The sequence below is a fragment of the Sorex fumeus genome, unplaced genomic scaffold (genome assembly GCF_029834395.1).
Source record: "Sorex fumeus unplaced genomic scaffold, SorFum_2.1 ptg000075l, whole genome shotgun sequence".
Taxonomy (NCBI): domain Eukaryota; kingdom Metazoa; phylum Chordata; class Mammalia; order Eulipotyphla; family Soricidae; genus Sorex; species Sorex fumeus.
The window spans coordinates 6,033,716-6,105,804 of record NW_026606132.1 but is presented as its reverse complement, the minus strand read 5'-3'; the positions used below and the strand labels follow the sequence as shown (position 1 = coordinate 6,105,804).

Here is a 72,089-nt window from a genome sequence, read left to right as displayed (position 1 = left end):
AGGTAGGAGGAGGGTGTGGGATGGGGGTTTTGGTGGTGGAAAATGGGCAATGGTGAAGGGATACTTGTTTCATCATTGTATGACCAAGCTTTGTAACTGTTCTCACAGTGATTCAATAAATAAATTTATAAAAAGGGAAAAAAGGTTCATGCCCAATTCAATCAGCCTAATCAATGGCTGAATAAATAGCAATACTCCTACATTTTTTAAAAAGGTGCTGATTGGCTTTTATGTGTGAGAATGTAAAACATTGGTTGAGATGGGAACTCCACCTGGCCAGATTTATAATAATATGCTGTCACTTTCAGAGAATACTTTCTCCTCAAACAAGCAAGAAAATTAAATACGGAAGTGGCAGAAACTATGCCCATGTGTGTGTCCACTACATTGTTAGGCTTACCTATGATTCTAAGACTCAGAATGTGTGGTGGATAGAAATAGAAGGCAAACTCCTGGAAGGCAATGTATTTGTCCCCCTAGTCAAGTCTAGAACTTCAGTGCCTAGAATAATGCCTGGCACATAAGAGGGAGTTTGTAAGAATGTAGAGTGAGAGAAAGCTTAAATTCGACATGGTATTCCCGAATCAAGAGGGAAGCTGATCACTGGATGGTTTAGAGACCTTGCTGAACACATAAGACAAATTGACCAGACTGTCTCGGAGTTGGGAATGGGCGACCTTCCCCCATCTCCTTGTGCTTCCGGTAGCCTGGCAGTGATGCCCAGAAACCGCCTCTAATAAATTCATTAATGCCATGATCCAGAGACTCACAAGTAAATCTCTTGGAAGAGAGAAACACAAAATGATATGCGGCAGAGATGCCTTCGAACCCCAAAGTCACCATCCAGTTAAAAAAAATTGATTAGGGGCTGGAGTGATAGAACAGCGGGTATGGCGTTTGCCTTGCATGCAGCCGACCTGGATTTGATTCCCAGCATCCTATATAGTTCCCCCAAGCACCGCCAGGAGTAATTCCTGAGTGCAGAGCCAGGAGTAACCCCTGAGCATTGCCTGTTATGACCCAGAAAGCAAAATAATAATAATAATTAATTAACCATATTTAAAATTTTGGAATTCCTGGAGTGCTCAGCCACATTCACAGGCACATGATATCTCATAATCTACATCACTGATGTACTAAGAGTATGACAGCACATCATCGAGTGTAAAGTAGAAGGCAACCAATCTTGGGGAGTGAATATATACATATATACATATATAACCACATGGGGCTGAACTTTTACTAGCTTATTAGTAATCTCCTATACAATGGCTTACTGGCTCCAGAGTGAACTACAACAATCTTCACACACTTTCATCTAAGAAAACTTTTTTGAATCATTTTAAACAGATTATTCATAACAATAAATACAAATTAAATTATTTAGGTCCTTCTTTGGGGGCAGGGTTTGGGGATCAGGGTGGAAACATACTAAATATGGTGGTGGGTAGGTATAATGGTGTTGGGATTGGTATTGGAATATTAAATGGAACAAATTATTGTGAGCATCTTTATAAAAAGAAAAAGTAATTTTAAAAGTTAAATAATACTTTTTAAAAGATCCTGGGTTTTTCAAGGTCTGAATCTCCTTCTTTGCTGTTTTCTCTGAGGGTAGTGCCATTTTAAGTATGTCTTTCCAAACTCCTTTAGCCTACACTGCTCTAAATAGATATTATGGTTAATCAAATTACTTTTATTTCTTTTGATTTATATTTTACTTTATTTCATATTGTATTTTATGTCATTGTGATTAAACTTAATCTTGATTTTATTTGATATTTCTTTTAAAACTATATTTCATTGTTATTGTTATTGTTATTATAAAGGTCACACTCAAAGACCTCAAAGGGCATTCCTGTTGAAGTTCGGGAGAAGGGATTCCAGGGCAACTCCCAGCAATGCATGGCATGCAATGTGGTGTCAGGAAAAAAACCCAGGGTCTTGCTCTTACAGGGTATGTGCCCTACCACTTGAGTTCTATTCCCAGAATATACATGCTTGAAGTTATTTTGTTTTTCTCTTTACTTTTATGCCTTTCATTTCATACTTAGCATTATGTTAGTTGTATGACCAGCCAGCACACCGGGACTAGGGTAACTTCAGGAGATTGTTTGCCACCTTCAAGAATAACCCAGTTATCAACATGGAAAGTATCATGTTAAGTGAAATGAATCAGAGAGGGACAGACATAGAAAGATTGCACTCATTTGTGGAATATAAAGTAACAGAAAGGGAGACTAACACCCAAGAATAGTAGAGATAAGCACCAGGAAGATTGCTCCACAGCTTGGAATCCGGCCTCACATGCTGAGGAAAAAGGCAGTTCAGATAGATAAGGGACCACCAAGTAAAGGGTGCTTGGAGGGCCCACTCGGGATGGGAGATGTGTTCTGAAAATAGACTATGGACCAAACACGATGGCCACTCAATACCTCTACTGCAAACCACAACACACAAAATGAGAGCGAGAGAGAGAGAGAGAGAGAGAGAGAGAGAGAGAGAGAGAGAGAGAGAGCAAAAGGATATGTCCTGTCCAGAAGCAGGGTGGCGTGGGGGGATGAGGTGGGAGTGGGTGAAATATGTCAATGAAAATATGTCATTGACACTGTCCTCCCATTGTTCATCGATTTGCTCGAGCGGGCCCAGTAACGTCTCGATTGTGAGACTTGGTTGTTACTGTGTTTGGCATATCGAATACGTCACCGGTAGCTTGCCAGGCTTTGCCATGCGGGTGAAATACTCTTGATAGCTTGTTGGGCTCTCTGGGAGGGGCAGAGGAATCGAACTCGGGTCGGCCATGTTGGCTGCATGCAAGGCAAATGCCCTACCTGCTGTGCTATTGCTCCAGCCCGGAGGGATGGGTACTGAGCATTTTATGATTGAAACATAACCACAAAAGTTTGTAAGTTTGTAACTGCACCTCACAGAGATCCATTACAATAAAATAAAATAAAATAAAATAGGAATAATCCAGGCAGAATGCCCTGTCACAGTAGTGGGGTGGGGTGGAAGAGATGGGGTGGGGGTGTAGGAGGGGTGCTGGGACCATTGCTGATGGAAAATGGGCACTGTTGGAGGGATCATTGTATGACAATGATCCAATCATTGTATGAAAGTTTGTAAGTCTGTAACTGTACCTCACGGTGATTCACTAATAAAAAATTTAAAAAGTAAAGAATAACTCAGGAAACCCTCAGGGACCAGAGCTACTTCCAGAGGTATTAGGGGTTCATGTGGTAACAGAAAAAATGGTGCCTCAAAAATGTAAGCCATGTTTGGAAGCCGGCGCCATGTGCGGGGGGAAAAGGCACACAATCATGTGAGTTTGTAATTGTATCTCACGGTGATCTAATAAAACTTCTTTAAAAAAGAATGTACACTATGTGCTCAATTTCTTAAAAATCCTTGATCTGACTTTATTTTAATCTTATTTTATCTTATGCAGTTTTATCTAAAAATTTATATAAAAATCTTAGGTTTTTTGAGTAAACCCCTGTGGGGTTACTCCTGACTCTGCATTCAGGAATCACTTCTGGTGAGCTCAGGAGACTGTATGGGATGCCGGATGAACCCGGGTCAGCGCCCTACCCTCTGTACTCTTTTTCAAGTCCCTAATATTTTAGACTTTTATCCTTTAAATTCATAATACTTAATTTTTTTATGCTTTTTGGGTCACACCTGGCGATGTGCACAGGAGTTACTCCTGGTTCATGCACTCAGGAATTACTCCTGGCGGTTCTCGGGAACCATATAGGATGCTGGGAATTGAACCTAGGTCAGCTGTATGCAAGGCAAAAGCCCTACCCGCTGTGCTATTGCTCCAGCCCCAATACTTAATATTTTTTACTTTACATATTTCCTTGGGTTCGATTCCCTGCCCCTCTCAGAGAGCCTGGCAAGCTACCAAGAGTATCCCGCCCACACAGTAAAGCCTGGCAAGCTACCCGTGACGTATTAGATATGCCAAAAACAGTAACAAGTCTCATAATGGAGACGTTACTAGTGCCCGCTTGAGCAAATCGATGAACAATGGGAGGACAGTGTCAATGACATATTTTCTTACATATTATATTTTATTTCCTCATATACTATATTTTGTACCACTTTATTTATTTTTATTATATTTTGCTAGGGGCTGGAGCGATAGCACAGTGGTAGGGCGTTTGCCTTGCACGCAGCCAATATGGCCGACCCGAGTTCGATTCCTCCGCCCCTCTCAGAGAGCCCAGCAAGCTACTGAGAGTATCTCGCCTGCACGGCAGAGCCTAGCAAGCTACCCGTGATGTATTCAATATGCCAAACACAGTAACAACTAGTCTCATCATGGAGACGTTACTGGGCCCGCTTGAGCAAATCGATGAACAACGGGAGGACTGTGATATTTTGCTAGATTTTACTGCAACCTGTTTGATTTGGTTTTGCTTTTTTAAATTTTTGTTTTAATTCTGCTTTGCAAGCTCATACCACAAGCTAATGTCCAAGCTCGAAAAGCAGTGCAGAGAAGTGATAAAGAAGTCCTCAAAGAGAGAAGAGCAGCAGTGCTGGCCGATGCGGCAGAAGCTGGAAAAAGCATTCGCAATGCCCACCTGTCCTTTGCCAACTACAAGACCAACATGACTGCCCTCCGACCTCCTGATGGATCTATCACATCTTCCAGAAGGGCAATGGAGAAGATTATACATGACTTCTACTTGGATCTCTTAGACAGCCACGTCCACCTGCCCACATACCAAATTCTGCAGGATGGATATGTCGTTCCCAATGTTCTCCCTTTTGAAATCCGACACTCCATTTCATTGGTAAAGAAACAAACAACACCCAGCACAGACAAGGTCAGACTTGAACACCTGAAGAATCTGCCATTAGTACTCATCAATACACTGGCTCCACTCTTCACATGCTACCTGTCTGAATTCAAGTTTCTGTCCCAGTGGAAAACCAGCAGGAGTGTTCTACTGTACAAGAAGGGAGACATACACAGCATTGGCAGCTATTGCCTGATCTGCCTGTTGTCTGTCGTCCACAAGCTGTTCACTCGAGTTGTCCTGAATAGGATTGGCAGAACACTAGATGAAGGACAACCATGCTAGAAAGCCGGGCTCCAAAAAGGATTCAGCACAATTGACAATATCCACATGATAACCAAGATCATTGAGGTTTCTCGGGAGTGCAAGATGCTGCTCTTTCTAACATTCATCGATTTAAAGAAGGCCTTTGATTCTGTTGAGACTGAAACGGCCATCAAAGCCCTAGCCAAACAGGGCGTTCAAACTGAATACATCAGGATCCTTTGTGAGCTGTATTACAGATTCACTACCAGGATATCACCATTCTACAAGGAAGTTATCATCGACGTAAAGAGAGGGGTTCGACAGGGTGATATCATTTCACTGAAACTCTTCAGTGCCACCCTCGAGAATGTCATGCGATGACTGGAATGTGAAGGAATGGGAGTGAATATAGACGGTTTGCAACTACACCACCTCTGCTTCGCTGATGACATCATTCTAATAGCACCAAACATTAGCCAAGCGGTACAAATGCTGGCTGACTTGGACCGTGAGTGTGGAAAGGTCGGACTGCAGCTGAATCTCACCAAGACAATGTTTATGAGAAACGGACTCGTTCCTGATGTTCCATTCGCTCTCAATGGAATGAACATCTCTGAATGCAACAGTTATTGTGTACCTAGGTCGAGACCTCAACATGACAAACAACCTGTCACCTCAGTTGCGCAGGACGAAGAGAGCAGTGTGGAATGCCTTCAAGAGCATTGAAGAAATAGCTAAGACAGTAAAGAACCTCCAGCTCCAGGCACACCTCTTCTACTCCACCATTCTTCCTGCATTATCATACACCTCAGAGACCTGGGCTCTACAAAAACAGGATGAGAAATCTATTCGGGTCTCCCAAAGAGGAATCAAAAGAGCTATGCTTGGAGTATCACGCTTCACTCAAGTGAGAGAAGGAATCTGGAGTTCTGACCTCCATCGACGCTCAAGAATCAGGGACGCTGTCTCGTTTGCCAAGGCGGCGAAAATCAGATGGGTTAGACATGTAATGCAATTTGGAGATGACCGCTGGACTAGAGCCATTACCGACTGGATTTCATGGGACGTCAAAAGATCGCGTGGCCGCCAACCTACAACATGGTCAGACTTCTTCATCAAGACCCTGAACAAATGGTTTGAGGCTCTTTGTGTTACTGGAGTGAACAGACGCCATTGGGCTACACTAGCAAGTGACAGGGATGAATAGAGACATTGCTGAAGCCTGCTTGAGCACATAGATGAGTAACGGGATTTCAAGTGATCAAGTCATCAAGTGAAATTTGGTTTTACTGCATTTTCTTTTATTTCAATTTATAATGTACGGCATTATATTTTGTGTCTTATTTGTATTTTCATTCATTTAATTTATTAGTTGTGGTAGCCCCACCCCTAGATGCTCATGGTACAGGGTCACACCAGGAGATGCTCCTGAATCACAAGGCCGCATTCATCCGACTGTACTGGGGTACATTGGAGTGTCCAGTACTGGAAGAATATGAGGTCCCGGTTTGTACTTTTTATCTTGGTTGACTTCTAGGAGACTTTGGGGGAACAGCACACCCAGCATTGCTCAGGGGTTACTCCTGGCTCTGCACTCAAGAATTACTCCTGGCGATGCTAGGGGGACCATATAGAATGCCAGGGTTCAAACCAGATTCAACTGCGTACAAGTCAAACGCCCTACCCTCTGTACTATCACTTCAGCCCCTGATTTTTTTTTATCTTGAATGCGCATCATTTAAACTATCCCAGCTCTCACCCTGCTCTTGCCTCTCAGCTTTCCATTCTCCCTTCAGCTTGACTCTGACTTCTGAATTATTAAATACTACCTAAGCTGAAGAGATAGTACAACAGGCAGGTATTAGCTTTACACTCAGTCAACCCAGGTTTGATCTCTGGCATCCCAGAGTCATCCACTGAGCACTGCTTGGAGTAATTCCTGAGCACAGAACTAGGAGTAACCCGTAAGCATCACCAAGTACGGCCCCAAAACAAATACAAAAAATCCCAGCTACCTAAGCTCTGGGCCTGTTTGTTTCTTTTCAGCAGTGTAGGCAACAAGATTTTAGAGTGGCCCCAGAGGATGACCCTCCAAAAATGTGTAGGAAGAGAAATCTTGAGTGCTACAGTGATCTAGTACTAAAAATTCTTCATTTTATTTCCAACGAAGGTGCAGGAAAACAGATGTGCAGTGTGATCTCACCATCTCCTGAGCCGAAATTAATAACATAAAATTTTGGAATGAACATTTCACTGGGAGTATTCTGGAGTGGAGAGAACATTTCTCCACTCCAGAGTAACCTAAGAAAGCCCTATTAACATAACAACCAGGAAGGAATGAAATTGTTCAGAACAAATAGCAGACTTGATCTGAGCCAGGAAAGAAAATTAAGTCCCACTCTGGAGAAAGCCTTGTTCTCTCTTGAACACCATCTCTCTTTCTTTTCTCACATTTCTCTCATTTATTATTTTCAATTAAAACTATTTTGGGGGAAAGGAAAGTTTGTAGCAGAGATGATGAGGACAGGGGTGGAAGCATTTTGGTGACAGTTGTGTAACTTTGTGCATCAAAATCATAAACTTTTACCCTATTACTAAACTACAAAGTATAATTTTTAAAAATAAAATAGAGGTGGTGAGAATATTTACCTCATAAGGTTGCTGTATGGATAAAATGAGATAAAAAACACTTCCTCCTGGCTCTGACTCATGGTAAGCCATCAATAAAATAGATGCTATTGTTTTCAACAGCTCAAGGTTAAAGGAAAACGCTTACTCAACTGTAGAGAGAACTTCTGCCCTCACTGGAATGGTTGAACATTTCCTCCAAAATGCAGAATATATTCACTTTTTATAAATGAAGCACTTGTGTTGATCACATTAACTTTATCAGGCTATGTGTGTCTGTTTTTTGTTTTTTAAGACAAGGTATTTATTTTCCTATCAACCAACACTGATTAGCATATTTTATCACTTTCTTTCTCTGCGTTTTCTTTGTTTCTTTGTTTCTTCTTTCTCTTTCTTTCTTTCCTTCCTTCTTTCTTTCTCTTTCTTTTTTAAATTAATTAATTAATTTATTTATTAGTGAAACACCATGAGGTACAGTTATAGACTTAGGAATTTTTGTGCTTGGGTTTCAGTTATACAATGATCAAGTACCCAACCCTCCACCAGTGCCCATCCTCCACCACCACGGGTCCCAGCATCCCTCCCACCCCCATCCCCCCATCCCACCCTGCCTCTGTGTCAGGGCATTCCGCCTTGTTCTCTCTTCTTTTGGGTCCTGTGTTTTGCAAGAGAGGCATTGAGTGGCAATCATGTTTGGTCTATAGTCTACTTTCAGCATGCTTCTCCCACCCTGAGAGGATACTCACAACACCCTTTATTTGGTGCTCTCTTCTCTATCTGAGCTGCCTTTCCCCCTAGCACATGTGGCTGGCCTTCAAGTCATGGAGCAAAATTCCTGGTACTAATCTCAGCCACTCCTGAGTGTTAGTCTCCCATTTTGTTGCTTTATGTTCCCCAGATGAATGCAATCTTTCTGTGTCTATCCTGCTCTTTCTGGCTCACTTCGCTTAACATGATACTTTCCATGTAGCACCACTTGTGTGTAAATTTCATGACTTCATCTTTTCTAACAGCTACATAGTACTCCATTGTGTAAATGTACCAAGGTTTCTTTAACCAGTCATCTGTTCTCGGGCACTCAGGTTTTTTCCAGATTCTTTATCTCGTCCCTGATCTTAGGGGAAAGGCTCTCAGTTTTTCTCCATTGAGGATGATGTTTCCTGTAGGTTTGTGGTAGATGGCTTTAACTATATTGAGAAAAGTCCCCTCTATCTATGGGTGTCTGTTTTAAATTAAAAAATTGACGCGGGGAAATGCATTTAAGATAGAGAAGGGATGACCATGACAAAGATAGCTGGAAATGATCACACTGTATGCTGAAAGTAGGTAAAGGAACAAACATGATAACTTTCAGTATCTGTATTGCAAACCATAATGCTGAAAAGGAGAGACAGGCAGACAGACAGAAACACATACAGAGAGAAAGAAGGAAATTGTCTCACATAGAGACAGGTTGGTTGGTGGTGGGGTGGTGAGAGAGAAACTGGGGACATTGGTGGTGGGAAATGTACACTGGTGGAGGGTGGAGGGATGAGTGTTGGAACATTGTATGACCTAAATATGAACAGCTTTGTAACTGTGCATCTCACAGTGATTCAGTTAAAAAACAAAAATTTTGATGACTAAGATATTGTGAGTTATCATGCCATTAATGATGGTTTTATGTGTACATAAATAATCCCACATTAAAATAAATAAAGTAAAATAAAGTAAAATCCCAACATCATCAGTGTGCCTCCTTCCCTCTCTCAAGTCTCCTCCTATTCAATCATGTCCTCCCCACACACCAAATAAGTTCTGTGGATCAGTTATCCCATTGAATTACCTTTGGCCCTTTGTTGTGTTGGTGTCTTTTTTAAAGTGTTGACTGTGTGCTGTGTTATCCTTCATGAAATGCTGTCAGAGTGAAATGACAATTGACCTGAAGTTGCTGATCAAATCTTATTACTAAATTTTAAAAAAACCAAAAGGAATGAAGAAACAGCTTTTATTTTAGCAGCTGAAAGAATGAAACAGTTTTCTATTTTAAAATGTTTCTTTAGCATTTTTCAAATTTACCAGGAGACATGAGCAGGTAGGTTAATGGCATATTGGCCATGACCAATATCACACGGTGACTGTTTTCTGTTTTTAACCAATTAGCACCTGGGTTTCAGGGAAATGTCAGGAGGGTGGGCAAGAGAGAATTTTTCCTCTTTCTCTTTGCCCTCCGTTTCAGATCAACTGTTTTTCCTGAAATTGTGATTGTCCAGTGGTCTCAAAGATTAAAAAAAATTATGTCGCAACTCATCGAGAAAATGTGGCACCTTTATCTGTCATCAATAAAAAAATCAATTAAACTGATGAACCCAACGTTGTTCTTTAATGGAAAACTAAGCAATTTTATTTGCTCATATTTTTAAAATATGTTTCATAAAAAAGAGATTAGGAACACAATCTTGAGAATCAGATGGTATGATTTCTGATCTAGTTTTCTATGGCATTGGGCAAGTTGTATAAAGTCTCAGTCCTTGGGCATCCTTCTGTAAAGTAAGGGGTAACAGTGGGAACTCTTTAAGTATTGGTGAGAAATAAATTACTACATCATTGGTAACAAAGTGTAGCTAGTAGGTAGTGCTCAAATTACCTTGGCATACATCACTGTAATAATCTCAGCCCTCTCTGATTTAAGCAATCTCAATTGAATATATATTCAATCCCTTCAAAGCTCATCACCACAGTGCCACAGTTTACCTCCTCTGCATCCCATTTCTAAAGATGAGCTTTTAGTGTTAGGTAAATCCCTTGATGCTTACAAATTTAGACACAGCTCACTCCTGAATGTTAAGCTGATCTACGCACCATGACAAAGGGTCAGATCATTGACTGTGTAATAACATATTTTCATTTAGGAGAGGATAATCCACTCACACTCCCATATTAGTGCTGCACAGGGAAAGTCCCAGGCAAAGAACCAATCTCTAATCCTACCCAACATGTCACTTGTCCTTTATAAAGAATTAGTGAACTCCCATTGGTTTAAGAGGAATGTTGTGTAGAAACCAAAGTGCAGGATCTGACCTCCTCAGGCCCCCTGCTTTCTGGGCAGGAAGCCAATACAAATTCTGTTGGGACTATATCCTGCTGTTTTTACAAACTTTCATGCAAAGGACAGCATTTTTCCCTTCTGCCCTTTCTCAAGGCTGTGTTGTACATAAGCTGTTTTTTTGTTTGGCCTCTGATATGGTTGCATATAAAATATCCCTTTCTGGAAGGGATCACAACTTTTATCACAGATGTAGCTGCCAGATGAAGATGTCAGGGCAAGAAACTAGCCAAGACTTTCAGACTCTAACCATTACACTCTGCCTTCCTCAGCTGGATGTGATTCAAACCCTAACCTTTAAAGGAAAGCACAAAGACCAGAGCCTCTGTGACAGCTTGGACCCACACCCAGAACTAGAAATCTATAAAGACCAGCTCTTGGACTACAATTGTAAGGAATCAGCAGATGTTTTTACAGTTTGGTTTCCCCATTCGAATGTTCCTTCTTGGAATGGATAAATAACTGCACCCTCATGTGCTCCAAACCGTTCTGTAGCTCTTCACACACCAGGTTACAAAAACCCACTAGTCATGGGGATTTTCCACCAATGCTCGAAAGATTGCCCCAGCATTTGCCTCTGAGAAGCTCAGCAGAAATAATTCAGCATGTTGTACCATATTCCCAGAGAACTAGGACAACTACCATACATGACCTCAATTCCAGTTCTCATTCGGACTGGGAATCCAGTGTCTACCTCTGGTCTCGATGGGTGCCATTATGGGCATGTAGATCTAAAGCACTGCTACTAGTGATTCATATTGAGTCATTATACCAGATCAGTTACAAAACCGTAAGATTCACTAGATTAGGTTATAAACATACAGCCTGTCCATACAACCTATAGCGTGGCTGATAACAAATATGTGTATTATCAGGAAAAGAGTACATATTGAGTATTGGTACTGGTATATGAGGTTTTGGTATACAGGATAGCTTCACATTCAATTGGAGTGAAGTTAAATTATTATCAGCAACATCCTGACATATAAAGGTAATTGTGTACTGCACACAATTTTGTGGCATTATTATTATCAATTTTCAGGACTTTGGGCACAATAAGAACACTCTTCTACCTACTTGCTTTGGAGATCAACTTACTTCTAGTGCAAATGTCTTACATTTTGCTTCATATCAAATAAGGACCCAAGTATAGACATAAGGTAATGGTGTGTCAAAATCCCATCACTGGCAGGAGTTGTGAGAATTTGGGTATTTTGTGTTGATTTTTTAAAAAATATTTTTGAATCACCATGAGATACAGAGTTACGAAGCTAATCATGGTTGGGTTTCAGCAATAGAGTGTTCCAACACCCATCTCTCCACCAGTATACATTTCCCACCACCAACATCCCCAGTTCCCCTCCTGCCACCCTCCCCTAGTCTGTCTCTATAGAAGGCACATTCCTTCTTTCTCTCTGTCTCTGTCCCTATATCCATTCCTTTTCTCTCTCTCTCTCTCTCTCTCTCTCTCTCTCTCTCTTACTGTTTCTGTCTCTCTCTCTCTCAACCTTTTGTAGCATTATGGTTTGCAAGACAGTAACTGAGAGGTTATCACGTGTGTTCCTTTACCTGCTCATGGATTGGGAGGATTGACATTGTCAAAATGGCAGTACTCCCCAAAGCATTATACAGATTCAGTGCAGACTCTATAAGAATACCCATGACATTTTTAAAAGAACTAGAACAAACACTACTGAAATTCATATGTATCAACAAAACCCACGAATCGCTAAAGAAATCCTTGGGAAAAAGAATATGGGAGGCATCACCCTACCCATTTTTAAACTGTACTACAAAGCGATAGTAATTAAAACAGAATGGTCTGGAATAAAGACAGACCCACAGATCAATGTAACAGATTCAAATATCCTGACACTGATCCTCAAATTTATGATCATCTAATATTTGATAAAGGAGAAGGAAATATGAAATGCAGCAAGGAAAACCTCTTCAACAAGTGGTTCTATGATAAGTAATTGATGGCTGGAGGAATCGCTCGGGATAGTAGATGTGTGCTGAAAGTACACTATGGACCAAACATGATCGCTGCTTAGTACCTGTATTGGAAACCATAACACCCAAAAGGACAGAGAGAGTAAGAGGGAATGTGCCTGCCACAGAGACAGGAGGTGGAAGGGGTGGGGCTGGGGGTAGGGATACTGGGGTCATTGCTGGTGGAGAATGGGCACTAGTGGAGGGATGGGTACTTGAACATTGTTTGACTGAAATGCAACCATGAAAGTTTGAAGTCTGTCACTATCTCATGGTGATTCATTAAAATTAAAAAAAAACCAAGTGGTGCTGGGAAAACTGGGCAGCTATATGCAAAAAAATGAATTCAGTTATCTAAGGCCAGGCATAAAAGCCAGATCAAAATGGTTTAAAGACCTCAATATTAGACCTGAATCCATGATATATGGAGGAAAATGTGTCAGAACCCTCCACAACATTAAAGATGAAGGCATCTTCAAAGATGAAATACAACTGACCAAGAAAGTGGAAGCAAAAAGATAAACAAATAGGACTACATTAAATGAAAAAGCTTCTGCACCTCAAAAGAAACAGTGACAAAGATACAAAGATAGCCCTCAAAATGAGAAAAAAATATTTACCCAATACCCATCTGATAGGGGTTTAATATCCAAGATATACGAGGCACTGGTAGAAATTAACAAGAAAAAAAAATCCAACCCCATCAAAAAATGGGGAGAAGAAATGAATGGAAACTTTCTCAAATAAGAAATACAAATGGCCAAAAGACATGTGAAAAAATGCTGTACATTGCTAATCATCAGGGACATGGAAATCAAAACACCAATGAGATATCATCTCACACCACAGAGACTGGCACACATCAAAAAGAACAAGAGCAACCAATGCTGGTGTGAATGCGGGGAGAAAGGGACTCTTCTTCATTATTGGTGGGAATGCCGACTGGTCCAGATGATTTGGAATATAATATGGGCATTCCTCAAAAAGATAGAAATTGAGCTTCCATTCTACCCATCAATACCACTTTTGGGAGTACATCCCGAGGGCCCAAAAACACACAGCAGAAGTGCCATCTGCACTTCTATGTTCACAATGTTCACTTATATATTCACAACAGCTGGAACCTGGAAACAACCTGAGTGCCCGAGAATAGATAACTGGCTAAAGAAACTATGAAACGCTTACACAGTGGAATACTATGCAGATGTTAGGAAAAATAAAGTCATGAAATTTACTTATAAATGGACGAACATGGCAAATATCAGGCTGAGTGAAATGAGTCAGAAGGAGAGGGATAGACATAGGATGATTACACTCATCTGTGGGATATAAAAACATGATATGAGACCAATACCTAAGGACCATAGAAACAAGGGCCAGGAGGATTTGTCCACAGTTCGAGCCTACCTCAAATTTTAGAGAAGGCAGTTGAGATAGAGAAGGGACCACCATGGCAAAGATAGTTAGAAGTGATCACTCTGGATAAGAACTGCGTGTTACAAACTTGTGTTGATTTCTTTAAGACAAAATTATTTATCAGCAAAATCATAATTCCTCCTACCCCAGAGTTTGTCAGGAAAGTATGTAATAACATGACTCTGGTTTTAATGTTTGCTGATCGTTTTGAAACCCATCTACCCTTCTTTCTTGAGCAAGAAATCTGATCAGAAAGTCCAGGTATTCTCTTCTTTGAATTAAATCACAAATTAAAACTATGCCAGCCAGCCCTTTGTAAAGCAAAACCCCTTGCCCCAGCTCCACTTCCTTAGCAAAATAAAGCCTCAAAGGCAGTTTCCTGTCCCTTTTTTTCTTTGACACCATTTCAACTCAGCTGGAGAAGACTGCTCTGCTCTCTCCAGGAAGCCTCAGATTGCCGGTATTCAAGCATTTAAATATTTTTCTAGTGCTTGTGTGGATTTATACTCCAGAATTATAGATTCTTATTACCCATCAAATGAACAAATCCTGGAAGGTGTAAGAAGGGAGGAAACAAAACCTAAAAGATAAGATTAAGTTTTGTGCAACTAGAAATCCAAAATTTACTAAAATCGTTTATCACAATATTTAAGTGCCCTATTCTGCTTCACTGCAAACTCACAGACTTAAGTGTTCATTGTATCCAAACATATCTTGCAAATTGACACAGACCTGCTGGGCCTGGTATCAAACACCTAGAAGTAATGATTTTATATATTTAATTGATTTTTTGGTTTTGTGAAAGAACTGACTCCAGTCCTCATTACATCGACTGAATCAGAAGCAGGAGATCAGAGTATAAAATCCATCACCCATCTAATTAATTAAATATTTGGTAAATACCTTTTTCTTCATATTGACTGCTTGCTTCAAGAGACCAGGACCCATTATTTTCTGGCTTTATTTGGCCATGAAGCAACTATGACAGTGCCAGTGGGGACTGAATCTCTTTAAGGATCAAGCAAATTAATGTAGAGATATGTAAATAGGCTTCTGTGTCCTTTGTGATATGATGGGCATTGTACCTTTTCCGGAAAAAGTTATTATAAATTTGCTTAATTAAAAAAATTATTAAAGCACTGTGATTTATAAAGTTATTCATAGTTGCATTTTAGACTTACAATATTGGAGCACTGCTCACACCATTAGTGTCAATTTTTCTCACCAGTATTACTAAGTTCTCTCCCATATCCTCTGCCTCCAGCCTGTCTCTTGACTGGCACCTTTCCAAGTTCAATTGTTAAAGTTTGGGTCCCTTGACTTCAGTGTTGTTGTTTGACTATTTGATTTGGTCCAATCACTGTGGAAAACAGTATGGAGAGAACTCAGGAAGCTCAGAATTGAACTCCAATTTGACTCACTTTTGGGTATCTATCCCCAGGACAGAAAAACAATCACTTAACAGAATGAATGTACGCACACCATTATACGTTGCAGCACTCAGTACAAGTTTGGAATCAACCTAGATTATCCAACTACAATTAGTAGGTTTGCTTATTTTTAATTTAATTTTATTATTTTTAAATTTTATTTTATAAAATAGTTCACAATATTTGATTACATTTAGTTTTCCAACACCAATCCCTCCACCATTACATCTTCCCACCACCATATTTAGGATGTTTCCATCCCAAGCTCCAATCCTTGTCCCAAAACACAACCAAAATTATCTATTTTGTGTTGTTTGTTATTGAAAAACTGCTGAAAATGCTACAAAAAAGTATTCGTAGAGGAAATAGTGTGAAGGTTGTTCTATTTTGGCAGGGGCCATTAAGACTTTCTTTAGGAAATCACAAACATGTTGTTAAAGGTTGAGTGATGTAAACTTTTGTATATATATATATATATATATCTGAATATATATATGCATATGGACTGGAGTGATAGCACAGCGGTAGGGCGTTTGCCTTGCACGCAGCCAACATGGCCGACCCGAGTTCGATTCCTCCGCCCCTCTCAGAGAGCCCGGCAAGCTACCGAGAGTATTTCGCCCCCACGGCAGGGCCTGGCAAGCTCCCCGTGACATATTCCATATGCCAAACACAGTAACAACAAAGTCTCCAATGGAGACGTTACTGGGCCCGCTCGAGCAAATTGATGATCAACGGGAGGGCCTTTACTTTACTTTTTATATATGCATATACATTTAACTCTATGATTAGTTGCCTACTATTTGAACCCCATCAAATGTGGTTTGGTACTCTTGGTGAATAGGTAGGGAGTGTCTTATGCACGGTCCAGAATACATTCACTTGTGCGCGAGACAGAGCATGTGGGGAGCATGGCAGCATTTGGGTAGTGGAGTTTTTTGGTTGCCTTGGGCTGGGTCCCTTGGGTTGGGGAGGGCTCTCACCTGTGGTGCCCCAAGTGAAACAGCCTCCCACAAAGGTCCAGTGGCATGGCTATGGCTGGTGTCATATTACTCTGCTTCTTTTCTAAAATGTGAGTTTTGGATTTTTTATAATTAATAATTTATTTTTAAAAAAATTTTATTAGTGAAACACCATGAAGTACAGTTGTGGACTTACAAGTTTTTGTGCTTGGGTTTCAGTTATACAATGATCAAGTACTCATCCCTCCACCAGTGCCCATTCTCCACCACCAATGATCCCAGTATCCCTCCCACCCCCCATTCCCCCCATCCCACCCCATCCCTGTGGCAGGGCATTCCCTTTTGTTTTCTCTCTCCTTTTGGGTACTGTGGTTTGCAAAAGAGCCATTGAGTGGCAATCATGTTCAGTCTATAGTCTACTTTCAACATGTATCTCCCATCCTGGGAGTATCATCCCACCACCCTTTACTTGGCGTTCCCTTTGCTATCTGAGCTGCCATTTCCCCTAGCATGTGTGGCTAGACTTCAAGTCATGGAGTGAACCTCCTGGTACTTATCTCGACTATTCTTGGATGTTAGTCTCCTATTTTGTTACTTTATATTTCACAGATGAATGCAATCTTTCTATGTCTGTTCCTCCCCGCGATCGCGCCCCAGGCGTCTCTAGGACCCTGGGACACTCACCTTCCCTGTTCGTCCGAGCCTCTTCCTGTTCGTCCCCTACGCTGTTCCAGGTCTTCTTCCACCCCGAGGAAAGTAAAATGTGAGTTTTTATAAGGGAAGATGACTGGAGGATTTGGACAAGACAGAAAAAATTAAATAATAGGTCACATTTAGAATTTAGGTTTAAAATATGAACTTTCTAATAACACTATATGTAATCTCTTTTTGATTTAGGGGAAGGGGTGTTTGCTTTGGGACCATACTTGACTGTGCTCCTAGCTTACCTATAGTTCTGTCATCAGGTATCACCCCTGGAGGAACTTGGGGGATCATTTAGGGTTCCTGGGATTGAACCTGAGTCGACTGTGTGCAGGGATACAGCCTTAAAGTTGTAGTATCTCTCCAACCCCTCAAAAAAATTAAGAAAAGAACAGGCCATACTTTACTTTAACAAGAATAGGCCCCAAGTTTCCTAATTTCTACTCTTTTCTATATATCTTTGACTTTGGTTTTGTGCACAGCAAATGTTATTAGTGTTGTTAAGATCACTCATCTTTTAGTGATTCATAAAGATATTTTAAGTAATTGTAGCATACTCTACTAGAACATTATCACACAACTACAGGACATTATATCTTAACCAAATTTCAAATGATACCAATGTGCATCCATTTATATCATGTGCTTCATTTTGCCATGTTTTGTGACCTAATAGTTTACCCCTTTCTCCACTCATTTCACAACTTATTTTTAAAATCTTGTCATGATTTATCTTCTAGTAGCACTTTGGTATAACTATATATCATTTAACAAAATATTATCATAACCCATGAAATACAAAATAGTACAAAGTCTCCATAATTTTACATGTCAGCAAGAATAACAAAATTAGATTGTAGCCTAAAACAAACTCCAAAATAGTTCTTCAGTTTGGCTCTAGATTTCTATAATGCTATAATGTATTTATAGGGACATCTCTGAAAGTATACTTATTTTAGATAATAAAGGTAGTTAAGATTTTATTCTTCATGTACTGGCCACACCTTCATCTTTTGAGCACAATAATTTGGGTGTTTTAGGAGTATTGTTATATTTTTTTCTATGCAATTAAAACTTTGAAATGTCTAAAACTTTCTCCTCATATCTTCTTAACACTTACAATGTACCAGAAAGGATGAAAAATTAATTGATAAAATTTTACATTTTCATATTGTAATGTTTCAAATACAATAATTATTCTCATAGCTTTAAATTTCCCCCAGCAAGCCTCTATACCGTAATTCCTTTTCCCCATGAAAATTGGGAAAAAATAGTTGAATGTTAATCAAACCTGTAATTCCTTAAGAAAGTTCTTGAGCATTTAACATTTAGTTTTCTACTTTTTTGCTTTGTTTTTGAGGCCACACCTTGTGATGCTCAGAGGTTACTCTAGCTATGCACTCAGAAATTACTCCTGGCAGCACTCAGAGGACCGTATGGGATGCCAGGGGTTGAACCCAGGTCAGTCTTATGCAAGGTAAGATCCCTACCAGCTGTTCTATCTTCCCAGGCCCAAGTTTTTCACTTTTTACTTGAATTTACTATGTATTTCCTATAATATAAATCACGATCACTACCACCCTGTTGTTCGTCGATTGCCTCGAGCAGGTGCCAGTAACGTCTTCTTCGTCCTAGCCCTGAGATTTTTTTTTAAAAGTGCTATATTCAAGGCTTTTTCAGGTTAGGAGAATGAGACCCATCATTGTTACTGGTATTTGGCATATTGGGTATACCACGGGGAGTTTGCCAGACTCTGCCGTGTGGGCAGGTTACATTTGGTAGCCTGCCAGTTTGTCCAAAGTAGGAATGAGATCATAAGATGTCGCGCGGCCGCGAATGCTGAGTGTGATAATCTCTGGATCCTGGCCGTTGTTGGAGTTACACGGCAGTTGGTGGGTGTAACTGTCTAGTTACTGGCAGGTCTAGTCCCAAACCGTGCAGGCTTGGAGATCTCAGCCCCGGGTCCCACACACCTGGGTTCCTCTGCAAGTTCTTTTATGTGTGAGGCTCATCCAAGTGTGTGGAGAGTGGTCCCAGCATGGCCTTGGCTGGGTCCCGGAGGTCTTCAGCTGTTGGGCCCTGGTGGAGACAGTCGCACAGGGTAGGAGGATGAGCCTCACGCATAAAAGAACTGGCAGAGGAACCCAGGTGTGTGGGACCCGGGGCTGAGATCTCCAAGTCTGCACGGTTTGGGACTGGACCTGCCAGTAACTAGACAGTTACACCCACCGACTGCCGTGTAACTCCAACAATGGCCAGGATCCAGAGATTATCACACTCAGCTCCCGGGAGAGAACAAGGCAGAGTCTCCTACCCTGTGCCTGACTGTCTCCACCAGGGCCCAAGAGCTGAAGACCTCCAGGGCCCAGCCAAGGCCATGCTAGGACCACTCTCCACACACTTGGATGAGCCTCACACATAAAAGAACTGGCAGAGGAACCCAGGTGTGTGGGACCCGGGGCTGAGATCTCCAAGCCTGCACGGTTTGGGACTGGACCTGCCAGTAACTAGACAGTTACTGCCACCAACTGCCGTGTAACTCCAACAATGGCCAGGATCCAGAGATTATCACATAAAGAATATAAATGCCAACAATAAATTATTTTAATAAATTTAATGTATTCTAAGGTAAAACACTATATACTTCCATACTTTTTTGAAAAAGAAATAATAATCCATTTCTAATTGCAATGTTCCTTAAATATTAGCTAACACTTTAGAATTCCTCATTTAGAATTGAAATATAGTCCAAAAATAAAAGCAGTTATCAAATCAGTACTATTTATTCAGTGTCATTACAGCTTAAGTTATTTGGAGATTCATTTTAAGTATGGTAAACATTATATATGATGAATATGCATTTATTATGCAATTACAAGTCTACTATTTGATATCCTTGTCTTGTCTACTTCATTATAATTTGTCTAATACATGATCCAACTACCACCTGATATTTACCTACTTACAAATCTGCATTTGAACATCAGGATAATGCTTTCTTTAATTAGGAAAGCTATTTGCTATGAGGCAGAAAAGCTAAACAAAAGATAAAGTATCAATTGCAAAAATATCTCCATGGAGTAACCCAAATGAATATTTTTGGTTATAATTATTTTTAATCATTTTTATTTTCAATTTACAATACTATTAATAGTGGTTTCTCATGGACATTATTGCAACACCACACTGATCATCAGTGTACACATCTCTCTCCCCCAAGGAATACAGATCCCCTTTCTCACCCCTAATAACTCAATTGTGTGGGTCAGTTCCCCCCATTATGTGCTATGTTGCCTTTGGATCTTTGTTGCAACCTTGTTGTGTATCTTTAAGTCCCACGTATGCTCATTCTTTCCGACTGACTTCAGTCACTTATTATGTACTGAAAAGTTTGTGCTCACTCACTACACCCTAATTAATATGTTGAATCGTAATCCACAATGTGATGATGCTAGAATGCGAGGTCTATAAGAGTTAATGAAGTCATCATCATCATGAAACTTTCAAGAATGGAATAAATGCTTTATAAAAGATGATTCTGGGAATTCCCTTCTTCTTTGCATCCTGTGCTTAAAATGAACCAGGAGTGAAGTCCAGACTAGACACTAAATCTATTGGCACCATAATCTGGAACAACTCAACCTCCTGAGCTATGATAAGTAAGTGTCTATTGTTTTTAAGTTTCCAAGCTATGACACACTTTTATGCCTACCTACTTGTACTCTCTCTAGTCTTCCTATGACACATTTTTTGCTTTTTGGGTCACACCTAACAGTGTTCAGGACTTACTCTCAGCTCTATGCTCAGGGATCACTTCTGGTGGGCTCGGGGGACATTTTGGGGTGTTGGGGTTCTAACATGGGTCACCCAGAGGTATGTAAGGCAAACACACTACCTACATATCTCTGGGTCCACCTATGACGTTTTTAAGTGCACGAAGAATAGGTTAAAGCAAAACCTTTTGGCAAGTATCTCTTAAACTGGGTGGATGACTATTTCTGCATCTTTGCATGTAGTCTTTTTTCTTCTTATGATTACTTTCCTTTACACTCTTTTTGGTCTGCTGTTCTTAAAATATATTTGTAAGAATGATTTGTGACCTAAAATGCAAGTATCCACTCAAAAAGGATTTTCATTTGCTTCTGCCAGATATCTGGACTTATAAATTCATCGAGTCCAAGGAAACTAAGCGCTAATTTTGAAGATTCCCCATTCACTCCAGGGTATTTGAAACTAAGCTATAATTTCATGCAGTATTATGTTGACTTCCTATACTTTTTACAAACACTTAAGTTGCAGAAAATCTAGAATCACCTGATGGCTGGAAGAGTTTGAATGTCCACTTTGTGTATCTGGAATTTTCTACTTATCATCAGATATCAGGAGAGGATATCAGATGCTATCATACTCACAATTTCATTCAGGGAAATAGTACTTTCCATGCCATTAACCTGCTCAGATTCCTAGTTACCTTCTGATTTATAAATTTAAAGTAATATGCAAAGAATAATGGAGTAGTACTATGAATCCCAAATGTACAACTAGATACAAGAAACTTTTATTGCCATGAATATTGTGTTGAGCTTTTCAAAGAGTGTTTATAAACTGTTGACAATTTGTCCCTTACCTGTTCAATATGTCTCTCCTAAAACCCAGAGAATTCTCCTGTATAAAACAAAACAAAGTTTTCTAACTATCAAATAAGGAGCTTGGAAGTAAGTAATGAATTTAATCATCATAAAAATCAAAGGTTAATAGAACGTCTGTAAGTCTTTTTAGGCACATTAGATAATTCTTATCTCAGGACAAAGAAACATGAAGTTACAACTTTCCTGTTTTGACCCTAAAATATGACTTGTTACTTGAAAGGAAAATCACCTATTAGAATACTATCAGTTATTTCCAAAATTATGAATTAAATACATGCAAAATTGCAAGAAACTTAATATGATTTTGCCATGAAATGAGATGACTAGTCAATGGAATAGATAATATACAGAATTGCTATGAGAATAAACTATTACTATAACCAACTAAAATATGTATTATAAATTTAGTAATGGAAATAAGGAAATAAAATGTCAATGAAACAGAAGGATTCTAGACACAGACCCATGTGGATCTAGGTGTGTAAAGTACAGGAAATTCATAACTGAAACCCATCCAGAAGACTAAGAATGCTTAAGAATGGTCCTATAATAGGGACCAACCAAGAGGCTGGAGTGATAGTAGAGCAGGTACGGTGTTTGCTTTGCATGTGACCAATCTGGATTTGATCCTCAGAATCTCAGATGATCCCTGAAGCACCAACTAGGAATGATCCCTGAATACAGAGCCAGTAGTAAGCCCTGAGCACTGCATGGTGTGACCAAAAACAACAAGAAAATAAGGAGTAACCAACCAAAGCAAGTATTTTGCTGTTACCACCCTCTGCTAAAGAGAGGGGGAATAAGGGATGATTCGGTGGGTAGATATTAATTTGTCTAGATTAAGGTGGATGTAACAGTAAACCATTCAGGCTGAGAATTAGGCAGTGGAATTATGGGAAGGCAGATGCTAGGGAGCTGAACTGTTCTGTCCCTCTGTGTATCTCTGACTCAGAGACACTGATGATAAGGAAGACTAAAGAGAGGTCCCATTAATTAAATTTTCTTTAGATCACATTAATTAATGGGACCTCTTGTACATGCTTCTGAAGCATGATAGCCTGTGCTCTGGCATACAGTATGGCAGAACAACTTCCTTGTATAGCCAGATGTGTATCCTGAAGATCTCTTTAGTCTTCCTTTAGTCTTGCTTTGGTTGGTTATCTCTTAGCCAGTATGTAACATTCATCTCCGCAGCACTGTCCTCCCATTGTTCATCTATTTGCTCGATCAGGCACCACTAACATTTCACAACAAATTGTGAGACTTGTTACTGTTTTTGGCATATCGAATACGACATAATTTCAAAGGCTTAAGCAGTGAAACTCTTTATAGGAACATGGAAAATAATTTTTATCTCAATAATTTCTCTGGACCAAACTCTTCCATCAAAAGGCACATAGTGGCTGTATGGGTCAAGAAACAAATCTTAATTTTCTGGTGCTTACAAAAGATACACTTGAACTCTCACAATAAGCACAGGTCCAGAGTGAAGGTTGAATGGTAGTCTAGAAAAAGCAGGGATGACCATCCTGTGTAAGACCAAATAGCGTTTAAGGTAAAGAAAATAATAAAAGATAGAGATGAATGTTGGGCTGGAGCGATAGCTCAGCGGGTAGGGCATTTGCCTTGCATGCTGCCAATCCGAGTTTGATCCTTCCGCCCCTCTCGGGAGAGCCTGGCAAGCTACAGAGAGTATCCTGCCTGCACGGGAAAGCCTGGCAAGCTTTCCCTGTCGTATTCGATATGCCAAAAACAGTAACAAGTCTCACAATTTGTTGTGAAATGTTAGTGGTGCCTGATCGAGCAAATAGATGAACAATGGGAGGACAGTGCTGCAGAGATGAATGTTACATACTGGCTAAGAGATAATTAGATCAAGAGGCCTTACATCTCATCAATATATATGTACTGAATAAAAGGGCAAAAACGTTTGTGAAGCAACTGCTAATACACCTGAGAAGATACACTGATAGAAACCTAATAGTAGTGGGAGTCTTATTTAATAACTGCTCTCAGCATTGAGCAGATGAACTATCAGAAAAAACAATTAACTTATACACCATATCAACAAAAGGAAAGATAAACAGCATATGATGAATTAATAGATGCAGAGAAAAGTTCTGACATGCCATTCATGATTTTAAGAAATACCCTCAACAAAATAGGGTTAGGAAGCTAGAGTGAATAGTACAGCGGGTAGGACATTTGCCTTCTATGTGGCCTACTTGGATTTGATCCTCAGCATCCCATATGGTCCTCAAAACACTGCCAGGGGTGATTCCTGAGTGTAGAGCCAGGCCCAACTCCTGAGCATTGTCTGCTGTGACACAAAAATAAAAAACATAGGAATAGTAAGGAATACACCTCACGATAATATTGACCATTTACAACAACCCCACAACCAATATCATAACAATGGTAAGAAACTGAAAATCTTCCCTCTGAAGTAGGCACAAGTAAAGGCTGGCAACTTTCTCTATTTTAATTCAATATTTTTTGGAAGTCCACACCATAGTAGTCAACTAAATCAAATCAAATGGGTCTAGGGGCTGGAGCAATAGTACAGCAGGTAGGGCATTTGTCTTGCACACGGCTGAGCTGGGTTCAATACCCAGTATCCTATATGGTCCCCCGAGCACCACCAGGACTAATTCCTAAGTGCAGAGCCAGGAGTATCCCCTGAGCATCGCTTGGTATGACTCAAAAAAAAAAAAAGAAAATCAAAAGGATCCAAATTGAAATGGAACTCACGGTATCACTATTTGCAGATGACAAAATAATACACACACAGTCATTGTCACTGTCACTGTCCTCCTGTTGTTCATCGATTTGCTTGAGCGGGCCAAGTAACATTGTAAGACTTGTTACTGTGTTTGGAATATCGAATACGTCACAAGTGCAGGCGAGATCATCTCGGTAGCTAGCCAGGCTCTCCAAGAGGAGCAGAGGAATCGAACTCGGGTCCACCAGGTCGTTTGCATGTAAGGCAAATGCCCTACCCGCAGTGCTATCGCTCCAGCCCACAGAATCCCCAAATACTCCACTAAGAAACTCAAAGAAACAAAAACCCAATACAGCATGGTAGCAGACTATAAAATCAATATGTAAATTTCTGTTGTATTTCTATATACAAATAATGAACTGGAAGAGATAGAAATGAAAAAGACAGCCTCATTTAAAATAGTATCCAAAATATCAAATACCGAGGAATAAATTTATCAATGTTTGTGAAAGAGTATGAGTCACTATTGAAAGACAAAGAAGAAGACACCAGAAAAATGGAAAAATATTCCACATGCAAGCACTGGAAAAACTAACATTATCAAAATGACTACATGACTTAAAGTATTATACAGATTCAATGAAATTCTCATTAAAATTCCAATAACATTCTTCAAGGATTTAGGACAAACTATTAAATTTTGTATGGAAGTATAAAATTCTCTAAATAGCCAAAGCAATTCATAGGGAAAAAATGATAAATGGTACCGGCTTTCCTGACTTTAAATTATATTCATAAAGCTATAATAATCAAAATTGTGTGGTACTGGAATAAAGATAGATTCTTATAACAACGGAAAACAATTCAGAGCCCAGAAATGAAAGTAGATTTATGGACAGTTAATATTACAAAGGAACCGAGTGCATGATGGAGCAAAGAATGTCTCTTTCAATAAATTGGGTAAGAAAACTGGATAGTCACACATAAAAATATGAAACCACATCTCACAACATTCTCAAAAGTTTCCTCAATGTTTATTACAGACCTTGAAATTAGATCAGAATTTATAAAATACATTTAAGAAAACATATGCAGATCACACGGCTACTTCTCCCGGAAGGGAGCATAACATGAGGCCCCCATAGACATGCCACCGGACTCCTTGCCAGGCTGTTTCACTCTGAGCACACAGTGGGGCAGGTGAAAGCCCTCCCCGCCCCAAGGGACCCAGGCAGCCAAAAGCCTCCACAACCCAACTGCTGCCACACTCAAGGCCTCTACCCACATGCTCAGGCCAAGTATGTTCACATATGAGTGAACATACTCTTGGACTGCGCAGCTGCTTTTGAGGCTGTGCGACACATCATAGGACACTTCCTACCCATTCTCCATCATTATTACACCATATTTGATGGAGTTCAGATAGTAGGCAACAAATCATAGAGAGAAATGTATATATATGCATATATACATATTTTCAGATCTATATACCAAAGCTCACATCACCCAAACTTTAACAGCATGTTGGTGATATCCTACAGAATGTCTTAATGGCTCCTGTCAAAATAGAACAATCTTCACACTGTTTCCTATATGAAAACTTTTTGGTAAGCATGTTCAGCAGTTCTTCATAATAGACAATATGAAATATATTATTTTGGTTGTGTTTTGGGACAGGGATTGGGACTTGGGATGGAAAAATCCTGAATTTGGTGGTGGGAAGGTGTAATGGTGGTGGGACTGGTGTTTGAATATTAAATGCAATCAAATATTGTGAACTAACTTACAAAATAAAAAAATTAAAATAAATAAAAATAAAACATGTGGGCTGGAGCGATAGCACAGCGGGTAGGGCGTTTGCCTTGCACTCAGCCAACATGGCCGACCTGAGTTCGATTCCTCCGCCGCTCTCTGAGAGCCCGGCAATCTACCAAGAGTATCTCGCCCCCACGGCAAAGCCTGGCAAGCTCCCCGTGACGTATTCGATATGCCAAACACAGTAACAACAAGTCTCACGATGGAGACGTTACTGGGCCCGCTCGAGCAAATCGATGAACAACGGGAGGACCGTGACCGTGACCGAAAACATATGCAAAACTCTCCAGGATATGGACATTAGAGGGGTCTTTAATTACTTGATTCTAGAGACAAATATAACAAAAACAAAAATAAATAAATGGGACAACATCAAATTAAAATGTTTTGTAATGCAAAAGAAATCCTAGCTAAATAAAAGACTCCTTAATGAGAAAAAATATTTGCACTTAGCACATTATATGAAGAAATAATATCAAGTGGCTGGAGTGATATTACGGGGAAGGCACTTGCCTTCGACGTGGCAACCCAGGTTGGATCCCTGGCATTCCATATGGTCCTCTGAGCACCAGCAGGAGTTATTTCTGAGTGAAGAGCTAAAGAAACCCCTGAGCATCATTTGGTGTGGCTCAAAAATCAAAAGCCAAAAAAAGAACTAATATCAATATATATAAAATACTCACAAACCTTAAAAATTAATAGTCCCATAAAAATGGGAAGAGTATATGAACAGACACTTTCTCAAGTCAGTCGTATGTCTGGTCAACAGTCATTTGATAAAGTACTCATCATCACTTATTATCAGGATACTGCAAATCAAAACAAGAAGATATCATCTTACACCAGTGATAATGGCATATATTAAAAAGACTGGAAATCAGTGGTATTGGAAAGAATGCATTGGGAAAGGAACCCTTATTTACTATTGGTAGGATTTTCATCTGGTTCAGCATCTTTGAAAAGCAATATGGAGATCTCTCCAAAATGAAGAATAGAAATCCCACATAATTCAGCCATTCTACTTCTTGGTACCCAATCCACCAACACACACAAAAATGATTTTTTGGAAAGATATATGCACAGCTATGTTTGTTGAAGCTCTCAATATAATGGCTTGTATGTGAAAACAACTAAAGTGTCTAACAAGTCGAATCAGTCAAAGGAGAGGGACAAACATAGAATGATTGCACTCATTTGCGGGATTTAAAAAAATAATATGTGAATAATATCCAAAGACAGTAGAAACAAGGCCCAGGAGGACTGGTCCTTGGTAGGAAGCTTGCCATAAAGGAAGATGGGCAGTGCAATTAGAACAGAGAAGGGAGCACTGTGACAATGATAGAATCGATCACTCTAAACAAAAACTGAGTGCTAAAAAGAAGGTAAAGTGATTTGCAGTATACCTTTTCAGTAGCAGTATTGCAAACCACAGTGCCTAAAAGGAAAATAAGAGAGACAGAGAGAAGAAAAAGTCTCTGTCATAGAGGTAAGCAGAAGGGTGCATTAGTGACTAGTGGTGGGAAATGTGTACTGGTAAAGGGGTGGGTGTTGGACCATGTATGACAGAAATTCAATCATGAACAACTTTGTAATTGTCTATCTCACAGTGATTCAATACAAAAATAAAATAATGTAAAATAAACTGTCTAACAATCTTACTTAAACTATAATAAAAATATTGTCATTTCTGTTTTATAAGGGGCTGCACATAAACAACCTGTAAAAACATCAGTAAGGGAAGTAACATTAGGACCGGAGTGATAGTACATGCGTAGGGTACTTGTCCTGCACGTAGCTGATATGGGCTCGATTCCTGGCACCCTTTATAATCCCCTGAGTCTGCCAGGAGTGAGCAAAGAGCCAGGAGTAAGCCTTTAGCACTTCTGGTGTGGCCCCCAAACCAAAACACTCTGCACTTTAGGATTAAAATGAAAATGCAATTTCAGCATAATAATATTCCAAATGCTAGGATCCCTAAAGGAATACCAGCTATATTTTGCTGCTAATCTCTAGTGCTCCCAGGCCACTATCACTGAGTTGGCCCTTCCATGATATAGAAAGTGACTCCATTCCTCTATTGATTTGAGGCTACTCCACTTTCCCACTCCCGGGTAAGCGGGGTAATGGCAAAGTCTCTAGAACCTATCAACAATGGCAACTTTCTTCCTCCAGAGGTCAGCAGAACCCTTTCCTCCGAGAGGTGGCACAAAACTTTCATGTCCACAAGCAGCATCAATAGGGAGAGACAGAGAGACTAAAAGTGCATGCCACGGAAGTAGATGATGGGGGTAGAGAGGGGAAACTGCGGCGTTGGTGGTGGGAAATGTCCACTGGTGAAGGGATGGGTGTTGGAACATTATGTGACTAAAACCCAATCATGAGCAACTCTGTAACTGTATCTCGCTGTGATTCAGTTTTTAAAAATTAATAAAAATTTATTAATTTTTAAAAATTGGGAAGATGTGATTTAAAAACAGTGAAAATTAATATACAGAAACCCTTTTTGGGGGCCAGAGCTATATTACAGTGGGTAGGGCACTTGCCTTGCATGTAGCTGACCCAGTTTTGATCCCCACCACACCATAGGGTCCCCTGAGCACCGCCAGGAGAGATTCCTGAGCACTCTGATGTGTGGCAAAAAAAAAATTCCCTACTTAAATGAGTCCAGAAGACTAACGGGGAGTTTCAACACATTCACAATCATTGAACTATAGGACCCAACATGCCTTGTATCTCCATGGAAAAGTGATTTGCTTTCATTGCCCCAGAAGAAGGATACATCTTCATCCAGCAACGCCTCTGAAAGCTATATACAGAGGTGTTATTAGCCTTGGATTATGGAAAGTGCATGTGTGTCTCTCCCTGAGACCGCAGTTTTCAAACTACTTTTTTTGCTGTCATTTTTAAACAAATCCATTTTCCTGGTAGACTGATGATTTTTTGTTCGAGGTCAACATAAGCATACCAGTATAGCACCACAAAATCTCTGAAAATCCTGCCATTACAACCACAGACCACAAGAGTGGGCAGGACCTGCATGCCAAACTTAAACAGCACTGCCTGCTAATCTAAAACATTTAAATAAAACTCAGCGGCTTCCAACGTAATACCCGAAACGTCTGGGAGACTATTTTTTAAAACCCCTTACACAAAGAACCAGGAAGGGAGTCCAGGAGACAGCACAGTGGTTAGGGTTTCCAAACTCAGTTTAATTCCTAGCACTACAAGACATCTTCAGCATCATTGGGTGTGGACCCTGATCATCCCTGGCATCGAAGGGCCCAAGCAACACCCCATCCTTGGGCCCTTCAATTACCAGTGGGATACTTGATTCCAGTCAGCAAAAGAGTAGGGTTTCATGGGTGGCTCTAGTGAAGTAGGGAAGGCAGAGGCACAGACTCAAAGAAGGCATTTATAGCTTCCCTTTCTCCCCGTCCACTTACATCACCCAGAAAAGTGTCTCAGAAAAAAATCTAGAAGTGATGAGAAAGAGCTCTGAGGTCAGGACAACACAGACCTCCAGACTCAGCAGTCCCAGGAGGTGGTTCTCAAATCATACCCGGGGTTCCTTTGTTCAGTGCAGTTTAGGAAATGATCCCTGCCACCCGATTTCTTGGGAAGCCACAGAAGCTGGGTTGGAGCTGGGAACTGCTCCTTGCAAGAAAGGAAAGTCAGTACCAATTATTGAGTTATTATTATAGTGGGAAGGCAGGCGCAGTTCCTTCTACCGTCAAAATTGAAGGCAAGGGGCAGAAATCAAATGGTCCATTCGGAAAAGATGTTAAGAGAAAAGAAGGCAATGAAGCTCTAGGATTCTGGGCAAGTTCTCCTTAAGGATGATTGCCCTACCAGGAATATTGCTCTGTAGTTGTAAGCCTGCCTCATGAGCTGGGGAGAAGGCAGCTGGAATAGAGAAGGGATCACTAAGTCAATGATGGTTGGAGAGATCGTTGGGGATGGAGGTGTGTGCTGAAAGCAGATCAAGGACCAAAGGTGATAGCCTCTCAGTATCTGTATTGCAAACAATAAGGCCCAAAAGTGGAGAGAGAGTATGGGGGAAATTGTCTGCCATAGAGGCAAGGGGAGGGTTGGGATGAAAGGAATATTGGGGACATTGGTGGTGGAAGATATGCACTGGTGGAGGGATGGGTATTCAATCATTGTATGACTGAAACTCAAACATGAAAGCTTTGTAACTGTATCTCACAGTGATTCAATAAATTTTTTTTAAAAAGAATGATCTGGGGCTGGAGTAATAGCACATCGGGTAGGGTGTTTGCCTTGCACGTGGCTGACTCGGATTAGATTCTCAGCATCTTACATGGTCCCCTGAGCACCACCAGGAGTAATTCCTGAGTGCAGAGCAAGGAGTAACCCCTGTGCATCTTGGGGTGTGATCCAAAAAGCAATAAATAAATAAATAAATAAATAGAGAAAAATAAAAAAGAATGATTGCCCTAAAGATTTTCTTTTGATATTCTTCCTGTGTTCTTTGTTGCAGATGTGGAGTCTCTCCTCCCAAAGGGATCCAGCTGCCTTCTGGGAGCCTCCTTGCTCTGGGCCTGGAATTCTTCTGCATCTCAATGGTTTTCCTGTTCCTGAGATAGGCCTCTTGTCTCAAGTCGTTCATGCTTTCTGACTGGTTTTAGATGATGTTTACCCCAATATACGTCATCTGGGGTCCCCTGTCTCCCTGTCTGCAACATAAAATATACAACTCGAGGAAGAATTTATGAAAATTTCCTTCTATTTCTCTTTGAGGTGCACCATGAGTTGTATAAGCATACAAGTTCTAAATCAAGTGCATATAAGTCTAATTTGAATCCCCCAATCAGTCATGATCCCTTATGAAATTCCGTTATCTGAGCTAATTTAAAAATACAAAACCCCTTGAATGAAAGAGAGGCTAGGTCACAAATTTCTGTTGGCTTTTCCCATGACCTTTGACTAGCGTATTGTTAATCAGGAAAAAGGAAACACAGTGATAGAACAATGGCTTGCCTTACACGTGGCTGACCTAGGTTTAATCCCAGCAGCCCATATGGTTCCAGAGCCCACCAGGAGTGAACCCCGAGCAAGGAGTCAAGAGTAGGTCCTGAGAACCACCAGGAGTAACCCCAAAACAAAAAAATATAAATAGACTTTTCAGGGAATATTGAACACTGCTTCTGCACTGACATTAATTCAAAGAATCCTAATTACTGCTGTAATCCAACAGTCAAGGTAAGAGGCTTATGGTGGTCAGGGGATCAGTGGAGTTTTACCTTTGGACCAGATCAAAGTGGGTCCATCAAGTCCGCAAATCATCCTGTTTCCAAGTTCTAGAATACGTAATTGGAATAGAAATGTTGAGTATCTGGCAGAATTCCTGGACTTGTTCCTTGAGCTGTGAAATGAAAACTATTAGGGTAGGAAGGGTGACATAGAAGTCACCATAACTTTTCACTTCCTATAATCTCAGAAAATAGTTAAGTCCAAAGCAACATCACTTTTCTGGGAGCCTTTCAGACATTACTGCTAGCATCATTCAGCGATGGTGAGTCCTAATACTTCCCCATTCAACTTGTGTATTTGGACTATACAGAAGAGAAATGGATTTTTATATCACATTCTTTGCAGTATTATTCACAACACCCAAGATTTAGAGACAACTTAAGTACTTCCTGGAAGATGAATGGATAAGAAAAACGTGATATATATACATGCGTGTGTGTGTGTGTGTGTGTGTGTGTGCATCGGAATACTATTCAGTCATAAAAGATGAAATACTGCCATCTGTAAAAATATGGAAGGACCTAGAAAGAATTACTCTAAGTGAAGTCAGATGGAAAGAAAATAACACCATATGGATGCACTCATATGTTGAAACTACACATAACAAAACTAATGAGCAAACCAAGTCTTAGACTATAAGAACAAAATAGCAGTTATAAGAAGGGGAAAGGCTGTAAATTTGGTTAAAATGACTCAATTATAAAGTGAATAATGAAAGCCAGACTTTGGGTGACACTTTATAATGTAGATATAATATAGATTTTTGATTTATACGATGCCATATGTTTGAAAAAGATGCAACGTTACAAAGCACTATTAATTAAAAAGCATTTTTAAAAGTTGTTGTCTTGCATAATGACACTAGTTTATTATAAAGTTGACCAGATGGAGATTCCATCTACAGCTATTCCCGATGTGGCTTCATCACTCGAACAAATTAACACACCCTGGTTACCTAACATGCAGCTGCTAAGCTGAGAAATGTTTTTCTTGTCCCATATCTATGAGAAGGGCTGGAGCGATATCACAGCAGGTAGGGCGTTTGCCTTACACGTGGCCGACCGGAGTTCGATTCCTCCACCCCTCTCGGAGAGCCCAGCAAGCTACTGAGAGTATCTTGCCCGCATAGCAAAGCCTGGCAAGCTCCCCGTGATGTATTCGACATGCCAAAATCAGAACAACAAGTCTCACAATTTGTTGTGAAGAAGTTACTGGTGCCCACTCAAGCAAATCAATGAACAATGGGAGGATAGTGCTACAGTGCTATATCTAGGAGAAAAGATGACTGAGGCACTTGGCTTTAACTGGTAAGGCCAGCAACACATATTCCCCGTCTGACTGCAGGAGAAGGGGTGCATTTCTCCAGGCCTATGTCACAATTTAGTTCATGGAGATCTTGCTCAACTTATCCTACAAGAGATCAAATTGGTCTATTAAAATTGATGATAAGCTGATTTGGCCAAGTCGACAAGAAGTAATATTTACTGGTTTCATTCAAGTTGAAGCCCAGTAACTCTCCGGCTATTTTCCGAGGCAAAGTTAATTCAAAAAGCACTTCTGCTCCCAGCCCTTTGTGACTTAGGACCCAACTAGCTGGTAAAGGTCTGGGATCCCCCTGAGGGCTTTCTGGAGAGCAGATTCCTCTAGGAAATTGAATCCACAGAACTGCAAGTGGGATGTCTCCACATAGGAACCTTTTCATTCAGGGGCACTTCCTGGTTCTGGGGCAGGAACTCTCATTTTTTCAGTCAGGAGCCTAACCTAAACGCTGTCAAGACCACTTTGGCCTGAAACTAGCTGCTATCACCAGCGAAGACACATGGGGCCCCATGTCAAATGAACAACGTCAGGGATCTTCATGCCGGGCTCCATTCCCATGAGGCCAACTCCAATCTGCACGGAGTTGTCTGCGGCATCTGAGACTTTATCACAAAGGACCACACAGGTTGTCCGTCTTGCTTCCATCAGGAGCCACAATCACTGCAGCTCTCTCCTCTCTAGGGACCTACACAGGACTAGGTCCTAGTGCCACGCAGCAAGTCCTGGTACTAAATTTGTAGTGTAAAGAAAAGCAGTGCTAGCTCGAAGTCATTGTGAGATCCCCGCTTCCTAAATGACAACATCGCGGCTGGCCTCGCCACAACTCATGGGCCCACTATCCACAGAGGAAAAATTTACTCCTGGGCTGGGGCCTGTAGGGAACGGGAGCAGTTATTGGAAGGCAAGGCCGTTGCTTGAAGCTAGACACTAGAGACATCTGGGGTCGGCTTTAAAAGGGAAGGTTTTAGGTCACTAACTTGAAAATCTGGATTCTTTGTTTTGTTTCAGGTTTTTTTTTGGGGGGGGAAGAAGGGGGTTGCGGGTGGAGCAGTGGGCCATATGGGGCGCCGGAAATCCAACCCGCACGCAAGGCCCGCTGTACCATCTGCAGCCCCCCCAAAAGTCAGGTTTTGAAGAGAAAACGCCAAGAACTCTGTGACCCAGGGCTATAATCCCCTAATAAAGCATATAAGAAGGCCAGCGTCTGAGCTCCTATGAGATCACTTTTGGGTCGTGGGTGTGCATCGGAGGTGGCGGCCAGAAAGCTGAATTATTACCAAGCCCTCCCAAGAAATTTTTTTTCCCATCCAGAGAGCTTTAGAAACATCCCGCAGCGAGAAGAGCCCGAAAGGCGGGTCCCACCCACTCCTCTCGAGCTGATTGGACAGTGCCACGTTGGGAACACGCCCCACCCAATCCCGCGGGATCGAAAGGCACTTAAAAGCGGAAGTGGGCTCGCTTCCTCAGCGGCCGGGTCCTGGACAAGCGCGAGGAAAGCCGCGGCCCCTCCCACGTCAGCAAGCTTTAGGGAGCTGGCCGCGGGGGCGCGGGCCGCGGGGCCTGCCGGGAGGTGTAGTCCGCGGTGTCTCGGCACGCCTGCGCCCTGGCCGCTTGGAGCGAGTGAAGGCTTGAGGAGCCGCGGGCGCCGAGGCGGTGAGTCCCGGCGCGACCAGAGGGCGTGGCTGTCCCCGGGGCGCGGGTAGCGGGGTTCGTCGGATCGAGCGCTCGGGCTGCGCGAACTGGCCGCCTGCCGTCGGGCTTGGCGGAGGGCGTGGGGCGTTTCTCCGAACCGCGGGCCCCGGTCTGGCTCGGGTTCCAGCCGCCGTTCCTCGCGACTCGGTAGGGCCTGCTCCGGGGTCTTTGGGGGGGGGGATGGGATGGGGGAGATGGGAGCGCCCCTCCCGGCGGCGAGACATCCTCGGCGGGAGACTGGGGGGGAGGGGAGGGGAGACGCGAGGCTCCACGGCCGCGCCGCTGGGTCCGATGGAAAAAAGAAAAATCGGTTTTTCGACGTCTCAGGGGCTTGGCTCCCCCGTGATTTTCTCGGGGGTCCTCATTTCTCACGCCTTAAAAAAATTTTTCGTGGGCTTGGGAGCGCGGGTTCCTCGGGGGGCGGGGGAAGGCGAGGGTTTCGGGAGTCGCCATCGGCCCGGGGATGAAATTTTCATCTGGAAAGGCCTATGGAGGGGAAATGCGGAGGGTCAACCCCTAGTCGACGTGGTGGAAGGTTTGGGTCAGTGTGGAGACGGCTGCCCAGCCCAGAGGCTGGAGCGGATCAAAGGGGGAGGGGGCGAGTCGCCAAAACCCACACGTCTCCTGGATGCTCTCCAGCAACGGTTAGGTGCCTAACGGGAGGAAAAGCAGTTTCCTAGCCTGGAATCCGCTGGAGCCAGAGATTTCTTGAGCTGTTGATCTGTGCCTGGCACGGGTGCTATTGACTTTCATGAAAGTAGATCCACGTCAGGAGGTTTTTTTTTTTTTTGAGGTTCGTCGTATGATTATTCTTACAGACGCTAGCAAGCCCTGGGTTGTCACGGTTACATAGCGGTGATCACACCTAGACTGATCTGTCTTCGAGATAAGGAGGGGCTGCGGACAGAATTGATTTGGGATAACTGGGTGGAAAGAGTGGTTTTTTTTTTTTGGTCAAAGGAGGAGAACGGATTCTTGAGGCAGCTCAGCAAACACAAGGTAAAAGCTTTTCAGAGCCTGCACGCAGGCCTGGATATCTTTTGGGCATGTATGTGGATTACATCTGGGGCCTGGGAGATCACCCTAAGGAAATCTGGAGATTTGCAGATAAGAACATTGTATAGCAAGTTTCCATTCTGTCCTCCTCGCCATTTCTGTGAGATTTATTTGACCTGGGTCAAATGACTCAGTCCTACTAAACCTCAAATCCCACCCACCCCCCTCCTCTAGTCTGAGTGTAATACCACTCTTGGTGCTGGGGAAAGGAGAAATAAAGTACAATATGTAGAAAACTAAGGATGCTATTACAAGATGAGAGTGACAGTGATGTTAGCTGAACTATTTTTTCCAGTGGAGAAAGAGGAGGGATTGATAATCTGTCTTTGTGAAACGTGGCTCTAGCTAAAGAAAGTGTCTGGTTGAAAATGACTAAAAATTAAGTAGGATTAACTTTTAGTGTTCTTTTACCAGCGTTGGTTGTTTTGCTCACTCATTTGTAACCTACTTAAGATACTTAAGAAAATTGAAATTAGATTTAAGATCGAAAGCCATCAGATGTTTAGGTGTTTAGGGGAAGATGTTATTAGCCTTAGGTCCATAAAATTCTAGGATAGCTGTCCAGTTGAAATTTCTGCAACTTGGGGCTGGAGTGATAGTACATCAGGTAGGGTGCTTGCCTTGTACTCGTCCAACCAGGGTTTGATGCCCAGCACCCCATATGGTCCCCTGAGTGTGGCCAAGAGTGATTCCTGAGTGCCGAGCCAGGAGTAAGCCCTGGGCACTGCCAGGTATGGCCCCCAAATAAAAAGAAATCTGTAACTTTCATTTCTCTTGAGCACTTGAAACGTGGCTAGCATGATTGAGAACTTAAATGTTTAGTTTTACTGAATTTAAACTTTCTCATCAATCTACTGGCCAGTATGTTCAAAGCACAGTTCTAATAGTCTATAGGTAGGCTTGTAAATTTATATGCCTTTGGTAAACTGGCTGCAGAATTGGATGTATATGTTTAGTTTTTTTAGTCAGGGGCACATCGTCAGTGCTCAGGGGCTCCTTCCAGCTCTGTGTTTAGGGGACTATGTAGTGCCAGGTAGCAAATCCAGGCCTCCACATGCAGTCCATTGAGCTGTCTCTCCAGTCCTGTGTGTGTATTTTTCTAGGAAGTGAGTCCTTGAATTTTATCAGATTCCCCAAAACACCAAAAGATTATGCTCTCCTGCTTTAGAGCACTGTTGAAAAGTAAGCCGGTTGCAGAGGTAAGTATACCCTATGGTAACTGCTGCTGTTTCTCCTTTCCCGTTTTTCTCCTGTCCCCAGCTATAGGTGGAATCCCAAAGAAACAATTTGGAATCTGAGGCTTCAGGCTCCAGAGGGCTTCAGGCTCCAGAGAAATTGTACCCTACCAGAAGGGGCTATGGCGGTGGCCTTGGGTTGTGCAATTCAGGCCTCCTTGAATCAGGGCTCGGTGTTTCAGGAGTATGATACTGACTGTGAAGTTTTCCGTCAGCGCTTCAGGCAGTTCCAATACAAAGAAGCAGCTGGACCTCATGAAGCTTTCAATAAACTCTGGGAACTGTGTTGTCAATGGCTGAAGCCAAAGATACGTTCTAAGGAACAAATCCTGGAGCTACTAGTTCTGGAGCAATTCCTAACGATTCTGCCCACGGAGATAGAAACCTGGGTGAGGGAACATTGCCCAGAGAATAGAGAAAGAGTGGTGTCATTGATAGAAGACTTACAGAGAGAACTTGAGATACCAGAGCAGCAGGTGAGAAAAGAGTTTTGGAAGTTTGCAATTAGATCAAAAGAAGTAGCAATAACATCTGGTACTAGATCAGATATTTTGTCTGAACCCCAAGACTTCCTTGCCATGTGGTTCGTTTTTTTTCCTTCAGCTGGAGTCAGTATGCAGTTCAGTGATTCTCAATTATGAATCCCAACTCCTTTTATAATAACTGTTTGGCAATTTCACTTTCACTGTCCTAAAATGCAGCTCATCCATATTGCAAGCTACTTAACATACACAGAATCAAAATCATAATGAAGTGCTCTGCCGTCCGTCTCCCAAATGCAGCTCAGCATCTGTTGATTTATAGTACTGTTGGTAGGTACTAGAGATGTTTATGACCAGTGTGAACAACAAAGCTTAAAATGTCTGTTACCTCTTTTTTGCGGGGGAGTGGGCTTTGGGCCACACCTGTGATACACAGGGCTTATTCCTGGCTCTGCACTTAGGACTCATTCACCAGGCATCAAACTGGGGTCAGCCACGTGCAAGACAAGTACCCTATTCACAGTAATATCACCTCAGCCCCTATCTCTCAACAAGAAAATTTGCCAGCCCTAAGTAAAATAGTGTCTAGGATGGATAGAAAGGAGAGGGAAGATAGCTTTTTATGAACTAACATTTTAGCATGTACACATTTGTGCCTAACTTCACTAGAAGAATTCCTGAAGGTGTCAGGTACTTGCATCTTTCACAGACTCACTGTGAAAGTGGCAAACAGAAACTTAGACTGCTACTGTTTAAGTACCAAGTGGACTTGCTCTTGGTCAGCTGGATTTCCAGTGTCCCAAATAACCGTTGGTAAATCTGAACATTTCTCCGTATAGTTTCTCGTTGGTGTTCATATTTCAATGGATACCTAGTTGTAATAACTTTTCCTAGAAAAGTAATTTAAAGTTTTTGTAATTAATGGGGTGAAGTTCTTGATAGATTATTTTGCCTCCATGAATCATTGATGGGAAAATCCCACAGATTTCACCAATTTTATATATTCCCATCTTGATGCACTGCATTCATATGCTCACCACCCACCATCCTATCTAAAATGCCCCATGAGGGTCATGGCACCTCTATTGAAACCAATTTATATACACTCTGCTTTGGGAATGTTGTAGCTGAACACATGGAAAAAGTCTTTGGGAGAAGGATGTGCTTTGAGCATTGAGACATTGAGGCACTCCCATTGTTAAGTGTGTGTGATGGGACTCTGTAGTTCATACACCCAGGAACTTTTCAAAGGTTCTAGCCCTTTCGCCAGGATGGAATGAATTTATGATTTCCCTTTATCTGTCTTATCTTTTTTTAATTTGCCAAATAAGGTTTTATCTTTGTACAGTCTAGTTGTACTGCCTGTATGGTAGCCACTGATCAAGAGTGATTCTTGAGCGCTTGCAATATGGCTAGTTCAAATTGATTATAAAATGCATCCCACATCCAGACCAGAAGGCTTAGTAAGAAAAGGAGGTAAATGTTTTCCTTTCATTAATTATTTGTCATATTCTAATGTAATGATATTTTTAAATATGTGGAGTTGCATGACTTGTGTCCAGGTTAACATCATCTGCTTTCTTTTTCATACGAAAAAAATTTAACATGGCATCTTGCATGTTGTTGCTGCTGGGCAATGCTGTTCTATCTAGACTTAAGAATGATGAATTCTGGCATTTTCTGTAGCTTGATAGGCAGGATATGCTCTTGGAAGAACTCGCACCAGTGGGAATGGAACATCTGGCACCAAACATCCACCTGGAGTCACCCCCACTCCAAGTAATGGGATCGGCCCCTGAGGTCCCAGTGTCAGAGGTATGGATCCCACAGGCAGGGCCACAAGAGCTGAACTTCGGTGCTGCTGGAGAGTGTCCATCCTTTTTGGACCCTGGTAAGACTCAGCTTTTATTTCCTTTTCTAAAATTTCTGTTTTGAGAGCTCCAAAGTACGCCAGGTTGGAAACCCCAATTGCAGATGAATGGAGTGCTCTGAGTAGGATAAGGAACTTTCTGTGGGAATAGCCTTCCTTCTAAAAGAGCTTTAGAAGGAAGGAATGTTAAGAACCCATTAAGCTAATGACCCTGCTCCAGGAGCCTGGCTTTTATTTTAATCCTGGTAAAATACACATCACTTAGGATCTATCACCTTAACTATTTTTGTGTATACACTTCACTGGTGTTGAATACATTTATAATGTGGTGAATTGATCACCATTGTCCATCTTCATAACTATTTTTCAAATTGCAAAATTAAAACTATGCATTTAATGGTTCTCAATTCACACCTTCTCCCATCCCTTAGCAACCACCATTCAACTTTCTGGCTCGATTTGAATTCTGTGTACCATTTATAAATGGAATTATACAGTATTTACCTTTTGTGACTGGATTATCCCTTGTCATAATATCTTCAGATTGTTTTATGTTGTAGCATATATCAGAATTTCCATTCTTTTATGAAACTGAACAATATTTCATTGTATGCATACACCCTATTTTGTTTATCTTCTTTGGTTACAATGGATTGCTTCTGTGTTATTGTAAATTATACCTCTATGAACATGGATATACAAATATTTCAACCCTGTTTTTATTTTGGGATAATATATAACCAGAAGTGGAATTGCTGAATTATATGTACTTACATTCTTAATTTTTGAGGAACTACCATACACATTTATGAAGATAGCTGTACCATTTCCTATCCCTACCAGTGACAGGGGCTCCATTTTTCCCCATATCCTTGCCAACACTTGTTACTTTCAGTTTATTTTTTGATAGCAACATTCCTAATGGGTATTAAAGTTTACGTTGATTTGCATTTATTTCCCCATTCGTTAGTGATATTGAAATCTTTCCTTATACTTACTGATCATTTTTATATATTTGGAGAATGTCTTTTCATTTCTTTGTGCTTTTTATTTTTTTTATTTTTCTTTTTGGGCCACACCCAGCAATGCACAGGGGTTACTCCTGGCTCTGCACTCAGGATTTACCCTGGGGTGCTCAGGGAACCGTATGGGATGCCAGGTTGGTTGCATGCAAGGCAAACGCTCTACCTGCTATACTATTGCTCCAGTCCCTCTTTTTGCTTTTTATTTTTTTATTATTTATTTATTTATTTTGCTTTTTGGGTCACACCTAGCAATGCTCAGGGGTTACTCCTGGCTTTGCACTCAGAAATTACTCCAGGTGGTGCTTGGGGGACCATATGGGATGCTGGGAATCGAACCTAGGTCGGCCACATGCAAGGCAAACGCCCTACCCACTGTGCTATCACTCCAGCCCCTCTTTTTGCTTTTTAAATTGAGTTGTTTATTGTTTTGAATTTTAGAATTTGCTGTTTATTCTGGATATCATTCAGTGTATGATGAATATCAAATGTGTGATTTGCAAATATTTCCTATTCTGAGAGTTACCTTTTTTACTACTGATTCTTTCTTTTGATGGACAGTTTTTTTTATTTACCCTTTTTATTGATTAATCACTAGTTTCAACATTGTATATTTCCAGAGACAGAGACCTTTGTATGTTCGCAGGATTCACCATGTCCACTATCAAAGTTCATGTAATATTCTGTCACCAAGTAGGACCCCTAAACCTATGTCTCCCACCCTCAACAGCTTCCTTCCTGTAAACAACATAATTTTCATCAAAGCTAGAAGATATTGTTTCTTTTTTTAATTTTTTAAATTTTTAAAAATTTTTATTAATGAGACATCATGAGGTACAGTTGTAGACTTACAAATTTTTGTGCTTGGGTTTCAATTGTACAATGATCAAATACCCATCCCTCCACCAGTGCCCATTTCCTACCACCACGGATCCCAGTATCCCTCCCACCTCCCATCCCCCCCATCCCACCCCGCCTCTGTGGCAGGGCATTCCCTTTTGTTCTCTCTCTCTCTTATTGGGTGTTGTGGTTTGCAAAAGAGGCAATGGGTGACAATAATGTTTGATCTATGGTCTACTTTCAGCATGCTTCTCCCATCCTGGGAGTATCCTCCCAACACCTTTATTTGGTGTTCCCTTCTTTATCTGAGCTCCCTTTTTCCCTAGCATGTGTGGCTGACCTCCAAGCCATGGAGCAAAATTCCTGGTACTAATCTCGGCCATTCTTGGGTGTTAGTCTCCTATTTTGTTACTTTATGTCCTCCAGATGAATGCAAGAAGATTTTGTTTCTTGCCAGTCATTGCTTTGGTTGCTCTTTTTCTGCACATGAGTAAAACCAACTGTCTTTCATGTTCTTATTTAATTTTTAGTATAATCACCTCAAGTTTCATTTATATTGTCCCAGTGGCATAATTTAATCTTTTTGAATGAGTGTTATATTGTATTGAGAGAGAGAGTGTGTGTGTATATATATGTATATATATACACAAATATATATATACAAAATTTTTCTATCCAGTCATATGTTGGTGGGTGTTTAGGTTGATTTTATATTTGTCAGTTGTGACTAATCCTGCTATAAACATAGGGGTGTAAATATATATTTTTGAATTAGTGTTTCCATGTTGATGGCTTTAAAAAACTTTTTCTGAAGTATTCTAATTTTTCATTTTTCATATCCTGTGGTGTTTGGGGCTTACTGCTGGCTTTCCTCTCAGAAATGGTTCCTGTCAGGAATTCAGCGATGGTCTGTGGTGCAGAGGATCAAACCCCGGTTGGCTACGTGCAAGGCAAGGACCTTTTCTATTGTACTCTCTCTCCAGCCCTAGAGAATTGTTGTTCTCTCCTGTGATGTCATGTAATCATGGTTTTTCATGCTGTTTTGATAGTGTATTTCTGTGCACATTTGCCATCTGATCCTCCCTCCCTTCCTTCCCCACTTCCTTCCTTCCTCCCTTCTTTCCTTCTTTCCTCCCTTTCTATCTCCCTCCCTCCCTCCCTCCCCCTTCCCTTCTTTCTTCCCTTCTTTCTATATTTCTCTTTCTGAGAGCTGTAAGGAAAAAATTTCCATCCTCTCCTCTTCTGATAACTTACTAGCAACATTTTTTTTGGTTTTTGGACCACATCCAGTGATATTCAAGGGTTACTTCTGGTTCTGCACTCAGAAATTACTCCTGGCGCTGCTCAGGAGACCATATAGGATGCTGAGGATTGAACCTGGGTAAGCCAAGTGCAAGGCAAACGCCCTTCCTACTATACTATCTCTGTAGCTCTGTTGGCAACATTTGACGTTCTGTAACTTGTAGAAATATGACCCTATTCACTGTTCTGATTTTTTTAACGTAGTGATTTCTATGGCGTTTCTTATTTTAACTCTGAGTTCACTGCCTCCCCTTGTCATTAAGTCTTTTTCCCAGGTTGTGGCAGATGCCTCTCCCAATACTATTCCAGTCAAAATGTCAACAAATAGACACTATTGTATACACTCATATACATCTGGATTGATGTATATAAGATTGTAGGGAGTAGGTTTGTTTTAAATATGAGCATAGATACTGATTGTACTTGTATAGGGACCTGACACATAAGACTATAAAGCAGTGTTTGAGACAGGGTTGAATGCTCAGAAAACCTTTAGGACAGCCACCCAGCAACCTTTTGACAGATAAGACATTCTGGAGGAAGGGAGATTGTGTTGAAGTAGCACAGGGGGGTCTGGAATGAGCCTATTGAATGTGGGGAGTACAGGAGAGGAGTTTGGGCAGTATGTACCGATGTGCCCAGGCTACGGAAATCAAGAGCTTGATGTGTGTTTTAACAACAACTCTGGAGCAAGGGACCAAAGAAGAGCAGAGTAACTATCGAGAGCTTGCAGAGAAAAAAGGGTGTTGGATCATGAACTATGACAACCTTGTGAAGAAGTTAGACTTTATTGGCCAGAGCAGTGGAAAAATGCTACGTGTTCTTTTGTTTGAATTTTACATAATCATTGACTATGATTGGAGTAGAAAAACTAGAGCTAGGTGTTTTCCAATCATCCAGGTGACAAGATAATTTTCTGAGCTAGATTTATGTGAGCTATGATGAAGAAAAGAAGTACATAGGGAAGTAAAAGATTAGGAATGAATTTGGTGAATGAGACAGGAAGGAGCAAACAATTAGGGATTGTGTTCTTATAATAGTGTTACCACCTACCAGTTAATCAGGTAGGTAGTAATATTTGCTGACATAAAGAACACAAGATCAGATTTGGAGGTTGAATGTAAATTTAGATTTGATCAGGTTAAGTTTGAAGTGCTGGTGGGTCACAAGAATTTTTCCAAATAAGAGTAACAGGAAAAACAAGTAAATATGTATGTATATTACAGAACGACATAAGTTTCTTATGTTCAATTCTTTATATTCTACAAGTGTGTGTATAAATATGTTTGCTTATATACAATAGTAAATAAAAATAATTTGATTGGAAATTGCTATGTGATCTCAGAAAGACTTAGGCTTAAATAAAGACCCTTATTTAAAATCAAGCCAGACATTCCAGTTGCTAGAATTAGGAAAATACATTAGATTCACTGCAATCAGAAAGAAAAGAAGTGCTTGTACTGAGAATACAGAATATATCATGATTATCTTTCAAAATACAGAGTTCAAAATTGATGCACCAAATTTGGGACATCATTTTCATTTGCCAGGGTGGGATTGTTTGTAGTTAAAGTTATGAGTTTTTGTCTCAAATTTAGGACCATGCATATAGTTGGGAATTTTCTTGACCTTTATTTTTCTCACATCTTAAGTTCAGTTAGTAACTATACAAAACATAAGAAATTTAGGGACCAAAGAGATACCTCAGAGGGTTAGATTTAGATTGCAAGGTTCCAAATTAATTCTCCATCATTGCATGACTCCCCCTCCTATACAAATACCACTGGATATATCCTTGTTGTTCCTCATGTATCATTACATATGGACCTAGTGGCTCCGAGAACCTCAAAACCTGAGCTGGAGCAAACTATGGGGCCAGTTATCACTAAGAGTGGCTTCTGGGCCCTCAAACACTGCTAGGGAGGTCCCAAATAAAATAATGTAATGCAATATAAAAATGTACATATAATTTGATTTCTCTTTCATCAGTTTTGTTGTAATTTTATTTATTCATATATTATAAATACCCAATGAATTACTAATTTGCCCTTACAAAGTAAATGCTAAATGAAAATTTTTTCTGTTTGCTCATGTGGGTCCCCTTTATTCTAATATTTATTCCTTTCTGTGTATCAGAATTTCCATTTGCTATCATTTTCATTCACCAAAAATTTCTTCCTTTTGTTTTGTAGTGTATGTTTTTGCTGAGGATTAATTTTCTCACCACTTGTATTTTGCAAAAAAACATTTATTTTTACCTTCATTTAGAAAGATGTTTTTGTTTAGTTTTGGAATTTTAGGTTCAGAATTAACTTACTGAAGAATTTTCAATTTTATTCTACTTTCTTTTGATTTCCATAGTTCATGAACATATATTTCACAGGGGCCTGGTGATGCCCAGGACTTACTCTGTACTCTTCACTCAGGGATCACTCCTGGTGGGCTCTGGTGATTGTATGAGGTTTCAGGGATTGAAAACAGGTCAGGCGTGTGCACAGCCTACTCACTGTACTATTGCTCTAGTCCCTCAAACTTTCTTGTCATTGTTCTTTACTATCTAATATTTTTTCGATGACTAGCTGTTAAATGTTATTTTTATCACTGTTTTAGCAAAGTTATTGTGAAATACTTTGTTATAGTTTTCTTTGTGTTCATCTTGCTTTTATGAGCTATTTGGATTTGTGGGTTTATATCATTTATGAAGCTTGAAAAAATTATAGCTACGTTTCATTTAATATTTTATTGACATAGTATTACTTCAAAACATGTACATTTCATGACTACATCATTATAATTTGACATCTGTATATACCGTATTATGTTTTTCCTTTTCTGAGTCACACCCGGTGATGCTCTGGGGTTCCTCCTGGCCCTGCACTGAGGAATTACTCCTGACTGAGTATGGAAGGACCATATGGGATGCTGGGGATCAAACCTGGATCCACCATGTGCAAGGCAAATGCCCTCCCCACTGTAGTATCACTCTGGCCTCTATACCGTATTATTTTTGCAAACAAAAGTTTTAAGTTTCATCTATCACCTTAGCGCCCAGTTTTTCTGGTCCCTTTCACTTTTTTCCCTAAGTAATCTAATTTTGGGGGGGAGCCACACCCAGTGTTGCTCAGGGGTTACTCCTGGCCCTGAACTCAGAAAACCTCCTGGAGGTGCCAGAGGACCATATGGGATGCTAAGATTGAACTCCATGCAAGGCTAACACCTACTCGTTGTACTATCGCTCTGGTCCAAATCTTCTATTTAATTATTTTATATTATAAACACATTAACTATAATATTTATTATAGTAAATATTACTTTTATGGAGTTGGTGTTACACAATTACCTCCCCTCACCACCATCAAAGTCCTCAAGATCCCCATCCATGTTCCTGTGTACATCCCATCTTCCCATTCTCCCCATAATCTGGAGTTCTTGATTTGTATTCCTATACCAAGAGTTTGTTATCAGTTGATATATTCTATTCTTTCATTTCCCTATACATTACAGATAGGGGCTCCTACATACTAACAGTGTGTGTTTTCAGCCAATTGAACTGTTGTTCCTACACCAAAATGTATTTTTTTTACTATAGTATAGTTTAGGTAAGATGAAGAAAATATTTTTCTTGTTGAAAGTGAGTAAAATGTCATCCCAAAGTTTGATGACATATTGATCACTTTTAAATAATGTTACTTGATGCAAAAACAAACAAACCCCAATGTACAAGTAACCATTTATTTTAGACCATATAAAAAAGGTTGAGAAGGGAGTTTGAGAGGAAGGAAGGAAGATTGCAAGGGAAGGAGGAAGGAAAGGACAGAATGGCAGGACACGCTGATCTCTTTTGTTTTCCCTGAAGAAACAAGGTAAATTTTTTTGAATGGATGAAAGAGAGGGTTTAAGAAGGATGCTCTGGGGGCCAGGGAGATAATTCAAAGGGCTGAGTTCATGCTTTTGATGTTGGAGGCCCAGGTTTGATACCCAGTACCACATGGTCCCCTGAGCAGTGTCAAGAGTGACCCTTGAAAAAGGAGTCAGATATGACCCAGAAATCGAAAACTAGAACAGAAGATGACACTTTGACTTCTTTCCTTCCCTGAATGTAAGAGATAAATTTCTCATGTGGAATGAAAGGAGACCATAAGAACACTCCAAGCCCTTTTGTTACCCATGAATGTAGGAGATTAATTTCTTAGGTGAAAGGTCCTTTCGGTCCTTTCCCTTTTTCAGGAAATAGAGTGCATCATCACCAAAGGTAGGAGATTTAGGGCTAGGAAAACTTTAAACAAACCTAGATAGTTCTTCAGCAATCTATTAATGCCCTTTTGTCAGTTCTTCACAAACTTTTGTTTCTTTGTCAGAATTTCCCTACTTTTAATATTTTTAGAATCTCATGTCTTTGGGGCTCCTGTATATAAAACTAAATTCTTTGGTCTCATGTTAATCTTTTTTTTTTTAATTATTTCTGTTATTGGACCAAATAATCTAAACAGGAAAGAAAAGTTCTTATGACCTTACAATGTGATTCAAATATATTTGGTCTTATTTTGCTCATTTATTTTTATTGGGATTTTATTTCCTCCATATCCTATATCTCCCTCAGACGCTTAAACATATTTTTGATTCTGCTGGTGATCACCAATCCTTGTCATGTACTCATTTACATATCAGAAGGTAAAAAGATTATCTTCTAGGAATTAAGAAAAAATATTGTTTCCTCTTTTTGCTTTTTTCACTTTGTTATCAGTGATAGGTTTAAATTCAGGTTGTTGTTATAAAATTACTGTTAGAGAGATAGCACAAGCTGGAAGGTGCTTACCTTGCACCTTTACAGATTCAGTTGAACCCAGATATAGTCCCTGGAACCATATATAGTACCTTGATCTGAGTGATCCCTAAGCACTGCCAAATGTAGCCACAAACCCAGTAAATAAATAAATAAATAAAATTAGCATTGCTCACATTATCGTTTTGGGGAACTGGGGTGGGGGGTTGTGTCACACGAAGCGGTGTATGGGGCGACTCTTGGCTCTGCTCAGGGTTCACTCCTGGCAGTGCTTGGGGGACCATATTTGGTGCCAGGGATTGGATTAGTGTTGATCACATGCGAGGCAAGTAAATGTCTTAGCCCCTGTACTGTTTCTCTGACTACTCAGTTTTTGTTTTTTGGCATTTGCTTTGTACCCTGAATCATGTTTCAAATAGTTATTCTGATCACTATATAGGGCTGGAGCAATAGCTCAGCGGGTAGGGTGTTTGCCTTGCATGCAGCCAACATGGCTGACCTGAGTTCGAGTCTTCCGCCCCTCTCGGAGAGCCCAGCAAGCTACTGAGAGTATCTCGCCCACACGGTAAAGCCTGGCAAGCTACCCATGATGTATTCGATATGCCAAACACAGTAACAACAAAGTCTCACAATGGAGGCGTTACTGGGCCCGCTCGAGCAAATCGATGAACGGGAGGACAGTGCAATTCTACAGTGAAGTGATCACTATATTCAAGTAGACATGTTACTGCTAGTACTATAATCCAAGTTTTCTTACACATATTTTAAAATTTTGCTTTATCTCCTAAGTTTTTTTTATCTCTAAATGATCCTGAATACTATTCAGGCTTTTTGAAAAAGATAAGAATTTGAGGTCAGATGGAGAAAGATAAAAACTATATGGTTTTACTCATATGGGCTACATGTAGAAACAAAACAAACAAGTTAAAGCAAAATAAAAAAGCTTTTAGATTTTAAGACCAAACAAGCAGTACCAGAGGGGAAGGGAGATGATGGGTAGGTAAGTTAGATGAAAGGGGACATTGTATGCTAAATAATAGAAATGGATTTGTCCATGATGAACTTAGTATATACAGATGTTGATTCATAATGATAAATACCTGAAACTTAAAATGCACTGTTAAGTGGGAAGGGCACTAGCCTTGCATGTGGCTGACCTAGGCTTGATCCTTGGCATCCCATATGGTACCCTGGCCTGCCCGGAGTGATTCCTGAGTGCAGAATCAGGAGTAACCCCTGAGCACTACCAGGTGTTGTTCCCCACCCCAAAATATGCAGTTAATGTCAGTAAAAATCATTGATAATGATTCAGTAGGTACCTGCTATACTACCCCTCCAGCTCTTGCACTTTTAATAATTGTTTCTGTCCTCCATCTAGCTCAGCTCTTTGCCCTGAATTTGTTTCTGTGGAGAGTGAAACCCAGTATGACATTCATTACTGCTATCAGCAAGGTTATAAGAGGTCACCAAAATGGTGCCTTCTGTCTGACAGCTGTGATCCTAGTTTAGATGCTGTAGTTTCTGGCCTCCATTCAAGTATTCTTAAGTATAGGAGCATAGGATTGGGGGTGTCAGATGTTTGAAATCTTTCTGATTACAATGTATTGCCCTGTGGCAGGATTTCTTGGTGAAGGCATTGCTCTGTCTACTATCTATCTACCTGGTGTTTACTTCTTGTCCCTTGCCATTGGAGTTCATACAAGTTTCAGGTCTGTTTCTGTGTCCACAAGTGAACATAGATTTTCTCTCTTAGGCCATGTGTCTGTGCCCTTCCATTCCTTTCCCTTTTTTTTAAACACTTTGAATATGTTATCCCAATCTTAGCCGCCATTGTTTCTGATGAGAGTTCAGCTATTATTCTTATTGGAGTTCCTATGTGAATAACAAGTCTTACTATATTTCCATTTTCCCCTTTTACTTGACTTTCAGGAATTTCATTGAATCACCTATTTGTAGATCTCTGTGCTTATCCTACTTGGAATTCATTTAGTTTTTCTTTGAACATTTTTTCTGCTCCTTTCTCTCATTCCTTCTTGCTTTCTCAACGCTTGTATATTGATGCACTTCATTACGCTCTACTTTTCTCTGAGCCACCATTCATTCATTCTTTCTCATTTTTTCTCTAGTTTTCTGAGAATACAGTCTGTTGATCTGTTTTCAAGTTCACTAATATTTTGACATTTCAGATCCACTCGAGCCATTCTAGTGTATTTTTCATTTCAGGCACTACAATTTTTAACCCCAGAATCTTTATTTGATTCTTTTTTTTACAAAGTTAGACTCTACCAATATTCTCTGTTTGCTATGATCCTTATAGTATAATTTACTTTACTTCAAAGAGTTATAATTTCCTTCAGATAGATATAGATATGTTCTTGGAACATATTTATAATGGATAACATGAAGTCTTTCTTAAATCCAGTGAGTAGTAACTCTCTTAGACAGATTCTATTGCCAGTTTCCTTCTGGTTTTGGGGTCATACTTACCTGTCCATATATGTGTCTTACACTTTTTGTTTGAAAATGAACACTATGAATAACATTTTATGGCATCTCTGTATCTTTCTCCCCCATTACCAGGGCTTGTTGTTAATTGCTCATGTATTTGATGAATGGCTGAATGATTAAAAAGTCTAGGTTATTCTGCAGTGTTAAAGATTTATGTTGTTCCTCAGGGAGCATAGAATTTGCTATGCAAGTAAGTTACCATGAATGAGAGTGTTTTTAATAGGCCTGCCTTTAGCCTAGCTGTTAGTTACCAGATAATTGATCTATAATTTTAAACGAATCCATAGATAAGGCCATAGATTTCTCTGCAGAATGATCCAGTCAGTTTCATACACCTTTATTGAAACATTCCTAGAAATTTGAGGTTTTTTTCTAATCTCAGGAAGTGAAACATTCCCAACTACATTTCTTTGCAACTTCCACTCTTTTTAGAATACCCCTAGGCTTGAACTAGTTCACAGTGCCTTACAAATTAGATCCGTTTCTTTGAGGAGGCATATGAATATGTCTGTCATAAAGCCTGCTCTCCCTTCAGGCCAAATCTGCTGAATTGAGCACAGGTCTGAGCCTCAAATCTTCTTGGTTTGCCTCTTCAGGCATAGAGATACTACCAGGCAATCACAGTTGCCTTACAAAGAATCAAAGTCCTAGTGTTTTTTGACAGTATTGCACCTAATGTAGAGCCTCTGTTCCACCAATGGAAGTTAGGCAGGAAAAGAAACAACCCTACTGCTTTGCCACAAGTGCCTAGACACATATTCAGAAGTAGTTAGGTGGGTCTGGTATAAAAATGGTGAGCTCATCCCAGGAATTTATTCCTGGGAATAGTAGCTAAAGTTAAGGGTATACTGAGCTCTTAAGTACATCTGTCTAGAGTGCTACTGAGAGGGGAACCCAAGGGTACCATTTGCGTTCAGATATAAGATATATGGTTCTCAGTGAATTTTAGTAGATTTTTAAAAAATGCATGTTTCAGGGCCAGAGCAATATTATAGCAGGCAAGGCGCTCTCCTTGCATGTGACTGACCTGGGTTCGATTTTCAGCATCGTATATGGTCCCCTGAACCCCACCAGGAGTAATTCCTGAGCATTGCTGTGTGTGATCCCAAAACAAAAAAAAATATGTTTCTTGATTTTCTGCATACCCTAAGAAATACTGTAAGAGACATTAAATACTTATTTTAATTTTTTTTACCAGTTTTACTAAGAAGTATGGCTGTGGAGATTCTATTGCTATCATGCTAGAAATCTTGTCTCTGACTACGTTTAAATTATAAATCAGTGTTTTGTATCTAAACTGTTGCTTCTCTCAGTTTTAATTTGCTCCTGCTTTTACTTGTTGTCCACTTACCTTTGAACAATGACTTCTCATTTTGTTTTTTTTATATGTCATATTAACCTTTGATTATACTCTAGCTATCAAAATCAAACAGAAAGCATAGTGAATTTATTTATAATAAATAAAATAAAAGTGCTCTACCAAATGGACTATCTCTCAGCCCAAGCATAGTGAATTTAAGCAGAAATGTATTTGAAAAAAAAGTTTGTTTCTTAATTGTAAAAATAGCAATATATGTAGTCTTTTATCCATGGAAATATAAAATAAGATATTTTTATCTACTCCTGTGTTTTGAAATAATGGTCTGAAAATTGTTTTACAAATTAATTTGTTAATGTTACTTTTATAAAACTAATATTTAAACATAGATCTTGTCCCTCCTATACTTTACTGCAGGCCCGAATTCATTGCTGGAGTTGATAAAGGGGCATGGGTTAAGATACAGCCCACAGGGGCTGGAACAATAGCACAGTGGGTAGGGCGTTTGCCTTGCATGCAGCCAACATGGTCAACACAGGTTCGATTCCCAGCATCCCATATGGTCCCCCGAGCACTGCCAGGAGCAATTCTGAGTGCATGAGCCAAGAGTAACTCCTGAGCATCACTGGGTGTGACCCAAAAAGCAAAAAAAAAAAAGATACAGTCCACAGTGGTTAGAGATAAGGAGAGGGATGGTAGGATACAGGGAATAGTGAGTATAGAAACTTTGCGGTTATCCTAAGATTGAAACTTAGAAATATTGCATAATGGTATTTGGGTTAACTTCCAGACAGTCTGCCTCTTGTCTTTTTTGTTGATGGTTTGGGTTTTTGGAGCACACCCAGTGATGCTCAGGAGTTATCCCTGGCTCTGCTCTCAGAGATTACTCCTGGCAGTGCACAGGGGACCATTTGGGATGCTGGGGATCAAACCTGGGTTGGCTGCATGCAAGACAAGTGCCCTAGCACCTGTACTGTATCTCCAGCCCCAACCACTCTAGTCTTTTTAAAAACTATTTTAATTTTATTTATTATTAATTTTTACAAAGTTACTCATGATGATTTGTTACAGATATTCGATATTCCAACACCAATCCCACCACTATTGCATCTTCCACCACTATTGTTTTCAGTTTTCCCAACCACCCATTAAAACTGCCCCTGTAGCAAGCCTCAATAATTTATTTTATATTGCTTGTTATAAATAATTTGCTAAAAATGATCAAAAATGTTTCCTTTAGAAGAAAGTCAGTGAAGATTGTTATATTTTACCATGGAGCCATAAAGCCCTTATATAAGAGATTTTTAAGATGTTACAGTTTAAGTCTTCTCTGTTTATATTTTGTTAATCAAGATTGGTTGCCTTCTGTAGTACATCCCATCCAACCTGGTGTGCTACTCCTAGTTTTTCAGTGTTATAGAGTTTCAGATGTTGGAAGTCCAAAATTTTTAATGGGGTGATACAGCTGGAGTTAAATATTTAACTGGGTAACGGCTTTGGGGTATGTATGTGACTGAAAGGCTTCTGTATGCAAAGAGAGATGAGGGGAAGTAGCCCATCCCCAATTACATGAAAATCTGGAGATTTCAGTCACAAAACCTACATACCTGAGTTTTTCAACAGATTGTTTTCTGGATGAGGCTTGTCCTGAGCAGTAGAACCAGCCAGAAACCTGACGACAATTGTGGAGTACGGAGGTTTTCGGCTGTTGGTGCTTTGTTTGGGTGGACGCTGGCTCACCTTCCCCACCCCCGGGTGCCCTGGGTAACTAGTCTTAAGCTGAAGCAAATAATACTTTTGCTAGTTTCCACCCCGTTGATTTCCATTTTAATAGGAAAATCTGTTACTTTATTCTAATAAAGTTTTTATATTTTCTACTTTCACAACCCCTCCTTTCATTTGATGCACAATAGTAGCGTTTCTCAGTTGAAACATGCCAGGTCTTTATGAAGATTTGCTTTTTATTTTGGCTCTAATATAATTAAGTCTACTATCGAAAGAGTGAAGTGATTTTATACTTATATTTCAGCACAAATTGATTCACTGTCCTTCCATGGATTAGAAAATAGCCTTGAATTGAGCATGCAAAAAAGTGTTTTTCTCATTTTTAGTTTTTTTTTTTTTTTTTTTTTTTTTTTATAATTTATTTATTTATTGAATCACTGTGGGAAAAGTTACAGAGCTTTCGGGTTTAGGTCTCAGTCATGTAGATACCGAACACATTTCCCTTTACCGATACTCATTTTTAACCCCGAACCCCAATAGACCCCCACCTCCCACCCCTCCCAATTCTTGTGAGGTAGATGAGTTCTAGTTAATACTCTATCTACTTTGACTAGATAGATTATTTCGATAAAAGATGCACAATTATTGTTAAGAGTTTACGACCCACCCCCCCCCCCAATCAGACATGCTGAAACAGCGTTGTGAAATGATTTGCTTTCTACAACTTGGTTTAAGAATAAAATGATGTCGCGCGGCCGCGATAGCGGCCGCGCGGTTTTGAATTTCTGCTATTTTACTTATTGACCCTGGAAGAATTTCTATTAAAAGTTAGCTAGTTAAGAGATTGGTTTCTGTGTCCTGGAGTCGTGGCCGTGCCGGAGAGCCGCTCGTGGGGGGCAGCTGGCGACCCCGGTGGGGCGTGGGGGACGGCCCACAAAGCCCCCCTTCCCATGAGGTCCCCGCTGCTCCCCCCCCCCCGAGCCCGGCTCAAACCCGCTTTCCACAAGGCTCCCGTGCGGCCGCCATCTTTCTTTCCAGAGAGGAACGGGCGGGCTGGTCAACGCCCTTCCCCCTCCGGGCAGGCTTGGTGGCGCGGATCAACACAAGTCCATTTGCTTTTCTGCTCCAAGCGGCTGGTTCTCTGTGCTAAGTCCTTGTGCCTCCGGGGCCGTGGCCGTGCCGGAGAGCCGCTCGTGGGGGGCAGCTGGCGACCCCGGTGGGGCGTGGGGGACGGCCCACAAAGCCCCCCTTCCCATGAGGTCCCCGCTGCTCCCCCCCCCCGAGCCCGGCTCAAACCCGCTTTCCACAAGGCTCCCGTGCGGCCGCCATCTTTCTTTCCAGAGAGGAACGGGCGGGCTGGTCAACGCCCTTCCCCCTCCGGGCAGGCTTGGTGGCGCGGATCAACACAAGTCCATTTGCTTTTCTGCTCCAAGCGGCTGGTTCTCTGTGCTAAGTCCTTGTGCCTCCGGGGCCGTGGCCGTGCCGGAGAGCCGCTCGTGGGGGGCAGCTGGCGACCCCGGTGGGGCGTGGGGGACGGCCCACAAAGCCCCCCTTCCCATGAGGTCCCCGCTGCTCCCCCCCCCCGAGCCCGGCTCAAACCCGCTTTCCACAAGGCTCCCGTGCGGCCGCCATCTTTCTTTCCAGAGAGGAACGGGCGGGCTGGTCAACGCCCTTCCCCCTCCGGGCAGGCTTGGTGGCGCGGATCAACACAAGTCCATTTGCTTTTCTGCTCCAAGCGGCTGGTTCTCTGTGCTAAGTCCTTGTGCCTCCGGGGCCGTGGCCGTGCCGGAGAGCCGCTCGTGGGGGGCAGCTGGCGACCCCGGTGGGGCGTGGGGGACGGCCCACAAAGCCCCCCTTCCCATGAGGTCCCCGCTGCTCCCCCCCCCCGAGCCCGGCTCAAACCCGCTTTCCACAAGGCTCCCGTGCGGCCGCCATCTTTCTTTCCAGAGAGGAACGGGCGGGCTGGTCAACGCCCTTCCCCCTCCGGGCAGGCTTGGTGGCGCGGATCAACACAAGTCCATTTGCTTTTCTGCTCCAAGCGGCTGGTTCTCTGTGCTAAGTCCTTGTGCCTCCGGGGCCGTGGCCGTGCCGGAGAGCCGCTCGTGGGGGGCAGCTGGCGACCCCGGTGGGGCGTGGGGGACGGCCCACAAAGCCCCCCTTCCCATGAGGTCCCCGCTGCTCCCCCCCCCCGAGCCCGGCTCAAACCCGCTTTCCACAAGGCTCCCGTGCGGCCGCCATCTTTCTTTCCAGAGAGGAACGGGCGGGCTGGTCAACGCCCTTCCCCCTCCGGGCAGGCTTGGTGGCGCGGATCAACACAAGTCCATTTGCTTTTCTGCTCCAAGCGGCTGGTTCTCTGTGCTAAGTCCTTGTGCCTCCGGGGCCGTGGCCGTGCCGGAGAGCCGCTCGTGGGGGGCAGCTGGCGACCCCGGTGGGGCGTGGGGGACGGCCCACAAAGCCCCCCTTCCCATGAGGTCCCCGCTGCTCCCCCCCCCCGAGCCCGGCTCAAACCCGCTTTCCACAAGGCTCCCGTGCGGCCGCCATCTTTCTTTCCAGAGAGGAACGGGCGGGCTGGTCAACGCCCTTCCCCCTCCGGGCAGGCTTGGTGGCGCGGATCAACACAAGTCCATTTGCTTTTCTGCTCCAAGCGGCTGGTTCTCTGTGCTAAGTCCTTGTGCCTCCGGGGCCGTGGCCGTGCCGGAGAGCCGCTCGTGGGGGGCAGCTGGCGACCCCGGTGGGGCGTGGGGGACGGCCCACAAAGCCCCCCTTCCCATGAGGTCCCCGCTGCTCCCCCCCCCCGAGCCCGGCTCAAACCCGCTTTCCACAAGGCTCCCGTGCGGCCGCCATCTTTCTTTCCAGAGAGGAACGGGCGGGCTGGTCAACGCCCTTCCCCCTCCGGGCAGGCTTGGTGGCGCGGATCAACACAAGTCCATTTGCTTTTCTGCTCCAAGCGGCTGGTTCTCTGTGCTAAGTCCTTGTGCCTCCGGGGCCGTGGCCGTGCCGGAGAGCCGCTCGTGGGGGGCAGCTGGCGACCCCGGTGGGGCGTGGGGGACGGCCCACAAAGCCCCCCTTCCCATGAGGTCCCCGCTGCTCCCCCCCCCCCGAGCCCGGCTCAAACCCGCTTTCCACAAGGCTCCCGTGCGGCCGCCATCTTTCTTTCCAGAGAGGAACGGGCGGGCTGGTCAACGCCCTTCCCCCTCCGGGCAGGCTTGGTGGCGCGGATCAACACAAGTCCATTTGCTTTTCTGCTCCAAGCGGCTGGTTCTCTGTGCTAAGTCCTTGTGCCTCCGGGGCCGTGGCCGTGCCGGAGAGCCGCTCGTGGGGGGCAGCTGGCGACCCCGGTGGGGCGTGGGGGACGGCCCACAAAGCCCCCCTTCCCATGAGGTCCCCGCTGCTCCCCCCCCCCCGAGCCCGGCTCAAACCCGCTTTCCACAAGGCTCCCGTGCGGCCGCCATCTTTCTTTCCAGAGAGGAACGGGCGGGCTGGTCAACGCCCTTCCCCCTCCGGGCAGGCTTGGTGGCGCGGATCAACACAAGTCCATTTGCTTTTCTGCTCCAAGCGGCTGGTTCTCTGTGCTAAGTCCTTGTGCCTCCGGGGCCGTGGCCGTGCCGGAGAGCCGCTCGTGGGGGGCAGCTGGCGACCCCGGTGGGGCGTGGGGGACGGCCCACAAAGCCCCCCTTCCCATGAGGTCCCCGCTGCTCCCCCCCCCCGAGCCCGGCTCAAACCCGCTTTCCACAAGGCTCCCGTGCGGCCGCCATCTTTCTTTCCAGAGAGGAACGGGCGGGCTGGTCAACGCCCTTCCCCCTCCGGGCAGGCTTGGTGGCGCGGATCAACACAAGTCCATTTGCTTTTCTGCTCCAAGCGGCTGGTTCTCTGTGCTAAGTCCTTGTGCCTCCGGGGCCGTGGCCGTGCCGGAGAGCCGCTCGTGGGGGGCAGCTGGCGACCCCGGTGGGGCGTGGGGGACGGCCCACAAAGCCCCCCTTCCCATGAGGTCCCCGCTGCTCCCCCCCCCCGAGCCCGGCTCAAACCCGCTTTCCACAAGGCTCCCGTGCGGCCGCCATCTTTCTTTCCAGAGAGGAACGGGCGGGCTGGTCAACGCCCTTCCCCCTCCGGGCAGGCTTGGTGGCGCGGATCAACACAAGTCCATTTGCTTTTCTGCTCCAAGCGGCTGGTTCTCTGTGCTAAGTCCTTGTGCCTCCGGGGCCGTGGCCGTGCCGGAGAGCCGCTCGTGGGGGGCAGCTGGCGACCCCGGTGGGGCGTGGGGGACGGCCCACAAAGCCCCCCTTCCCATGAGGTCCCCGCTGCTCCCCCCCCCCGAGCCCGGCTCAAACCCGCTTTCCACAAGGCTCCCGTGCGGCCGCCATCTTTCTTTCCAGAGAGGAACGGGCGGGCTGGTCAACGCCCTTCCCCCTCCGGGCAGGCTTGGTGGCGCGGATCAACACAAGTCCATTTGCTTTTCTGCTCCAAGCGGCTGGTTCTCTGTGCTAAGTCCTTGTGCCTCCGGGGCCGTGGCCGTGCCGGAGAGCCGCTCGTGGGGGGCAGCTGGCGACCCCGGTGGGGCGTGGGGGACGGCCCACAAAGCCCCCCTTCCCATGAGGTCCCCGCTGCTCCCCCCCCCCGAGCCCGGCTCAAACCCGCTTTCCACAAGGCTCCCGTGCGGCCGCCATCTTTCTTTCCAGAGAGGAACGGGCGGGCTGGTCAACGCCCTTCCCCCTCCGGGCAGGCTTGGTGGCGCGGATCAACACAAGTCCATTTGCTTTTCTGCTCCAAGCGGCTGGTTCTCTGTGCTAAGTCCTTGTGCCTCCGGGGCCGTGGCCGTGCCGGAGAGCCGCTCGTGGGGGGCAGCTGGCGACCCCGGTGGGGCGTGGGGGACGGCCCACAAAGCCCCCCTTCCCATGAGGTCCCCGCTGCTCCCCCCCCCCGAGCCCGGCTCAAACCCGCTTTCCACAAGGCTCCCGTGCGGCCGCCATCTTTCTTTCCAGAGAGGAACGGGCGGGCTGGTCAACGCCCTTCCCCCTCCGGGCAGGCTTGGTGGCGCGGATCAACACAAGTCCATTTGCTTTTCTGCTCCAAGCGGCTGGTTCTCTGTGCTAAGTCCTTGTGCCTCCGGGGCCGTGGCCGTGCCGGAGAGCCGCTCGTGGGGGGCAGCTGGCGACCCCGGTGGGGCGTGGGGGACGGCCCACAAAGCCCCCCTTCCCATGAGGTCCCCGCTGCTCCCCCCCCCCGAGCCCGGCTCAAACCCGCTTTCCACAAGGCTCCCGTGCGGCCGCCATCTTTCTTTCCAGAGAGGAACGGGCGGGCTGGTCAACGCCCTTCCCCCTCCGGGCAGGCTTGGTGGCGCGGATCAACACAAGTCCATTTGCTTTTCTGCTCCAAGCGGCTGGTTCTCTGTGCTAAGTCCTTGTGCCTCCGGGGCCGTGGCCGTGCCGGAGAGCCGCTCGTGGGGGGCAGCTGGCGACCCCGGTGGGGCGTGGGGGACGGCCCACAAAGCCCCCCTTCCCATGAGGTCCCCGCTGCTCCCCCCCCCCGAGCCCGGCTCAAACCCGCTTTCCACAAGGCTCCCGTGCGGCCGCCATCTTTCTTTCCAGAGAGGAACGGGCGGGCTGGTCAACGCCCTTCCCCCTCCGGGCAGGCTTGGTGGCGCGGATCAACACAAGTCCATTTGCTTTTCTGCTCCAAGCGGCTGGTTCTCTGTGCTAAGTCCTTGTGCCTCCGGGGCCGTGGCCGTGCCGGAGAGCCGCTCGTGGGGGGCAGCTGGCGACCCCGGTGGGGCGTGGGGGACGGCCCACAAAGCCCCCCTTCCCATGAGGTCCCCGCTGCTCCCCCCCCCGAGCCCGGCTCAAACCCGCTTTCCACAAGGCTCCCGTGCGGCCGCCATCTTTCTTTCCAGAGAGGAACGGGCGGGCTGGTCAACGCCCTTCCCCCTCCGGGCAGGCTTGGTGGCGCGGATCAACACAAGTCCATTTGCTTTTCTGCTCCAAGCGGCTGGTTCTCTGTGCTAAGTCCTTGTGCCTCCGGGGCCGTGGCCGTGCCGGAGAGCCGCTCGTGGGGGGCAGCTGGCGACCCCGGTGGGGCGTGGGGGACGGCCCACAAAGCCCCCCTTCCCATGAGGTCCCCGCTGCTCCCCCCCCCGAGCCCGGCTCAAACCCGCTTTCCACAAGGCTCCCGTGCGGCCGCCATCTTTCTTTCCAGAGAGGAACGGGCGGGCTGGTCAACGCCCTTCCCCCTCCGGGCAGGCTTGGTGGCGCGGATCAACACAAGTCCATTTGCTTTTCTGCTCCAAGCGGCTGGTTCTCTGTGCTAAGTCCTTGTGCCTCCGGGGCCGTGGCCGTGCCGGAGAGCCGCTCGTGGGGGGCAGCTGGCGACCCCGGTGGGGCGTGGGGGACGGCCCACAAAGCCCCCCTTCCCATGAGGTCCCCGCTGCTCCCCCCCCCGAGCCCGGCTCAAACCCGCTTTCCACAAGGCTCCCGTGCGGCCGCCATCTTTCTTTCCAGAGAGGAACGGGCGTAGTTTTTTTGTTTTTAAAAGCTCTTTTAAACTTTGAAAAGAGTTTACAAGTGAAGTTATAATAATAAAGTAGGTATTAGGTAAGCCATATATTCAAAATATCAGCCTGACTCTGGAATACTCTTCAATGACCCCAACTCTTTGCTTCTTGCCTTTCTTATGATTAGGATATCCAATACCAAAGCTTGACATGACTTTCCCATTGGAACATAGAGAAGATGAATGGGTGAAGGACTTACAAGAGTCCAAAGATATTAAACAATTACTTGATTCCAAGATAAGTAAGTATTATTGATATACTGAGAAAGAAAACCTACCTTAATCTGGATAAAGAATTTTGGGTCTATGTTGTAAAACGTATATGACTGGTAGTATGTCATTTTCCCTCATGCATTTTTCTCGTGGGAAACAGTTTCTGTTTCTTTTTTTAGGTTTTGAGCTCGGAATAGAAAATGAAGAAGATCCATCCAAACAGAAAAAGCTGGAGAATATGTACCCATTTGTTGTTTCTTTAGAGGGGGATTCTCTTCATGGTCCCATTTTACAAAAAGACTTTGAACAATTAGAAAATCAGTGGGAACCACCCCCAGAGGATTTACAGGCAGATTTAACAAATCTTGTAGAAGAGCAGGGCCCCTCTATAGGCGAGAACCCTGAGAGCTCCACCTTAGAAGAACCTCTGAACTCTAAATCCCCGAAGAAGAAGAGTCCAGGAGATAAACCTCACCGATGTTCTCAGTGTGAAAAATGTTTTGCTCGGAAGTCTCAACTTACTGGGCACCAGAGAATCCATTCAGGAGAAGAACCTCACAAATGCCCTGAATGTGGAAAAAGATTCCTTCGTAGTTCAGATCTGTATAGACACCAACGACTTCATACAGGGGAGAGACCCTATGAATGTACTGTGTGTAAAAAACGATTCACTCGACGGTCACACCTTATAGGGCACCAGAGAACCCATTCTGAAGAAGAAACATATAAATGCATTGAGTGTGATAAAAGCTTTTGTCATGGATCTAGTCTTAAAAGGCATCTTAAAACTCATTCAGGTGAAAAACCTCATAGATGTCATAATTGTGGGAAGAGTTTTAGTAGACTGACAGCTCTTACTTTGCACCAGAGAACTCACACTGAAGAGAGACCTTTTAAGTGTAACTTTTGTGGGAAAAGCTTTAGACAGAGACCAAGCCTTGTTATTCATTTAAGAATTCATACAGGGGAGAAGCCATACAAGTGCAGTCATTGTTCTAAAAACTTCAGACAGAGAGCAGGCCTTATTATGCACCAGGTCACTCACTTTAGAGGACTTCTTTAGGAATCTTTAAGGGAAACTGAAACTTAAACACAAAATACCCCAAACCGTCAACAACCTTATTTGTCTTGGAAGAACCTTTGTGTTTGAGCTCATAAGAACGACTTTTTGTACCTATTTTAAAAACCCATCTTTTGAAACATGTGAGTTCAATAGTACCCACCTATATACTATTACTACTTCCTAGGTTTTATTATGCTGTCTCTACAATTCTTATTTTTTATGACAATGAAAATGTTTGTGTTCCACACCAACCATTCATACATAACATCGATGTAAGCATAAAACATATAAATGATGACAGTATTTTTCAACGTATAGTCAGTAAAATGCATAATCACATCTTCCTGATTATGTCTTAATAAAATAGCACCATAATTTTCTGCTGTCATTATGAATGAGGATTATATTAGTTCACAACTTCTATGCGGCCCAAGTGTCAGGAAATAAGACAATTATCAGAGAATAAAAATGTGCCAGGAACACAAAACTGAAGGTGGTGCCATTTTTCTGCTAATAGCTGAGTTATTTTCATGGAAATTGTTTATGTTGAAGAAAATTGTATTTTAGCCTTTACATTTGAATTTTGCAATATTTGCTAGTTAACTTAGTTGATAGTCTGTGTTCATGTTGTTTAAAGCTGAGTCTTAAACTGATTTATATTGTTCAGAGAATAAGTTCTATGTGGAAGGATCAACGTGACAGTTGAACTTATAAAATAGAGAGGAACTGTTACTCGCTGTATTTTGCTCTCCTTTTATATTCAATCTTGTGTCTTGGTGTTTTTCAAAAAAATTTTTTTATTCTTTAATTCAGTGTCTCCTTAATTGTTTGCTCTTTGATCACATGTTTCTCAGTGCTTAAAAAGTTTTTTTTATTCTCTATTTGAGTGCCTCATTCAGTATGCATCTTACAACACAACAGTTCTATACAGATATTTTGTAAATTACTTTGGGAATCCCTATGATTTCCTTTCCTAGATTCACAGTTTATATCAGCCTTTGAGAATCTCTGAGAGATCCTCCAGTAAAGGGGGGCAGTCATTCTTTTGACTCAGTGTTTTATAAATGTATTTGACCCCAGAATCCTTTTTTATTTACACCAAGTAGTAACCCACAGTATTATGAGACTATTCTTGAAAAACACTGCCTTAAACAGATGTTTCTGTAGCTATCAGTATAGTCTTTTTGCCCCTCAAGACTAGTTATTTTTGTTTTGAGGGTGTTATGACAAAAGTCTTTTAAGCATTTTTATGTAAGATGAATATTTTAAGGAGGTGAGTGTTGTTAATTCAGGTAATTTCTAAATTACCTAGTAATTGTCAGCCTTTTAAAATTTTACTTATACACACATACATATATGACTACTTATAAATATTCTTATATAATCATGATAATGACTCAAATTTCTGTAGCAAGAGAAGAACTTTCTTTGGCAGTTAAAGCTGTTAAGACACAAAAATATCCATTCAGCCTAGTTATTGTGAAATACAAGAAATTGGACTAGTCAAGTGTTTTTCTCTTATGAAAATATCAATCATCTTTTCCTCAAACTAGAATTAGGGCAAGTATTATTTTCTGTTCCACTAAAGTTCTTGGAATTAAGTTTAATGTAAGTATTTTGGAGGTATTTACTATGTGCCTAACAAGCCCTGTTCTAGGCTTAATGGAAACTAGTAAAGAAAATAAATCATGGGTCAGGTTCATAAAGGTTTTATAGTATCTTTAGTTAAACAATAGTTGGGAAACAAATGAAGAGAGTACAAGAGAGTCTGTAGTTAAGTGCCAAATCATATCACATACTAGAACCAGGATGTGTCTTTAATCCTTGTCATCTGGGTCCCTGTATGATGCTGCTATGAGTGTGGGATTAAGATCCCAGTAGCAATAAACATGTAATATGGGAGGAGTCTGAATGTAGAGATGGAAAAATACCGAATGTAATGGCTTCTCTTTTCTCTCTTGTGGAATTGCATTCAAACCAGAAGAGTGCCTTAGAATGGATGTGCCCAACTACTCTGTATCTATGCAATATTTTAATAAAGTAGAAATGTATGTGTTCTTCTGCTTCAGTAACATTAACTAATCGAACAACTTAGAGCTGCTTCTCTGAACAGACACAAGCACTGCAGTTGACTTTCCCCCCACACACCCTAAGTTTGAGTTAACTCTATTTCCCCCAGCCATGGTAATGGGTTCATGGCTCTAGCATTTAGTACAGTCAAGTTTCACTGTCACTGTCACTGTCACTGTCCTCCCATTGTTCATCAATTTGCTCGAGCGGGCCCAGTAACATCTCCATTGGAGACTTTGTTGTTACTGTGTTTGGCATATCGAATACATCACAGGTAGCTTGCCAAGCTCTGCCGTGCGGGTAAGATACTCTCGGTAGCTTGCCGGGCTCTCCGAGAGGGGCGGAGGAATCGAACTCGGGTCGGCCGTGTTGGCTGTGTGCAAGGCAAACGCTCTGCCGCTGTGCTGTCGCTCCAGCCCCAAGTTTAACTAGTAGGCTAATTGCAGTCATACTACAAGTTGCATCCTCATCCTCACCTATATATAAATAAACATTACAGGGTAGAGAGTGTCTGCTCTCTGTTTCTTTGCTGTATCTCCCTGCATATAAAAGCACTAAAGAAATATTTGTGAAACAAATCAATAAATATATGACATAATTTTTGGAAACAGATAATACAATGATAACATTATGTGACTGTGCTTGGCATTTAAAAAAAAGAGAGGTACATAATAGTACATAAATCCGAAGGACAAAAGTAGGACCCACCTTATGGGCATGTGTTGTTCAACAGTCTGTCAATAAGAGACTTTCCCTGAGCTATGAAACACAGCCTAGATGTATGATGGCCTATTCTAACCTGAATTTTCTAAGTATGCCCTGATGTTCATACAAAAATTAAATTATCTAACGACGTGTTTCACAGAACATATCCTTGTCATTGAGATACAAGACTGTACTGTGAAGATGGGATGAAACTTATTTTATGCCCTACACATTATTCTTTAAATAAATACCCAGCATCTTTATTTTAATTCTTGTTTAATGTTAAAAACATTTAAACATATGTTTTTCCTCTGAGAGGCTTTGGTCATATTCCATAGTTTGATATTTGGTCTTAAGGTCAAACCCAAGACCCCAAGAACCTGGAAAGTAACACAGTGGATAAGCACTTGCCTTAAAAACAGCCAGTCTGGCTGGTGGGAATGCCGGCTGGTCCAACCCTTTTGGAAAACAGTATGGACGATTCTCATAAAATTAGAATTTGATCTGCCATTTGACCCAGCTATAGCACTCTTGGGAATATATCCCAGAGAGGCAAAAAGGTATAGTCGAAGTGACATCTGCAATTATTTGTTCATTGCAGCACTCTTTACAATAGCCAGAATCTGGAAAAAACCTGAGTGCCCGAGAACAGATGACTGGTTAAAGAAACTTTGGTACATTTACACAATGGAGTACTATGTAGCTGTTAGAAAAGATGAAGTTATGAAATTTACATACAAGTGGTACTACATGGAAAGTATCATGTTAAGCCAAATGAGTCAGAAAGAGCGGGATAGACCAGAAAGATTGTATTCATCTGGGGAACATAAAGCAACAAAACGGGAGACTAAAACCCAGGAATGGCTGAGATTAGTACCAGGAATATTGCTCCATGACTTGAAGGCCAGCCACACGTTCTAGGTGAAAAGGAAGCTCAGATAGAGAAGAGAGCACCAAATAAAGGGTGTTGTGAGGACCCTCCCAGGGTGGGAGAAGCATGCTAAAAGTAGTCTGTAGACCAAACATGATTGCCACTCAATGCCTCTCTTGCAAAACACAGTACCCAAAACAAGAGAGAGAACAAGGTGGAATGCCCTGCCACAGAGGCAGGGTGGGACGGGGGAGATGGGGGGTGGGAGGGATGCTGGGACCCGTGGTGGTGGAGGATGGGCTCTGGTGGAGGGATGGGTACTTGATCATTGTATAACTGAAACCCAAGCACAAAAATTTGTAAGTCTATAAATGTACCTCATGGTGTTTCACTAAAAAAAAAAAAAAAAAAAAACCAGCCAGTCTGGTTTTGAACCTCTCACTACATATGGTCCCTGGATCCCTCCCTGGAGTAATCCTTGTACACAAAGTCACACATAAGCCCCGATCCCAGCTGAGTTTAGGCCAAGCACTGGCTCCAAAATTTTAAAAATAGAAATAAATGTGTTTAAGGCCCAAGATTTTATCCATATAGTGCATACACAGAAGTACATCTCCAGCCCATCCATAGTTTTAGCATAGCTTTTATATATGTTTGCATTAGGATTATCCAGAGAAATTGAACCCATAGAAGATAGGTAAAACTTAATGCAGGTTGTAATCTACCACAGGTGTGGGGGGTGGGGGTGGGCAGAGGGCAGGTAACACAGAGAAGGGACCAGTATGACAATAGTTGGAAACGATCACTGGAACACTGTCACTGTCCTCCCATTGTTCATTGATTTGCTCGAGCGGGCCCAGTAACGTCTCCACTGTTACAATTGTTACTGTGTTTGGCATATGGAATATGTCATGGGGAGCTTGCCAGGCTTTGCCATGCGGGTGAGATACTCTCGGTAGCTTGCCGGGCTCTCCGAGAGGGATGGAAGAATCAAACTCAGGTCGGCCATGCTGGTGATCACTGGACAAGAATTGAAAATTGGTAAAGGGATATACATGATATCCTTTCAGTATTGCAAACCACAGTGCCCAAAAGGAGAAAGAGGAAGGGAGAAAGAGAGGAAAATTGTCTGACATAGAGGCAGACTGGTGGGTGGGGGAACATTGGGAGTGAATGGGAGGGAAACTGGGTACATTGGTTCTCAGGGCATACTCCTGGCTTTGCACTCAGGAATCACTCCTGATTGGGGCCATATAGTTCACTGTGAATCAAACCGATGTCAGCCATATGCAAAATAAGGACCCTACTTGCTTACTATCTCCCTGACCCCACAAACTGGTGTTATAATTTCATTTGAGTACCAAGACACGGGGCCGGAGCGATAGCACAGCGGGTAGGGCGTTTGCCTTGCATGCAGCCAACATGGCCGACCCGAGTTCGATTCCTCTGCCCCCCTCGGAGAGCCCGGCAAGCTACTGAGAGTATCTCGCCTGCACGGCAGAGCCTGGCAAGCTACCCGTGATGTATTCAATATGCCAAACACAGTAACAAGTCTCACGGAGGAGACGTTACCGGGCCCGCTTGAGCAAATAGATGAACAACGGGAGGACCGTGACCGTGACCATGACCAAGACACAAGAACCAGGAATGTCAGTGATAAATCAATCCAAGGCCAAAGGCTTTGGAACTGAGCTCCATCAGTGGTAAGGCTCAGGGGACAAAGTGTACAAAGGCCACGGACCCAGGAAGTCTGGTGTTCAAAGGTAGAAAAACATGGACAACCCAGATTAAAAAGAGGGTATTTACCTTTATGGTTTGTTCTTTCTTGCCCAGAACAGACTGGATAGTATCCATCACATTTGGTGAGGGTCTCTTTACTCAGTTTGCTGGCATCAAAGATGACACATAGGGGCTGTAGCAATAACACAGCAGGTAGGGTGTTTGCCTTGCATGCGACCGACCCAGGTTCGATTCCCAGCATCCTATATGGTCCCCCGAGCACCGCCGGGAATAATTCCTGAGTGCATGAGCCAGGAGTAACCTCTGTGCATCGCTGGGTGTGACCCAAAAAGCAAAAAAAAAATGACATAAATCTGGGCCTTCTTTTCTACTACGTACAGATACAGAACATGCGGGAAGCCAACTCCTCTCTTCAACTTTCCTTAGCATTTAGTAATCAGTGTGCTCAGTTTCAAACTTCTGGGGTTTAAAGTGCTAGGGCTGAAAGTGGGATGGGTCGATTCTTGTCTCACTGAAGTGATATATAGTTAAGTCTCTATTCAGCCTTTTCAGCTTGGATTGTTTTTTTCTGTATCTTTTAATGTGATGATGCTCTTTTCATGGAGTATTCAGAACATGATTTTCATGTGAACATACAGGGTTTCAATGTTTTACTTCTGATTGGAAACCACATCAAACTTTTGCAGAGGTGATCTGCTTCTAGATCACAGCCTAATGGTTCTTGCAATAAATATGACTGGGGTTGTATGTGATTTCTGGATATAATCATTCTGATTACCATGCATATTGTAGCATTTCCTGCCTGTAAAGATGAGGCTGGCAATCTGGAGTCCTGCTGTGGCAGTGGGCTGGACATCCCATTTCATCAACAGACACCCATTGAGATTCAAAGTTCAGTGGGTCCGAGAGAACATGGGCATTAAGGCACTTGCCTTGCATGCTGTGAATTTGTTCAATCCCTGGCACTACGTTTGATCTCACAAATACTGCTAGCAATGAATCTGGAGCATAGATCCAGGAATAAGCCCTGAGTGTCACCAGATGTGGCCCCCAAACAAAGTAAAACAAAACAAAGGGATGGAAAATGATATAGTTCCCTGGAAGAGAAAGCATGGAGCTGACTTTGGGAGTCTGAAAATGAGATAAGCATGAAAATGTTCAGTGGAGTAAGCTGAAATCTTATTATGAGATGATAAAAATGATGACACTCCCCGGGACTATAACTGGTCAGGGAACATGAAGTCAAAAAGTCAAATAATATTCATGTCCAGAGATAAAAGCCCCAAAAATGACTGTTGCCGATCTGGTTTGGCACAGAACCATAGCTGTAGCATCAGAGCTAACTGGGAAACTTGGAAGCCGCCTGAACCAGGTTGCTTGGCAACAGCTGTGCTCCCTAGAGACTGTGAGCTGCTGTAATCAGGTGGGGGTGGGCTGCAGAAATCACGTGGCATTGGGGGAACCTGAAGGAAGGAAGCACACAGAAGAGACAAAACATTAATTACAGATGTCCTGATGACCAGTAAATGTAATTAGATAGATTAATGATCCTCGGAAACATTGAATCCAGCAGGATGGAACAGATTCTGTGTAATACATTCTCTAGCTGATGTGTAATGAAATCTGTGTCAGAGTGAAAATCTGGTCATAGGCACATTCAAACAGGACAAACTTCAATCCCTGCTTAAGCTCAGGTTTCTGTAGCTGGATCAGGCCCCAGAGAAGACTCCTGAACTGTAACTCCAGTGTAGTTTCCCTCTGGTCACACTGTTTATGTTCAAAGAGCAGTTGAGACAATACAACCATCAGTCATTCACTTGGCAAACAAACAACCTGTCAAGGATGAAGCAACTGCAGAGAAATATGAGTCTGCAACATCAGAAGGTGTAATTTTTTCCCTCATAAATGTGGAGAAGTCCTTTCACGAAGATCCTGTATAAAAAACAATAAACTTTCCTCTGATGAATCTGGTGTTATAAAGACTGAAGAAGACAGAGGAAGGATGAAAACCACTTAATATGGCAATGGAACTAGTACATAACAGACTACCATGGGGCAATATAGCACTCAGGTGTAAGCCTCAATTTACTATAATACAGTGCTCTCTTAAAGTCTTTTTAAACTGTACCATTTTAAGTGCATTATTATTATTTAACCTATATATTGTAAAATGCATAGTGGACCAGCTAGATATCACTTCATGAAAGAGCCAGGTCACAGCTCAATCCCTGGTACAACCTTAAAGCATGGAGTGCCGGGTACAATCCCTAGTGCTACCAGGTATAATAAGTACTTGGTACTACCAACTATGATGTGTACCTCAGAACAACAAGAATACATAAGATATTCAGCAACAACCATCACCAATACAATGGGAAGGGAAAAAAAGAAAGGAGAGAAGAAAATATTAGGAGGCAGAGGATAAAAACAATCTGAAGACATATTTTAAAGGTTATTTTTAACGTAATACAAAATGTAAAATTGATAAATTTGTACTTATAACTAAAATACTTTTGAAAAGTAAGTTTTCTTAATAAATATAGAATTATTTGGGTTAAATATAAACAAGGGATATTTTTTCCTACATATATGTTTATGTTCATCTCTTTCTTGTTTTGGCCACACCTGGTAGTTCTCAGAGCTTACTCCTGGCTCTACATTCAGGGATCAATCCTGGTGGTGCTTGGGGGACCATCTTGGGTGCTTGGGATCGAACCAGGATTGCCCATGTGCAAGGAAAGTGCACTGCCCACTGTACTACCTCTCCTATCCATTTATATTAATCTTTTATAAAAGTTTAAACCTAGTTTTTGTTGTCCTTATTATACTTAGAATATAGCAAAATGCAAACATCTATATTTCATTCTGGGTGGATTTCATTGTCAACAGTTATGAATTGCATACTAGGCTCTTGTCTTCATTACAGTGATTTCTTTACTGCTAGCTTAAATAATAAAATTAGTGTTCTAATAAAGTCTATATTTAAAAGAGCATACAGAAAATTATATTAAGATTCATAAATGATACTTGGAATGAAGTTAAAAAGTAAATAGATCTGACAATAATTTTGAGGTTCTGACCAGTGGGATAAATTTGAGGTATGGTGTAAAATAACACGTTTGGATTGAAACCATAAACACAAAGACAACTGCTTATTCAGCATGAGACATAAATCTGGACATTTTCACTAAGAGAGTTTATATGGTCCAAAGTCAGATACCAAGCTTCATGACTATAGCAGAAAAAAATGTAAGACTCAGTATCATACAGTAAGTGTGGTGTCTGCTAGAATAAGACTTTTATCTGTTAGAATAGCTCACCCTGAAGAAGATAACTATAATGACCTTAAGGCTCACTAGGCACACAAGGAGTTAAATGGCAGCTTGAATTTGACTATGCTTCAGTTTGACACAACAAGCTTGTCAATGTGTGCTGGAGAGAAAAGGCATCAAGCTGACTACTGAAGGATATCAGATTTGATGTGCAATAAGAAAGATCACTGGTGGAGACTGGAGAGAGTCAAGAGGATAGGATGCTTGTATTGCATGTGGAAGGCTTGAGTTCTAATCATGGCATCCTATGTGGTTCCCCAGCTTGCCAGGAGTGATTCCTGGACACAGAGCCAGGAGCAAGTCCTTTGCTTGGTATGGCCAAAACCAAAAAAGTCACCAAGGAAATAAGTTTGAAGTTCAGCATGGTACAATAACCATGAGCATGACCATTGGGGTAGGATAAGGTTTACAGGGTTACAAGTGAGAAGTTCACTACAGAAATAAGATAACATGAGACACACATTTGTGAAAATGGTTTATGGATGATGGTTAAGGACCCAAGTGAAACAATAACATCCAAGGTCTTTAAATCAAGGATCGTTGCATCGTAGGAATAAAGATATTATTCAGTGTGAGACAGAACCTATATATATCACCTCTAAATTAAGGTTATTTTTCATCCGGGAGTGGCCGAGACTAGTACCAGGAATTTTATTTATTTATTTATTTATTATTATTTTTTAAATAGTGAGACATCATGAGGTACAGTTGCAGACTTACACCTTTTTGCTCCATGACTTGCAGACCAGCCACACGTGCTAGGGGAAAAGGAAGCTCAGATAGAGGAGGGAGCACCAAATAAAGGGTGTTGGGAGGATCCTCCCAGGATGGGAGAAGCATGCTGAAAGTAGACTATAGACTAAACATGATTGCCACTCAATGCCTCTCTTGTAAACCACAGAACCCAGAAGGAGAGAGAGAGAGAGAGAACAAAAGGGAATGCCCTGCCACAGAGGCAGGGTGGGATGGGGAGGATGGGGGGTGGGAGGGATGCTGGGACCTGTGGTGGAGGATGGGCACTGGTGGAGGGATGGGTACTTGATCATTGTATAACTGAAACCCAAGCACAAAAATTTGTAAGTCTATAACTGTACCTCGTGGTGTTTCGCTAATAAAAAATTAATTAATTAATTAATTAAGGTTATTTTTAGTACGTGACAGAAGTCTACAAACTGAGTGCTGTAAAAAGTTATATGCAATATAAGAAAACATAACACATTACTACTGGAATAGAGATAGTTCTGTGTCTCAGCAAGCATGTCAATGACTGCTATAATAAATGTAGATGAGACAACAAACCTGAAAATGACTGTTGAAATATGGTTGAAGTTTGAAGTGTGACAACTTGTATGAAGTTGTCACTCATTGTGTAATAATAGGCAAGTAGATGACATACAAGTGTGGTTATGTTTCTGAAGGAGGCAATTAGCATGATGTTGACCTTGGAATAAGGTAAAATGTGAGACGACAATTATGAAGAAAACCACTGGATTATGAATAAGATTTGTTCTGAAATATCAGACAGGGAGTTGACCACTGCTCTTAAGTTACTGTTGAGTACAACCTAGTAAACTGGAAGATAAACCATTGATACAGATTGTTCATAGACTGAGTGTTAAACTATCAGAAACACGGTTATTTGAATAAAGCTAAGGCTGAGTGTGAGGCAAGCATAATGATAACGTTGAATAAGACTACCATTCAGTATAAAACAAAATACAGGAAGATTACCGGTGGAATGTTTTGCTTCAGATCAAGCACTCAGTTAGTGGTTAGACTGAACTTCATGTACAGTCTATTTGGTTGCAACAAAAAGAATGATGAGGAGAACTAGCATAAGTTTAATTTTCAGTGAGCAACAATAAGCATTAAGATCAGAGTGATTCAATTAAAAATATTTTTTAAATATTGGAATTGAGACTATTGAATCTATAGATAAATATGAAGATAATTGACATATAAAGATTTTGAGAGTTTTAATCCATAGACATATCTTTTCACATAAGTTTTGCCATCCTTAATTTCTCTTAGCTGTATAATAAAATAATTTTTAGTTTAAAGAAAGATGACGTCTGGAATAAAGTCAAGGTTCATGCAGCCGGCACAAACAAGATTACTAGTGGGATAAAGTTAAGTCCAGTAGGTCACAGTGACCATTGATGGGAACACAGTGATAAATTAAGGTTTAGAGTCTGTCAAAAATCTAGATGATTACTACTAGAGTATGTTGACCGAGAATGACACAGCTACCAAGGTTATTTCTGTTTGAATAAAGGCAATATTTAGGCGACACAAGAAGCATGAAGATGACTTCTGTACTAGGTATGGTTAAGATTTAACAAAAGGGGCTGAAGAAATACTGCAAGAGATAAAGATGCTTGCCTTGAAGCAACTAACTCCAATTCAATCCCTGGCACTACATGATTCCCCAAGCATTGCTGGGTGTGGCAAAAAGGGAGAATTAATGTGAGATGAGTACAATGATGACTGCTGTAACACTGTTAGTGATTAGTGTCAGCTATGTGTGAGGGTAACAACTAAAATAAGGTTATGCTTCACTGTGTGACAACAAGCTTACCGATGAACACTAGAGTTGGAGAGATGGTACAAGGTTAAGGCACTTGTCTTGCATGCAGGCAATCCTGTTCTTATCTCCAGCACTGGATATGGTCC

General features: G+C 42.4%; 1 protein-coding gene across 1 annotated transcript; it reads left to right on the top strand.

Annotated features, from left to right (window-relative positions):
• The first annotated feature begins 37,117 nt into the window (after window positions 1-37,117).
• On the top strand, window positions 37,118-62,733 carry ZNF449 (zinc finger protein 449). The gene is made up of 4 exons (XM_056130323.1): window positions 37,118-37,505; window positions 39,198-39,402; window positions 59,551-59,664; window positions 59,815-62,733. The coding sequence occupies exons 1-4, from the start codon at window positions 37,152-37,154 to the stop codon at window positions 60,696-60,698; spliced, it is 1,557 nt and encodes a 518-aa protein (XP_055986298.1). The 5' UTR covers window positions 37,118-37,151; the 3' UTR covers window positions 60,699-62,733.
• The last annotated feature ends 9,356 nt before the right edge of the window (window positions 62,734-72,089 follow it).

Coding starts and splice junctions, on each gene's coding strand:
- ZNF449 (XM_056130323.1), top strand. CDS start 37,152: ATGGCGGTGGCCTTGGGTTGTGCAATTCAGGCCTCCTTGAATCAGGGC. Junction 37,506..39,197: donor TTGAGATACCAGAGCAGCAG/GTGAGAAAAGAG, acceptor CATTTTCTGTAG/CTTGATAGGCAGGATATGCT. Junction 59,665..59,814: donor ATTACTTGATTCCAAGATAA/GTAAGTATTATT, acceptor TTCTTTTTTTAG/GTTTTGAGCTCGGAATAGAA.